The sequence below is a fragment of the Nesoenas mayeri genome (assembly GCF_963082525.1).
Source record: "Nesoenas mayeri genome assembly, chromosome: 8".
Classification (NCBI taxonomy): Eukaryota; Metazoa; Chordata; class Aves; order Columbiformes; family Columbidae; genus Nesoenas; species Nesoenas mayeri.
The window spans coordinates 27141556-27213644 of record NC_137554.1 but is presented as its reverse complement, the minus strand read 5'-3'; the positions used below and the strand labels follow the sequence as shown (position 1 = coordinate 27213644).

The following is a 72089-nucleotide window of genomic DNA, read 5'->3' as shown; positions in this document are numbered from 1 at the left end:
TGGCATTATGAATTTTTTGTGCCTTTGATCAGCTGTTTCCAGGCTGTGTCAGGGTGTGCTGGTGTGTGGGGACAGAGCGGTGACCTGGGCCTCTCCTGCCTGGCGATGGGGTGTGTGCTGAGGGCCACCCGTATTCACTTTATGCTGGGCTGTATTAACGCTGCATGCACCAAACTCACTGATTCAACATGCGTTTGTCTGTGATGTTTTTATTTTGTGCATTTTTGCAGTGTATGAAGTTCCTTTTGAGACAGCTTGTTCCCAGCTTGCAGTGGCGTGTTGGTCACTGGCAGCACAAGTTTCCTTTCTGTCAGGGTCCCACTGGCAAACCCGAACCTGTGACCACCTGGAGACGACCCACACCACACATTTCTGAGCAATTTAGCTTTAGTTGTTGCTAGCTTCAACTTTCAGCTCCTCAGGACCTGAAATTCCCCATACTCAGTACATTTACTGTGCCTTGAAATCATTTGCTAAGCCTTGGAGCTGTAATTTTTTTGAAGAACTCGTTTTCAGTAAGCATGTGTGTTAGTGTTGGTGGATCAAGATTTTGGATAGCGAGCTTTTGGGTGTAGACACTATGTTTTTGTGTTTCAGTGATCAGTACGCTAATCCACTTGTAACCTATGAGTGCTGCTGTGGTAGAACTAACATGCTAATAGTAGTGGGATCAGGATTTTTCTGAGCACATGCCGTGGGCAGGTTTTGTCTCATGTTAGTTCAGCGTATCATTGCACTTGTTCGGGGTTGTCTGGATTCATTAGGCCCCTTGGATCAGTTGAACCAGTATACAGAATTTTTGAATAACATCCAGGTAACTGTGGTGCCAGAGATGTTACTTTTGCATACAATATTGTGAATCAAACATAAATAAAGAGCATGTAAGAGAGAGCTTGGCATTCAAATCCTTGTGGACCATAAGCCTGTGAATAAATTGGAAAGAATCACTGGCAATTCCCATAGTACAATATGCAAACTGCATATTCGAGTTGTTCTGTCTCTGAACTTGCTTGTTCATGTGTTTTATTATTTGAGGGGTTTTTTTTAAAGCAGTCCTGCAAAGCTTTTGTAATACATTGCATATAAAAAGGATAAATAAAAAATTGCAATAAGGCTTCCTCAGATCCACAGAGGAAAAAGAGACATAGAGGCTGCTGGAAGATTGTGACCGCGGGAGGAAATAATGTGGCCCGGTTTGGCTCCTGTGGCTCTGAGAATGACTATTCAGGGACAGGCTGTGGGTCCAAACTGTACCTCTGGCCTTTGGCCAGCAGTGGATGCATAGGAAGAATATATATAAAGGACAAGAATTCTGTGCTGCTTCCCCACTGTGTCTTCCCACCCCTGTAATTACCTGGTGTCAAGGGTGATCCCTTTTACTTGTTAGTCTTCACTGGATTTTTCTTACTTGGGTTTGACTAATCTCTTCTGAACGCACGTGAACTTTGGACACCAGCAATGCTGCGTAGCAGTGACCTCTCCTGTTCAGCTAAAGGTGTTCAGCTAAATGTTATATATTTTTTTTCCTCACATTTTCCATTCATGAGTTTCATGTGATGGTTCCCATATGTTTTTTAGAGGAGACAGTGATCTTCATCTCCAGTTCAACTTGAATTGTTTCCACATGATCTTGGAGATTTTTATCGTATTCACTGAGATAACAGGAATGCACTAAGGGACTGTTGCTATAGTTGAAATATTTTATCAAATGGAGCTCAAGAAACTATTCTAAAACCTGTCTGAGTCATATTTAGAGGTGCTTTTGGAGGTGTATTTCTGTGTGATTGTTGGAGCTAATCTTCTTCATTTCCATTATCAGGAAAAAAATGTTAAATGGCTTTGATTTTAGTACTTTGATACCTTTGCGCAATGTTCTTCTATTGAACTTATTGGAATTTTGTCACAATATCCTCAGATGGTGTAATTCAGAGACTGATATCAGATGAGCATATCTGCCTTTGTACATAGCAAAGGAACTGGTGGCCAATGAATGCAGATGTTTTAGTGACAGATACTAAAACAAAATTCTGTTTGCTTTTTCTAGGTAGGAGGCTTGCACACTCCCTCTCATCCATCAGTACTCAGTACAGCAGTGACAATGACTCTCATGCTGAAACGATGAAAGACGATGTTAAGGACACAGAGGAGTATGACATCAAAAGGGCATCTGATAACGTAGCACATGTACAACATGGAAATGAGAGCGGGGAGAATAAACTGCTCAGAGTGGAAGAACATCAGGAAACTTTTGAACTGGAAAAGGAAGGAATAGATGAAGAAGAAAAGGAAAACCCAGAAGACCTAACAGCAAGAGAAGATACTGGAGTTTTTCATGACAATATAATGGCAATACAGCGTCAGAGTCCTGAAGTGAACGGGGAACTCAGACCGGCTGGGTCAGTGGAAAGTCACACAGAGGAAGATGGGGTGAAGAATGGCAATACCCGGAGGGATGATGGGGAGCAAAGTCTCGTAGTGCCTTCAGAAAGCAGCGTGCTGGAAGCGGAGGACAGCAGAGAGGAGTCCGCTGGGGGTGGCGGAGTGGGTGGTGAGTCCAGAGCCTCTGCACAGCCATGGGTGACAGGGGACATTAGCGCTGCGGTGTTTGCCTGTGTACCGAGTCCTGGTGCAGCTGGGGAATGTGGCTGTGGGGCTCTTCGCAGGCTGCTGGAGTGCTCTGTGCTCCTGGGAGCTAAACTACCAACTAGATGTAGCCTTGGTTGTTGTTTCTCTTCTAGTGTCTCCAGTGTATGGTGTTGGATTTCACATATAGTGAAATTATTATAAAGTCCAAATGTGATTTGTTACCTATAGGAGAATCTGTATGCCAGGTTGGGGGTCTCTGTTTATAATGTTGAGATACTAGATTCAGAAAGAACACAAAAAATTACTGTGCAAATCATGGTGCAGCAGATGAAGATCAAAACTGTGTCAGCTGATCCGTAGCTGTGTTGCTTCACTCTGTCATGGAATTGTTGTCAAGGAGCAAACCAGTTGGGTGTGTGAAACCTCATTTTTACTGTTGATAAAAGGGGCATTTTGCAGTTTCAAACTTACCTTTGTGGACACTGGTAAAATGTTGGCCACATGAGCTGCTCCCACTACTCCAGTGCTCTGAAAGGTTGACGCTAGAAGCCTCCAGAGACACCTGAATAGCTGAAAGTCCTTTACTGTGACTGCAGAATTTATGAAAATACAGTCCTCAGTCTGTTCTGGGGCTTCCCTGATTTTTTCTCATGTACTTCTCTCATCATCACCCAACCTGCGTCTTGGTGAGACTCACCTGGCCCTGCTTGGGTTTTGCCCCAGTGAGACCCACCATGCTCCTAACCAGGGCTGTCATTAAGAGTGCAGAACAGACCAGAGAAAACTGTCTGTGCTGGAGAAAAGCAGAAGGTGCAAAATGTTCCGCTGGGTTGTTCAGGCTGAGTCTGGGCAGATCGCAGCCAGCAGTGTGACAGGGTCTGTCACACGGGTGGGGACACCTGGGCTGGGCTCCTGCTGCGCGTTCCCTGGTCCTGTGGTGTTGTGTGACAAGGAGATGTTGCTGATCCCAAGAGAGAATCATTGTGAGCAGTATTTGTCATCCTGTCCGATGTCACACAGGCAGTAAAGTGCAGAGAGCGGGACCTGCCAGCTGGGCAGGCCAGACCCTGAGTCAGGTCCAGGTAAAACAGACCCACCATACCTGGCACAGACTCGGTGTTTCAGTGCGTCCAAGTGCTGCCTGTACCTCCGTGTGAGGCAGCCACGGGGTGTCCCGAAGCAGAAAGTGTCATGTCCGCAGAGCTGAGACATCAGAATGATTCCAGCAGTTGTGCGCTATTGCGCACAGACCTTTGCCGGCGTCTTGGGTCCCAGCAGGAACCTGATAAATCCTCTCCTGGGACCTTCCCTGCTGGTGAAGATTGGCATGGCTCCAGTCAGGTCTGCCCTAAGATTTCAAGTTTTAAACCAGGCTGAGGTAGCTGAATGACTTCTACTCCCCTTCTTGCTTTTTAATCGTTTCTCTTTTTTGCTTCCTCTTTTGTAACTTCGTGATAGTTTTTAAGGATCGCAAACCAGTCCAGGAGGAAATAGCAAAGGCAATTGGAAATGATCATCATGTGAATTCTGACCCTGAACCCTGTGCTTCTGGTGCAGATGAGGAAGAACGGAATGTGACAAGTACAGAGCATGATGCCAGTGAAGGTGAGGTTGGCTGTCTATCAGGGACATGGATTAAATCTTATTCATCTGAAGTCTTTTTGCAGAAGCGTTTGCCCTTTCACTTTCCCTTCTGGGCTATCAAAGCCTCCTTGTGCTCTTCTCTTCCCTAACTTGTATAAAATTGGGTGATGAGTAGCTGGCTTCTGTAGTTGTGTATAATTAATGCTTTTTTGGCAGTTATAATGGTCCCAGGTAAAGAATCCAGGCCATGAAAAAACTGACTGAGAGTCAAGAAAATAGCTGTGGGCAGTAGGAATGCAGCAAGTGTCCCTTTGCTCCCAGGCAGCATGGGGGCTCCTTGGAAATGCGTTGCTAGGACAGGCAGGACGGAGGATGGAGTGAGACAGGGGTGGAGCTGAGCTGCAGACTGATCTCAGGGTGCACCATATTTGTCTCCCAAACTCAGCTCTGTCTTAACACTTGGCATAAATGGCAGTGAGGAAATTTCAGCTTGATCTTGGTTTCCTCCAAGAATGTTTCATTTTGTACCAAAAACTGCTATTAGAAATTTTTTAAATGATTACATTTACTGATTTTGATAGTGGGCCTGAGCTATCCCAGATTCAGGAGGTAGTATTTTCAGTATGAGTGCTGTAATAATGTGATAGTGATTGATAACTGATTAATATATATATATGTATAAAAGACATAAAAATTTAAAATATAAGAGACAGAAAGCTAGTAGTAAACATCAGCAACAAAGCTGGGGCGAGATGCATGTTGGATGAAGGCATGATGCCTTGTATTGCAAAACACAGAGCTTTTAAAATTAAAGTGTGGTCTAAGGTGATGTGTGATCTGATGGGACAAAACAACCTGCTGCGCCCTCTCCTCTGTTCCCCACCCTCGGCTGTCCCTCTGGACACTCCTCAGCCCGTCCTTTCCTGTGTCCCTTGCTGCCTCCTGATGCAGCAGAGCCATCCTGCGCACGGGCGGGCTGTGACAGGCAGAGCGGCCGCAGGAGCAGCGGGAGGTGCTGTGACACCAGCACAGGGGACAGGCTGGAGAGAGTGTCATCCAGGCCTGTGGTCACCTGGAGCCTTCTCTGGCTACACAGGCGGTTGCCCCAGTGGGCAGCAAAGAGCAGCGACTGTGGGGTGCGGGAAGGTGAAGTGAGTCACGAACGGTGGGAGATGTTTGGGGCAAGACAGCCTTTGGTGAGTTTGAGAAAGGGCAGCTTGGAAAGGCATTGCTCCCTTCAGTGGCACAAAATGACTCATTTTCTAGAGGGCGGGAACCTGCCACATTTGTACGGAACACAGGTGCAGAAGCACAGACTACCAGGAGTGTCTGCCCAGGGCAGGTCCTGAGCACCAAATTCAATGAAGCCATTACCATTGCATTCCCAGGGGACAGGAATCAACCTGGTATTATTCCCCTGGAGTAATTTCAGAGTCCATGAGAAGCAATTACTCATTTTACGTGAACAACTGAGTATTCTTCTTCCTGTGTGTGCATATTTGACATGAGCAATTTACCTCCTATTTCTGAATTTTTGGATGTTACTGTCAAGCTTTTAGTTGTTTCACACACACACCTGAGCTCCCTGCTAGGCAGGTGAGGGAAGGAAGGAGAGCAGGCAGAACTGTCAGACTGGAAAGCTGGTCATGCATCAACATTTTTGCTTAAATGAATTATGCCAGATACCAGAATGGCACAGGTGCATGATGAGAAGCAGCTCAGCACGTTTTCTTCTCGTCACCATGCTGATGTTCCTTCATTGCTTGGGAAAGATAGTGTCTTTAATAACAACCCTGTAAAACAGCCTTAATGCTAACACTCTTCTCAATAAAACTAATGTTTTGATTATTTCTTAATAGCACCAGATGGAGCTTTCTTGGCAGAAGGAACAAGAACACTTGATGAGCAGAAGGAAGCAGAACAAGTGGTACAAGGAGGGCAGGTGGCAGGGGACAGACAAGCACTTGAGAAGGACAATGTTGTTGCTGAGGGAGGAGATGCTGGCACTGAAGAGGCAGGAGAACTGGCCCAGGCGGGAGATGTGCTGCCCATGGGAGACACAATTGCTGCGCTGCAGGCAGAGGGTCAGCGTGTGGTGGAGGAACCTGCACCCCAGGAGAGCCCCGTGGCAGAAGATCCCCAGGGACAGGGCACAGGGAAAGGAATGGACTCTGGCACAGAGGCAGCAGATGGGGAGCAGGACGCTCTGATGGAGGGGACAGAGGGCAAGGTGGCACTGCGGGAGCAGGTGCCTGGGGGACAGGAGCTGGCAGCAGCAGGCAGGGAGACGGACAGAGCGGTGTCTGAGGGCAAGGAGGAGGATGATGGGGAGGTCTCTGGAGGAGAGGAGACTGCAGAGGAGGATGAGGCAGAAGCAGGAGCCGAGGCGGAGGAGGCTGTGGGACTGACAGGGTCTGCTGTGAAGGAGGAGCTGGGTGAGATGGTGTCCGAAGAAGAGGAGGCCATGGAGGAAGGAGGTTTTGCAGAGAAGGACATTGTGGTGAGTCCTGTGTCTGAGGGAGAGGAGGTGGTGGAGGATGCTGACATGGTGGAGGATGCCGACATGGTAGAGGAAAGCATTGCCGGGGTAGATGGCCCTGAAGAGGAAGAGGCTGTAGAAGAAGCTGTTTCAGAAGGGGAAGAGGCTGTAGAAGAAGCTGTTTTGGAAGGGGACAAGGCTGTAGAAGAAGCTGTTTTGGAAGGGGACGAGGCTGTAGAAGAAGCTGTTTCAGAAGGAGAGGAGGATGTGGGTAAGCCTGAGGCTCTCCTGGAAACATTAGAGGATACAAACATTTGCAGAGGAGAAGCAACGCCTGGAGAAGACTTCATAAAGCCACATGAGTTTTCCCAGGTGGAAGCAGCAGGGGAAGAGCGGTCGGAGATGGGAGAAGCTGCCGCAGGAGCACCTGAGACCAGCTGGGAGTCGGGGGCAGACGAGAGCTCTGTCCTGAGAGCGGGGGATGCGGTGGGGGCAGCTGTGCAACCTGACAAGCATCCCCTCTTGCAAATAGCACCTGGGTTAGAGGCACCAGTGGATGCTGGGGAGGATCCCAGAAGTGAAGGGTCCTCTCAGCTGGAGGATACCACCACAGCAGAGGAGGAGGAGGGCTCAGCACAAGCACTGTTGAGTGGAAAGCCAACTCCAAGCAGCACAGCAGGGAGTGCAGTGGAAGATAAACCTGATGGAGGGACCATGGGAGACTCTGCGGAGACAGCCAGAGCAGAGGTGGGAGCTGCCGGGGAGGTACCAGGGCAAGCAGCAGGGCCAGGGGAGCTGGCAGGAGAGGAGGTGGCAGTGGCTAGGGACAGCAGGGTGGGTGACGAAGTGGTGGCACAGGAGGGAGTGACAGCGGCAGCATGTGGGGGACAGAGTGGGACAGGGGTGTCAGCAGCAGAGGGGGAGGGGGTGGCAGCTGAGGGCCGGGGGGCAGCTGGGGACTTGGGTAGGGACAGGGGAGGGGTAAGCGATGAAGCCATGGCTGTTGAGCAAGGGGTGAACCAGGAGGGAAGGGAGCTGGCACCAGCGGGGGCCAAGGGTCTGGCTGAGATAGACACAGCACATGTCATGTCCCCACAGCATGGAGAGATGTTCCCTGGGGAGCAGCCGATGGCAGAAACCTCCCCGAGCAGCCCAGCACAAGGAGCCGGGGGCGCGGAAGCAGGGGTCACAGGGTCCGCAGGAGGCGAAGGGCCGTGCCTGGGCACCCGCCTGCAGCCGGCAGCTCCCAGGACAGGGGTGAACAAGGACAGTGCACAGGAGGGGACAGAGTCAGTGGGGATGAAAGCAGAGAGGGAGCAGCCAGGCCTCCATGGAAACATGCAGGAGAGAGCGGCAGTGGGTGTGTGGGATGGCTTCCAGGACACAAATGGGGACAGTGAGCAGAGCCAGGATGGGCCCGTCGCAGGGAGCCCGGACACCCCGGCAGCTGCAGACCAGAGGAGCCATGGTCCTGGTGAGGTGAGTCCTGCTGGGGTTGGCTGCTGCTCCCAGTGCTGGCACTGGTGAGCTGGCAGGGGAGGAGGTGGCAGTGGCTGGGGACAGCAGGGTGGGTGATGAGGTGGTGGCACAGGAGGGAGTGACAGTGGCAGCATGTCGGGGTGACACTGGGCAGCGCCTGTGGGTCAATGGTAGCACTCGGCTGCCCTGGGTACTCCAGCATCTGTCTGTGGGAAATCCAGTACAGCAGTAGCTCAAAGTTTACCACATTTTCTGTAAAGCTAATGTTTTTCTCGTGGTTTTGTAGGATGTTGTAAACCCAGAGGCAGCTGTTGAGCCTTCAGTACAACCCCAGGATGAGGAAGACACTTTCCTCTAAACTTTTTCTGCAGCTCCTTCAGTGTTGTATCCTGCAGCATTTACATGAATCTCTGTCGATTTGTGCCGGTTGGGATGTCACTCTTGTTTTTTTACTCCACAAGTACCATCTGTCACTTTTTACTAGAGCAGCTTCTCAATGTGCAGCAGACAACCGAAATAAACCTGTATCTGCCAGCCCTGAAAACAGCACTCCTTCATAATTATGAAGACAATAATCACAAGGATTGTTCCACAGCGTTTGTGTTTGTTTTTCCCAAAACACAGAGAAATATTGGACGGGCTGAGCCTCCCCTCTTGGATTCTGGGGGCTGGTGAGCAGGAAGGCTGGGGGCAGGCGTGCTGTACATGATTCTGTCGGACAAGCAGTGTCTGCACAGTGCAGTGTTTGCCTGTCCATGTCTGTACACTGGCCGCGTTCTCCTGCGTGCTTTGCCTTTGGAGCTGCAGGCTCCTGGCGGTGGGTTGGGCTGTGTCTGTGTCACAATGTGGGGCTGGGAGTCTGAACAGAGCCCCTGGGGTGCTCGGTGGGGATGGAGCAGCAGGATCAGAGGGTGGTGCTCTCATGGGGGTTTTAGTTTGTGGGGGCTGCCTGCACACCCGTTAGGGAGCAGTCCCCGGTGTGTGTGAGCTGCTGTGCGCAGGGAGCCGGGCTTGTTGCTGGTGACACTGCAGGACTCTCTTGAGACTTTGAAATGTTGTTGAAAATTGTTGAATCAGAACAATTATAACTCGTATTTATAAATGAATACAGCCCAGCCTTTTGCTTTGCTGGTGTCAGCCAGCAGTGACTCCCTGGCCTGTGGTGCTGATATCAGGGTGTTGTGGTGAAGCTATTCCAGCCCAGCCCGGCTGGGTCTCCACTGCTGGGGTTCCCCTCACCCTGGGAGCCCCTGACCCGCTGTGCCTGGGCTGGGTGCATGGCAGCCCGGCCGGCATTGCTCAGGCTGCAGGTGCTGAGCCCTGCATGGAGGGTAACTGAGGTTTCAAATCGGGAAACAGACCAAAATGAGCAGGATTTTGAGTGAGTTGTTACTGTGAGTCACTTAATATCAATATACATGGGCTAGGAAATTTAAATATGATCAAGTCTGTTCTCTCCTGTACTGAAGATGGATGCGCTCGTGTTTTCAGCCTGGACACCAGGTAGTGCTTTGAAAGTGAAAAGTAGGCAAAAAATAATAGCTTTACGGTCCTCCGCAGTTTAAATGAAAGCGTTGCATCAAGTGATTCTGAGCACTGTGGTTGAGTTGGTCATTCTGTGGAAGATAGATACACAGTATTTGCTTACAAAGCACGTAGTGGACTTCTGACCATTCTACCTGGGCTTTACTTCTTAACCAGGAAACGTCCATAAAATCAGAAGTATTTTATTCACTGGACCAGGACATTTTCAATGTTGTTCAATATTAAAAAAGTGCAGTGAATAGATGATCTGTGTTTACATACTCTGCGGTTGAATACACCTGGTGTGAAAAGTGTTCAGAATTTCAGTGCATGCTAATGACCTCCAGAGGTTTGGTTTTTCTGCGCATTTGCTTGGGTCTATAAAAAAACCCCTGTAGCAGTCTGTGAAGTTCCTTGAGTTTTTGCTAATTATTTCATTTAAAAGAAATACCTGCCTGTCAACTAGGGCCTGGTGTTCAGTATTAATCTCTGCTTTCCTACTGAATGGCTGATGTTGGGTTGAATATTTGTGCTGCTAAAACTGTACCATGCAGATACCTGTGGGAAGTCAATGCCTGTGGTCTGTGAGCAGGACTGGCCAAAGCCTCCACCGGACGGGCACACATTGGGAGGAGGAGGAGGCAGGGGTTTGAATGGGCAGCGATTCCTGGGAGGGGCTGGGATTAAATCTAAGGCTGCACTTGGGCAGGTCATGAATCACACTGTCTCATTTGACATGTAGCTGCTTTACTGAGCACAGGATAAAAAGGAGAGAGGTAAGAGGTTTGATTCATTTGTTGCAGGCAAGAGCTGGACTGATCTGCAGAGCATCTCAAAATGCTCTGAAATAACTCTTGCTCCGCAAATGGGGAGCGGCAGGAACGGGTTCCCCAGTGCTGGCTCTGTGTCGTGCTGGGAGCTGTAGCTGGTTCTGCCCCAGGTGTCCCCTGGGGTACAGCCCTGCCCGGTGCTGCTTCCTGAGGCTGTTTGGGGCCAGGAGGGACCCGCAGAGTGGGGCTGGGGCTGCCTGGGGTGCTCGGAGCTGCTGCAACAGCTGCCTGTTGGTGCAGCCTCAGCCGCTCTCCTGACACACCTGTGTGCACAGCAGCTTCCTTGGGAGCAGTCCAGCGTTCAGAGCATGCTTAAGGTGGTAAGTGGCAGTACGGGCTTGCAGCAGAGTTAACTTGATCCACCTCAGCCTTTTAGAATAGAAGAGCTGGTGACCGAGAGGCAGCCGGAGTTCCAGGGCACTCCTGGGCTGCACACACCGGGGGCATTGGGGAGGTCCCAGACGAACAATGCAGCAGTGGTTGTAAGGAACTGGAAAGCTGACAATTCATAATTTAAAACACTTTATTTATAAATGGCAGTCGTGCATGTGATTTTTTTTTAATAGGGAAATGAATCCTTTGGTTAGGAACATGCCGACTTATACAAGTTCTTTTATTGCTCAAAAAAAGCCACACTTCAAATGCTCTGGTTTTATATGCTGATAGAAAAAAAGAAATCAAATTTCACAAGAATAGTCCATAATTTCTGAGCTTGTATCATATTTATGAGATCATCTGTTTTCTCTCATGCTTCTTTCTCCAACAGCCGTGTTTGCAGGATACAGATGAGCTTTGATCCATGGTGAGGAATCAGCCCTTGTCCCCTGGCTGTGCACCCCACAATGCTCTGGGGGTTCCCCCTGCATCCCCTTCCCCTCACTTGTTCTCACCCCAGTGGGGCCACTGGCAGCTATTCGGGATGACACAGACACAGGGTGACACGAGCCAGGTTTGTGCAGGGATGGTGTTATTGTTCCTGTGTCTGGGACCTTTCAGGCTACTGATTTCTAAAGTGGTCAGAGAGCTGGAACCAAATGTAGAATTGAGCTGAATTTGACAATTTTGGCCCCAGAGAATTGCCCTGATGCTGTTGGTGTGGCTGCTAATGATGAACCATTTGTGTGCTTTTAAAACATGAGTAAATCTCTAATCTGAGCAGGTGGGATTTTGTTAAGAAGCAAAACCACTGAAATGGATGACTGCATAGTTTTGGAAATGCTACCCATGGTAATTTCTTCTGTCCATTTCCAGTTAGTAATTAACTTCAAAGTGCAAAAATGCAGGTGACACCTTAGGGAAAAACAAGATGTGCAGGGAAAAAAAAAAAAAAAAAAGACTAATTATCAAACTAAACATATGTGAGAAAAGCAAACTAAGCATTGCCACAGGAAAACCTCATTTTTGGCTCATTAGAAAGGCATTTTAAAACTCCGTTAGCTGTCAGGTATTCTCAGTAGCTTGTCACTGGGTGCTGATGGTTGTGTCTCAAATGTCTCGTTATGGTGCACGCAGCTCAAATCGTCCCCAGTGACATTGCAGAGGCTGAACAGCTGCATTTCAGCAGCAGAGCTGAGAAATGTTTTGTTGGACACCAGGTTATTTTAATCTAGATCACCTGTAACTGATGTGTTAAACAATTCAAACCATTGCTACAGCTACCAGGCACGGGCTGGTCTGAAGAGCTGGGTAAGAATCTTTGGAGCTTCTCATTCTTTATAAATATTTCAGTGTGCTGGGATCCTTGGGCTTCTCTGGGAACAAAATAATTTCATTCCCACAAATAACTTCAGAGCATGTTCTATGCAGTAATTTACATTTTTCAGACTTTTCATATGTATTAATAACCGATCACTCCTATGAAACATGCTTTCTCCTAAGCCTGATGTTTCTCCTGTAGAGACCAATTACCTAAGACATTGTTTGCTTCAAGGAGCCACTAATTTTAATTACTAGTGAAATTATTTGCAAGCAGCTGGCCTTGTAAAGAGCTCTCTGAATTACAAAAGTTTTGCCTTCAGGAGCTTTCTGATTTTTGTTGTTGGTTCTGCATGTCCACCTCTGAGCGTTTCCCAGGAGCTACTGGGAGCTCGTACCAGCAGCTCAGGTACTGCTGAGCACACTGAGGTGTTAACGCCAATGAACTCTGCTCCTTATAGCTTCTGGTTTTCAGGAACCAAAAATGACAACTGTTTGGGTTAAAAACATCTTCCTTGATCAGCTTCTGGCTGTCGGTGAACCGAAGAGAAAGTGGTGGTACCATCTGCAGCACTTGATGTGCAGCTTTATTTCCCTTTCTTCCTCAATGATTTTTTCAGAAAGTGAAACAAAACAAATGAAAAAACACCTGTAAACCTCGCTAAGTGAAATCTTCCCCGTTTTTATTGCTTCAGGACTGTGAAATTAATGACATGCATGGATGATGTGAGGCAGCAGAACCTACAGTTCAGGTGTGTTGCACTGCACGGTGCCTCATCACAGACCTCGGTCAGCGGTTGTAGGAAACCAACATCCTGAATAACATCCACAGATGAACACACAGCAGTTGTGAACACCAATTTCTACTGGGCCAATATGACAGTTGTGTCCTTGAGTCCACTTAAGGAATAATATTAAAGCAGGATCACTTGCAGCTACATTTTCCTAATTTGAAAAACGACCCCAGAAAATAACAGCATAATTAACTCTGTAATTGCCTCTAGAAGAATAGAAGAAGAGTTCAAGTTATCCTGCCCTACTTTTTTTTTCTTTAACTGTTATTTTTTTAAATTTCCAGTGATCAGAGCTGCTGTTGCAAAGCCCAGTTGTGGCACCCCCCTGGCTCCCCATGCACCAGCTGGAACTCTGCTGCAGTTTTGCTTTGCATCAAAAATGCAACTTTGCACTGTCTTATGATTATCATATTTGTGACATGACTTTGCGTATTTTCCTTCCAGTTTAAAGTTTGTTTTGGAGTACCTGTATTGCTTTTTGTAAGCAAATGTCTGAACGAAAACAGTCGTTACGAAAAACATTCACTCAAATCAAACCAAGAGGGATAAGAAAACACATATGTCTGGAGAAGCAGTTAGGATGGTGCTGGGGAGGACAGGTTTCTCCTCTCCCTGATGGGACAGGACTGGTGGCTCCCAAGTCTTGGTGCAGCCCAGGGAACAACTGCCTTTGGAGCTCCAAAACTACAAGAGATGCATTTTTTCTTTCATCTCTTCAAATTATTAATGCTCAAGATGAAAGTGCAGCATTCCTTGTGGACTTGGTTAAAGACAGGTACACACCACCAAAAAACCCAACACTCAAGCAGGTCAGCAGAGAAAGACGCTTGAGCAGGACTAGTGACAGGGACAGCTGCCATCAACAACTAAAGCTGCTCAGCTTGGGGATCTTCGGCACAACACACAGCGGTGCCTGGAGGAGGCTGATGTGGTGAGAGCGGCTGGTGCCAGCTGACAGCATCTCTCTAGTGGATGGTTCTTGTCATCAGCTGCTTTCTTCAAAGCTGCCGCTGCAGGAGTGGAACCTCATGGTGCTCATGGGGTCCGATACATACCCTGCAAGGGGCAGAGAGAAGTTCACATGTGGCTCAACACAGCTGTGCTCCCCCCCACCCTTCCCTGCAGTCACAATGCCAACAGAATATTGTGCATGTCGTTTTGAGATAAAGAGTAACAGGTCTTGCTGATGCCTTTTTGCTGTCTGCAAATCTCCATTCAGCATCATCTGCTGAGGAAAAAAATTAAATAGGAAGTAAACAGACCCTGTCATTCATGCAATGAGTTCACAATAATCACAAAGAAGCATGAAGAATGTTTGGTGACTGACATAAAAACCACAGATCTCAGTGTTTCAACAACACAGTGGGAGTTTGCCATGAAAAAAACCCCACCTCTTGCCCTTTCAACTAGAGCTTTGCAGAGCTCAAAATAAACATTCTGATAAGCATTTTAAAAATATTTGAACCAGGCAGTGAGTTTGTGAGCTGTTTAGAAAGGGTGGGGGAGGAACAACCTCCTGAGGAGCTGCTGCCAGAAAAGACTGAGCAATAGCAGGAGAGGCTGATGGAGATGATCTCAAACGCAGGGGCTGGGAAAGGCTGGGGGGTGTTTGTGCAGTGATGCATGGACAAACACCTGAATGTGGCAGGACAGATGGGCAGAAGGCACCAGGAACAAGGAGGGAGCAGATTTCTGTTCTGGAGGGGAGCAGAAGGATGGGGTGGCTGTGAAAAGGCTGTGCCGTGTCCCTGATGCTCCTGGGGCACCACAGAAGCGGGACTGTCTTGCCCACTGCTCGCAGAAGGAGCCCTGAGGACATAATGCTCCATCTTCTCCCAGTTCACAGCTCTGTGCATGGGCAGAAAGGACCATCCCAGCGCCGAGGTGCTGGGGTGCACAGGCGGAAAGCAGCAGGAGCTCAGATGAGACCTCGCTGGCTCCGCAGACCCCAACCTGCAGCATCCACCAGGCACCAGCTCTCTCCTCACACTGTTTGTACCTCAGGAGGCTGGAGCTCTGTGTTGGGCAACCACACCGAGGAGTTTTCTGCATTAACTCACCATTTTTGTCAATCGGAGAGCACTGGAAGTTTCTTCTCATGTCATCCAAAGACAGACCCTGTGAAGGGTGCTGCCCAGTGCTGCAAATGAGAGAGGAGGTGTCAGTTTAGATAAGACTGATAACGTCACATCTCCAGACCATGAGAACTAATTCCACAGAGTTGGAAGGGAAAGGTGGTACCACCAATACATCAGCCTGATGCCTGGCCACCGGCATTTGCAGTAATCAAAAAAATATGAAAGTTATGAAGCAAGAACCCAAATCACATGCACACTCACATTTCATCCCTTCTCCAAGTAATTTCCCTCAAATATACGGTGTCTGATCTCTATTTCATGTGAAAGATTTCAATGTCTGTCTGCCTTCTGCCTCTCCAAATAAGCCCTCGAACAGGGTGAGGATGGATCCATTTTGCTCCCTATTTTAGCTGATAGGATTATATTTCTGAATCGCCCCTGGTTGAGCACAGCTGGCTCTGCTGTTCCCATCTCTGACTGTAAGTGGTGCTACAGGGTAAAGTTTAGACTGAGCGCACGGCTGGGCTGCCAGAGATGAGAGCACCATTCTGTTTTCACTGTACTCACTCCCCATGGGAGATTCCTAAATATGCCCTCAAAACTGGGTCTCTCAAGTGGTAGAGTAGATTGCCTCAGATATTAATGTTAAAATAATATAGAGAACCCACATGTGACTTTGCCTTAAAAATATCTGCAGTTCTTGCACTTCCATGTTCATAAATTGGATGAAATGCAATTTTTAGGACATGCTCTGGTGGGAACAGCCCCAGCAATGCTGACTCCAACAAAGGCTGAGATGCTTTTCCTCTTCCTTAAGGAACATGGACTTGGTATTTGTATCTCCTGCCTCTGTACCTCTGGGACAGTTGGGTTTCTGTCCATCTGTCCCTGCACTCGCTGTCCTGCCCAGGCAGCAGCCTGGGATCTGTGATGAGCTGCGCTGTCTGGTGCTGCAGCTCCTGCACAGCCCCTTTGTTCAGTCACTCACTGCACAATTTGAGAGCAAAATGAGAAAACCAAAAACTAAAATCCAGACTTGGCAAACACAACATCAGAAAATGGCACCTCTTCCATTACCGCAGCTGCTCTCTAGGCTCCCTGTTCTCTGCCGGTGGTTTATCTTCACCACAGGCTCTCACGGGGAAGGAACGGGCTGGTCTCCCCGGCCATAAAGCTCCTTCTCATTAAAGAAACTCAACCAGTACTGAGGATCTAATAGAGTTGAGGGCATGTTAGAAAATAGTTTTCAGATGCTTGGCCAGACACAAGACATGTGCTCCATAAAGGGGCATTATGAATGTAAATATATCAGGAAACAAACTTTCGCATACGTAACAAAAATAATGGCATTTCAGTATGACCTTTCTTCCCAAATTTGCTTATTTCTAGGATTTTCAGCTGGTTTTCCCCCAGTGTGCCCTATTCGTCCTAAGCAGCAGGACATGTCTGCCTTGTATTTTGGCACAGATAACAAGCCATGCTTGTGATCCGAGTCAGCAAATACACTTATCACATTTCTGCAGGGCTTGGATCTCTGTGGAGAGGGGAGCTCACCGGGTAACTCTGACCAGGACCAGCAAATCCTGACCTCCGATTCCGATGTGACACTAACACCACCTGCTCTATTCTCCAGATGCATGGGGGACCCGCACATGGCAGGACTTGATTTTCTACTATTTTTATGTTACAGTGCAAAATGCAAAGGCGGTGGCCGGTGCGTACCTCTGTGACCAAGCAGCATATGCTCGTGCATTCAAGGCGTATTCCAGCTCGAAGCGGCTGCGCAGCGCGGCGACGTGGCTGCGGCCGGGGCCCCCACGAGCGACCAGGCAGTCGGAGGAGGAGGAGGGAGACAGCGAGCCACTGCTGTTGCTGGAGGCTGGAGACATCAGCTGGTTAAAACAAACAAAAAAAAGAGCACTGTTATTACATACTTACAAGTCTTTCCTCAGCTCTTTCTCCTAAGTTGTGTGTCCCACATTGCCTCTGCAGTCTGGCTGGAGAAGACGTGCCGCCTGGCTTTGGTCAGCTGAGAACTGGATGCCAAATAAAGCGGCCAGTTTATCATCGCCTGGAGTTTCTGAGCTGGGGCTGGGTGGCTTTCCGGCAGACAGGCTTTAGTTCAGTCCTGAGTTACTGGGCTTGCAAGCATCTGCCATGCAGCTGGGAGACACCACGGGCTCCCCAGACTGTCCCAGCTGTGCGAGAACAGTGACAGTGCCTGGTCACAGGGGCCCGAGTATCCCGGGACAGGAACCCAGGCTGGCAGACAATGTAAATGCAGGGCGGCACATCATATACATGTTTATATATATGGACCAACTCTACAACAGACGTACCGCAGCAGCAGGGACCCAGACATGCTGGCACAAAAGGTCCCACCATGCCTGGTTTCAGAAATATGTATAATTTGCTGAGAGAGGAGAAGAAAAAAGAGAGGAAACATATGTGGAGAGAAAAACCTTTCCACCTTCATCCCTCATCAGCTGCCATGCTTTAGTTACCAGAGATCTTTTTCCTTAGAACTCCTCTCAAACAAGCCTTTGCCCTGGACATGGTGCAGCTCAGGTCTAACTCCCCAGCTAAATAATCCTTTCTTTTCTTCTTTTTGTATGTAAGCTCTTGCCCCAGATTTCTCCCTGCATGCCCTGCTGCTAATGTATCATAGAAGTCAGGTCTCCCATGAGACAACACAGTTTCTTGCAATATAGTGCTTCACTTTTTATTTTTTACACTTAAAAGCTTCCACCTACGCGCAGAGCAGCCAGCTGCAGTCAGAGCATGAAGAAATGTAATAGTTTATGGGTGTCTTGTCTGACCCTTAAGCTCAAGAGCACTGATCCATTTTATTTTTTTGTTTTTAAACCCCAAACCTCTTACACACATACACACACACAAACACACAGAGAAAATACAATTTCAGGAACTGCAGCCCTGAATCACTGACTGTGTTTGACCACTCATCTCGCAGCAGGCTGAGGGGTGATACATCATCTGTGTAACAACCAGAGTGCAGAGCAGGAATTGCCTCTCCATTTGTCCTCATGTTTCCTTTTTCCACCTTTCTCCTAAGGGTCTTAGCCAGTCTGTCTTATCTTCTTTTCACAACCAGCAGCCTTGAACAGAGCGCAGAGGTCTGCCCAGGGCTGCTGTGAAGTGCATCCCCAGCCCCAGTCACAGTCCTCTCACCGACCCCTCCGAGCAGCTCCTGACACCCACAGTGACACCCAGTCCCTGTCCCTGGCACCCCAGAACCACCACATGCCTCCCAGACACGCTGTGTTGGCCAAAGTGGCCAAAGCAGCTCAGAGATCCAAAGCCACCGCTCTGCTCTCCCGACCATGCAGCGCACACACAGACACTCCACAGTGGAAACAAGGTTCTTACCTCAATGTTGCACAGACATTCTTCTAATTTTGTGACCACTTCTGAAAACTCTGGCCTCCCCTGTGAACACAAAATGCAGAGATGTGTTAAAAGCAGAAGGAGGCAGATCTTTGTGAGTGAACTGACCCACAGGTACGAGATGAACCTCAGCTCCCCTGTGTCCCGCTCTGCATTTCAGGGCTTTGCTTTCAGGCTGCTTGGGGATCTGATGGCAAGTGCAAACTCAGTTCCAAGCTATGAAACTAAGAGGCGTGTGCATGACAACTTAAGCAATGAAATTTTCATAAAAATAGCACATTCTGACTACATTCCATGTACTGATTAAGGTTGCAACCTAAACTTCTATGCTCTGTTAACTTTGCAGTTAATTAATGGCTTGAACAATGTATTTTTCATGTTTTCTATTATATGTTTCCAAAACATAGACTGTAAAGAAAGCAGTGACTTTGGATAACTGCACTTAAAAAAGTCACAGCCCTGCATTTCTTAGCCATCTCATTTCCCTTACCAATTCTGCTCCTTTGTAAGTCCTTCACGTTCAAAATAAGGGTGTCTAAATCATTGCGTACAGCGGTGTTTGCCAGAGGAGGACCAGCAATAGCTTAATTAATCAACTGTTAATCAAGCTCCTCATTCCCATCGCCACATCTTCCTCAACAAAGTCTCTGCAAGAGGCAGGATCATTTCAGAGCTGAGGACAAGGTCCTGCAGCCCTCACATCTATGAGCCATAGCAGAGGGACAATTCACACAAATGAGACTTCAGCATTTAAGCCTTCATGAGAAAGTGTATTAACAAAATGGGTTCTAAATACATTTCTTTCTCAAAAGGGTATGAAAGAAAATGCGCAGTCCATTTTAAGTTGCACAGGCTTGTCCTTGTCTGCAGTGACACAAGAAAGGGAGGGAGCAAAGTGCGTTTATGGTGTCCTGGCAGCATCCTGGCTGCTCTGAGCAACTCATGAAGTGCTGAAGGCAGAGAGAGGGTCCCACCCTGTCACCTGTACTGGGACTCGATGGGACCCCATGGGAGAACCGGCTGTGACACCTCAATCGTGCCTCATGAAACTAAAACAATGTCAATTTTCTGTACAGAACTAAGCCCCAGGTGTCATGGCAAATACTTTGACTCTAATTAAAGCTTACCAATTAAAATAGCTAATGAAAAATGCTGCTTAAGAGACACTGTCTAATTTTCTAGTCATCCGTTTGCCTTTGGAAACAACCGCCTAGAGTTTCTGGGAAACAGATATTCAGGTACCTGATAAATAGTAACAGTGACATGACACATGGGAACTAGTTTTTGGTCATGATCAACCTTGAATGAAATCAAAGACAAACGAAAGAATAAATTTTCAAATTTAGAGGCATTTTATAGCCATCCAGCAAAATTGTACAGATATACTCAATTTTCTGTCTTTTTGTTTGTTTGTTCTAAACTGAGCAAACTTCTTGGAGAATTGTGACCTGTGAACATTTATTGAGCTCCAAAATTCACCATTTTCCCCTAACAAACAGCCTTTCTTTTAAGTAAACGTCTTTATGCATCTCCAGTGAGATGCTGTAAAATGGATATTGATATGGTGATGCCTTTTAGCATTCAGATCTTTTGCTCATTCCGCTTGTTTTGGTGTTTCACTAATAGCATTGGGTGGTGTGTCCAAGGGACATCACCGAGTCCAGGATTATCATACACACCAGAACACTGAGACACTGGGGAAGAATTGCTGGTGAACCCGGATTTCCAGCAGCACCATGGGTTTGTGCAACAGGTTCAGGATGGGCTGTGACTGTGCAGCCACCCTTGCCAGGCTGACGAGGGGGTGATAATGCTGTTTTATTCTTCACTGGCTTCCTGAAACCACTCCAAGGCCCTCAGAAGTAACTCAAACCCTTATTTATTGAGAATGGTAGCAAAACACCTTAAATAAAGCACATTTTAATAAGTTTCTGCCCACATCTTATGCCAAGTTCAAGCCATCCGCTGGCTGACTGAGCTATCAATTGCATTGTAATTCCATCATGCAGCCCTAAAACATTAGCAAGATTAAGTGACATTGGAGTGATACTGATGAGTAATGAAGTGCATTAGGATTCTGAAAACATGGTTTCTTTTTATTGGGGCTAAATGAGCTGTGGAAATGCTAACAAGATACTGTGACTATATCCATTACATAGTGCTTACTTAAGTCAACAATTTACTGTGACATCTTATTAATAATTTTAAACAGAATGCGAGTTACATGTTGATAATTTTTAGCAGCTACTTTATAGTTACAGGGAAAACAAATGCCCCCCCACGCCCCCAACATTAGTTCACAAAGGGCAGGAAACACCAATAACAATAAATAAACCAGTGATGAGATCAAGCAGCTGCGCCTTGCACTGCAAATGGATGTTCTCCACAATTCCCACACCGATGTGTTATGTCCCTAAGGAGCACAGCAAGGGGCAGAGCTCGGTTCAGCCATGGGCTGCCCAAAGTCACACAACCACCCCACTGCCCCCAACTTGTGCTTTAGGGCACTGCCCTGGCTGGGAAAGCTTTCAGGGGTCCAGGACAAGGACAGGTTTAGACACCTGATAGCCCATATTTCTAAGCCAGGCTAACTAGGAAAGGGCCTCCAGGGCACAAATCCAGGACTCCAGGTGCATCCCAGCGTGAACACAAGCCAAAAAATTATCTCACTATGGGATCTTGTAACCACTACTTAGCTCAGGAAAGGGAAACAATAGTCAAGTCACTAGCTGGGTCTGACAAAGAAATATGACAGATTCTACAGCAAAACAGGCCTCATGCAATGCTGAAGGCAACTAAAACATCCATGCACTCCCAGACAGAGGGACCCTGATGATGAAAGTGACGGCTTGTTCCCGTGCACCAGCGCAGGCTGGTGCAGTTCTGCTCTGAGAGCTTTGCAGATACGTAAATGCACGAGTGTCCCCAAAAGAGGATTTCTGCAGAGCTGTTACTAACCCAAGCACTTGGGGCCAGTGGGAAGATTTACAGAGAACAGCACTGCATGACCCCTCAAAGATTGATAACGGTGGATTTTCTTTTAGAAGAGAACAGAGAGGACTGTAAAGTGAGAATCAGAATGAAATTCAAAATCCAGAAAGAAAAGCAGAGCTTGATTTTCCATCGTTATACATTCAATGAGGACATATCCAAGTAAAACAGTGACCATAAGTAAAATTCAAGGACATGTTATTCCTCCTGTATGCTGGTATAGGTGGCTATTAAAAAAAACAAAGTAACCTAACCAGGTCCAAATAAGAGATGGTCATGGTTTCCTAACCTAGACTAATATGAGTCAGGGACAGGAAAGTGGTATATTTGTTTGACTGAAAAGCAGAAGAGCAGCACAAAACTCAGGATTTTCCTATTCTGTCCTTCAGAGAGCTGATGGATATTTTTAACCAGCAACAAAGTTATCTTTAAAGAAAAACCCTCCATGCTATGGTCACATTTTATAATGTTCAATGAAATTGACTGATTGAATTTTAAAGCCTTTTGTGCAACGCAGGGACAGCAGCATCCCCAGGAACGCAGCACTTCAACTCCATTGCTGCCCAGTGCACCAGCACCGTGTGGCTGCACCATTGTTCTGTGGGGACACGGTGTGACAGCTTTGGGTGTTCTCTGCAGTCCTGGCGAGGGGACTGCACAGGGAATCCTGTGAACATTCGAGCTCATGAGAAAGCTCTGGCTAAATCTTCACTCTATAATAACTCTAGTAATACTCAAAGTTACATAATTGCTTATAGTTTCATTTAATGGCTAAATGTTAATTTGCTTTCCTCCTTGATTCATCAACCCCTCTGTATTTCTTGTCACCCCATTATCTGTGACAGCGCTCTCTGCAGTGGCACTTCCCTCCGAACCCGGGCTCTGGGGAAGCCCCATGCAGACAGACACAGGGTGGGCAAGGCAGAAACCCCCGTTCCACGGCGGGGACACTCACCTCGGGACAGGCGTTCCAGCCGCGCATCAGCAGCGCCGAGATGGGCTTGGGGATGGAGTAGCCGATGGGCGGGCGGATGTGGTGGTACGCCATGTCGGCCGCGGCTGCCGCTGCGGGAGAGTGCGGCCTCAGCAACAAACACCCCGGCAGGAGGACACCCACCCCCTCCAGCGGGGACACCCACCCCAAACCACCAAACCCCTGGACAGAGACCGGCAGAGGCATCTCCAGCCCATGCTGTCCATGAAGACAGCTCAGGCAGTCACAGCCCCGAGTGGAAACACATTGCTGTTAGCGCTGAGCATGGGTGAAGACAACCTAATTTAGCTTAAAACCTAAGAGAAAAGGCCTTCAGCGGCAAAAATGAGTTAAACTTCAACTCTCTTTAAAAAGAATTCATTATCTTCACGAGTTAGACAGGGTGACAGGTGTACTTCAATTCAGATAAACTGGCAACAGACTCAGGTCTCTTAACCCACAGCTAGTTCTGTCACAGTATAAGACAAAAATTAATTTTAAGTATTTCTTCAGTAAAAACCTAATGACTGCCTTTTTATAAGTGCAAGGCACTGCTGAGACACAGGAAGATATTTTCTTAACTGAGTTTGCACATTTAGTGAATCCAAACACATGGTTAATTGCTCTCATTCCTTTTGAGCAATACTTTTTCAACTCAAAACCAATGTATTTTGAACTCCTATCAAAACCTAAGTAAAATACTTCGTTTGCCTGACAGTTTGAAGTGATGTGATCAGAGTACATGGGATATGCGGGGAACTGTAAGATTGCAACCATGAGATCGTAACAAGAATGGTCTAACATTTTTTAACCATATCCCATTCCCATCATAGTATTCATCATAAAAATAATTTCAGCCATTGTCTGTCCTCATTGCAGCTTTTGCCTGCACCTAATAACAGACTTTAGTAAAAATTGGTTAGTATTATACAGTGTAGCTACTTCTTCAGTTCAGAGGAATTTAAATGTTCGTTCATTGAGCACCTTACCTGGTTTCAGGTGAGCAAATGGGATTTCACCTGTTAGCAGCTCCCAGAGGCACAGAGCGTAGCTGAAGACATCGGCTTTGATGGTGTATCTGGTGCACTGGGTGAACACCTCGGGGGCCATCCAGCGCAGGTTCTGCACCCAGGACACGCCAGCAACACATCAGCAGGGGTTACCTCCTCACATACGCATCCTTTGTATTTCTGTGTTTGTTTTCCTTTCTTATTTCCCTGTCACCATTGCTCCATAAAATAACTGGTTAATTTGCCAGGAAAAAAATTCCATCTGGCTTGCAAAATCTAGGCAGCACATTATAAGTAACAGCATTAGCATGGCAGCTGTCTCAGCACCGTAAAACCAGACTGATCAGGCTCTGAACAGGAGAGTGGTGCTAGAATAACAGCAGGACACCAGCCTCAAAGCTTGGAGACCACATTATAAGGTCTGAGCATTCCATGTAATGCCAATTAACTGCTGCTCCAGCTGGCAGATGGAAAAGCTGCCGATAACTGCATTGGGTTGGTGCTTCTCTGGGCATCTCACCATGTTCTGCACAAACCGCATTCTACACAAGCCCCATCCTGAGGCTGCTGCACAAGGAGTGAGGGCTTCAGGGTGGTTGTGCAGGTTCCTCGCACCCAGTAACCAAATCTACACCCTTTGCAGGGCAGCCCTTCCCAGGAGAGCCTGCAGCAGCAGTGCTCACTCCTCACACAGTCAAAACCTATTAGCACTTGGTAAAAAGATGATTGCTAAGCCCTGGATTTAGCATTACCACCCTGTTCCACAATTAGTCATTAAGATGGTGCAAAGTGTCAGTGACACACACAATGCACCTGGACTAAACCTGTGGAGACATCAACACTGTCTTGTGAAGCTGCCTATCTGTGAGCAACAGACTTGTAATGGACAAAAGAGCTCTGAAAGAAAGTCAGTGTTGAATAACCAATTCCCTGTTAGACATAGGAACTACCTCTCACCAACATGTGTGTGTGAGTGGGGAAGGGTGGTGTAAAAAAATGACACTTTACTAAGGATTTTGGGGTAAATAGAGCTTAAAAGACAACCTTGTAAAGCATTATTTTCCATTGCAGATATTGTATATTCACTCATCTCTGTTATTAAAAAGGCTTATATTAAAAAAACCCAACCAAACACAAAGAAACATTAAGAGAAATAAAATACTATACTGGTTCATTTTTCCAACAAAAATATTTCTAGTGTAATTTTCTCCTAACCTGAGTTTGTCTGTATGTTTTATACTAATTATGTGGAACAAAACAAGAAACAAACCCCAGGTTGTTTTGTCATATTGTCTTCATCCAGGGATTGCAAAAATCTAGATTCTGAAATACACAGAACAACAACAACAACAACAAATTACTGTTAAGCCAATGCTCATCTTATTATACAAAAGTCTTAGTAAAAAGCATTTGTTGTGATGTTTTGTTTTTTGAGAGTCCAGGAGAACGGTGATAACTGTTTTTCAACCAGGATGTGTACAGATAATGAGGCTCCAGAAACCTGCATGCCCTGTTCAGCACCGGCACCAACCTACAAAGCTCCACCGACATTAGTGCAGTTTACAGCAGCTGAGGATGCAGCTCAATCTGTGAGCTCATGGTTATTTGTACCGGTCAACATAACCGTATCTGGACTGACAACACACTGAGCCCTGCACTGAACAGCAGTCCCACAGACCCTGTCAGTCTTACTCGATGTCAGAAAAGCAACCCACCTAAACATGACAAGATCTGGCATGACTATAGTGAAGGTGGGATATGCCACATTTTGTGACACATAAACAAATCCCCAGGCAGGACTCGGATGCCTTTGACATATCAGGCAAACACACTAAAGTGTGCATGGTAAGAATAAGAGTGTGTCAGCAACGCTGTGGCCAGGCAGCTGATCCCACATTGTCCCAGCCTGGGGCTGGTGACAGCAGGTCTGGCCACCTCTGCGTCCTTGTGGACATGGTCACACTGACACCGCCCTCCTATCCTAGGCTGGTGTTCATGCATCTCACCCCCCAAGCCTTTTGGGTCCTCTCTTGATAACAACATGAAGAGCAACCTCCCTAGCATCTTCTTAGCCAGCAGGTATTTTGGTTTAGAGAATCTGAGGTTATTTTATAAAGGCTTCATTAAAAATCCTCACCTCCAAAATCAGCAACAACTGCATGACCATCCTCATACAGGAGAATATTGTGGCTGGAGAAACAAGAAATATAAGTAATTGTTCAATAGTGTCTTAAAGATGGTGAAAATTCTACAGTTTTTGTACGCAGCTAAACTCTTGAGGAGTTCAAATTACCTGCTTAGGTAGATAAAAGTCTATAAATAAAAACTTTCAGCTAAATCTCACATTTGTTGTTCTAAAGGACACACTAACTCTGAGAGGGCAGACCCAATAGCTTCATAAATGAGAATGTCAGTTTCTAATCAATACTGGAGCAAAATGTTTACTCTAAACAGTTACAGATTAAGTACAACAGCTTTATTCAATATATGCACTGAATCACACTGATGAAGTGAAAAAGATGATATTTGAATATAAATACAGTGATGGCCTTTAAATAAAATTACATTGGCTGATTATTTTCTCTTTTAAGGCTCACATAAACATAAATCCATAGCTGTAATTCCAGATTAATGCCAAGGTATGGAAGGGAAGGAACAGATCTGAAGAATCTATATAGAATGTATCACCAGAAGCCATAAGAAATCCATTAAGCTGGGGAAAAAATGATGACGCAATGGTAAGTCCTATTCATTTTAATAACCACACTTGATAATGTAAATGTTACTTTCATGAGACAAGCTCCCTGGGCAAACTGGTCCATACGATGTGATCAGCATCCCCAGGGACTGGGGGCTGTAACTCTGAGCGGCAGCAAGGAGGGGTCTGGGGCAATGGCCGGTGCTCCGAGGAGAGCGGAACTGGGGATTAACCCAGCAAGATTTCACAGACAGAACACTGCGCAGCCCAGTGATCTGGGGGATGCTGCAGCCAGAACTGCCTCTGCACCCTGCAAAGTGCCCTGGATCCCAGATCCTGCACCTCTGCACCCTGCAAAGTGTCCTGGATCCCAGATCTGCAGCTGAGGTGAAGTTCACAGTCACCTCTTTTAACTGAGCTGCAGGCAGCAAGAAATCACAGGAAAATGTGCCATTCTGATTAGACCTGTATGTGTCAGGTTCTTATGTCAATAAAACATCTTCATCTTTGCCCCAGACAGTTTCTGGAGTCAGGAAGAAAGGAATAACTACAGGAAAATTCTTGTTTGGTCAGCAGATGTACGGGGCAATCTCTGTCAGGACATCCAGAGATCAGAGAAATCTTCTATCACAGATAACTACTGGTTCTGACACTTATCAAAGTGTTTTGATTTCTGTGAAATCTTTGAAGCCATAGCAACTGCCGGCCTCGGTGGATGTAAAGACTCGGATAAGCAGAACTGTACCTTACATTGTCAGCAGAGATATTTCGAGGCTTAACGTTACATCTACTGGATTTGTCCTAAAACTGCTAGAACTAAAGAGGTGAATTATGAGATTTGTGTGGTGGTTAAAATCCATTTATTGAAGGAATTGTGAAGAAAATTCAGATTTACTTACATATTATTTGCTCAAAGGCAGTAAGGCATACGGATAATTCCTAGCAGGAAATCTAACCCTCTGTATGCACCCTTTTTGTTAATTAGAGGATTAAAAAAAATAAGCTTCCAAGTATGAACAAAACAAATACAAAAATATTTCCATATCAGACTGTAAATATTTCCTATGCATTTGATAAGTGTCAACTTGCGAGCAGGTAGGTAGCAGAGCTGCAAACCAAGCAAAACATATGAGCTGTGCTCCAGGCTGCCATTCACCACAAGTACCCAACACATGTTTGCAATGAGGAGGGGAGAATTTCTTCCTCAGAGCAATAGATAGAACTTAAAATACTCTGGATGTTTTGTATCATCTTCTCAAACTGCATTATCTCAACAGAACCACCTAAGAACACAACAGCACAAGAACGACAAAAGTTCAGGGACTTCCTGCTGATTTTCTGGTACCTGTTCAGCTTTATCCATTTGTCGAAGTGTCAGAATTATTAACAAAAGGACAACGGGATGGAGGTATCTGCAGAAAATTGATAACATATAAACAGGGACTAGGTTAATGTCCCAAGAAAATGTAAGCCTTTACGGTCTTGGAAATAAACTCATTTAGCAGAGTGGGTTGGGAAATAAACCCAAGTATTTCCAGAAATTTTCGAGATGGAAACATTTGATTTTGTTCTGAATTAAGATGGTAAGCAAACATTTCATAATGTTCTGTACAAAAAAGATGACATTTTTTTCCTGTAACTGAATAACCTGACTGAAATGTTTCATTCTGAACTTATCCTCTAAGCTGGCTGTCATTACAAATGACAATAAATCCCAGGAGCCTACATTCTTCAACCATCAAACAACTCCATGTAAAAAGGACATTTTTTATAATTCCCAGGGAGGATTCCACAAACATCATGCAAAACCAAAACAAAAGCATAACTTCTCTGATAGGAAATACTTGCAAAGCCAAGTTTCCATCTGGCCCTACCAAGACTGGTCACTAGAGGGGGGTGCAATGCAGTCTGTAAACACAGCACTGTCTCTGAATTTCCTTTCATTGTGGGTCTCTGGGATACTAATCATTTAAGCCTTTTGACAACACTTGGTTCAGCTTGAATGCACTTGGTCATTCTGGAAAGATAATTCAAATGATATTTACTTTGCCAAAAGTATAGAGAAAACCAGCAAACAGTTACAAAGCATGGGAACTGTTGGAGTAGGTACTTTCTTTTTGCCAACTCTTACCTTACACAGTACCACAAATTATATGTTTCTTATGCTTGTCAATATGTTATGGAACTAAACCACTTGCTAGTAACAGGGTTATCAGGTATATATCCTTTAAAAAATCTTATTTTATTTTTATGTGCCTAATCCTTAATGGACCAAAAAAGAAATAAGAAAGACAGGAAAAAAGGAGATCCCTTTTCCCCTTCATAGTCTGTTAATGCCCAGTGAATGGCAGTGAGCATTAAATCACATCAGCTTATTTGACGCTCCTGGTGACATCTCTGAAAGATGGACATGTTCCCTGGTCATTTAGGAGACACTACTGTTTTACAAGCACTGTGACACTGCAAAGATGGGTCAGTGAGCCTTCAAAACCTCAAACTTGAAACTCTGTCTTTCTCCCAACACCAGTCCCTATTTCATGGCTTTTGACTGGACTGTGGGATTGAAATGAAAGCTGTTGGCAGCAGAAATTCTTTACGGAGGGACAGAGAAGCAAAGGATTCAAGTTCTGGCAATCAAAATGACCAAAACTGAGTCTAGTCCAAAATGTCTTCTGTGTTTCGTAAGGGGTTCAGTCTAACCTGCTGGCGGGTTTTGCCATATGAAAGGAACTGTTCTGCTGGAGAAGCTTTGAAGCAGCACTGTGTGCCATTACTGGATTTCATACAGGTATTTCATTCTGAAGTCAGCCCAACTTCAGGGAAGGTTTTGGACCGGACGACCCTGGAGGTCCCTCCCAGCCAAAGTGTTCTACGATTTTCCCAGCCGTAGCTTTCCCATGGCCTCCTTTCCATCTCTCCACATGCACGCAGCTCTTTGGGCAACACACTGCCTAGGGACTTGCTACGGGAATTCATCAATTCCCCAAGCACTGAGCAAACACCTATATGCATATTTATACATATATGGGCTTTTGTTTCTGCGGATCCATAAATGCCTTTTGAATGCACTTATTCCCTGCTCCTCTTCTTCTTCTTCGTTCTATACTGAGTGTGCAAAACGATGTGGCATTTTACTGCAATGCTGACACGTTTGGCAGCATTTAGTGACCAGAACTGAAGTGTTCCCTCCCCATATCCAAAAGAGTTTAGCTACTCATGCTCAGCACTGGCTATAGAAAGACTCCAGAACCACGGTGTTCTGAGGCACCAGAAAGCAGGACAGTTGTATTCTTAGGACTGCAGTATTTCCACATCGCCAGCCACCTGAACTACAGGACTTTCACCTGGGAAAACTCCCAGTGTAACTTGTGTTCACAAGGTTCAAAGGAACTGTCTATAATTTGGAAAACTCAGTGCAAACACATAACATTTACTCAATATAACAAAACTGAGGTCACTAAGGAGTTAGAAACATAAGCCATACTCACAAGACTGAGTGACCTCAAACTGGAATTAGGGTGTAGTGGCTCAGAACTAAGGTGAGCACAAGCACAGCAATCACCAGGACAAAACCACAAAGCTTTTCTGGAAAGAGAGAACACCGCGGGTTTGGAAGGCACCTACTTTACATTAACAGAATCAAAGTCTTATGATAATCCAAGAGAAGGTGAAGAGGTCAGTCAATAGATGTTGGCAGATCTAGGGCACTTGCAACTTTTAAAGTGAAGGGAAGCTATGAAAAGTGATAGATTATGTGTTCCTTAAAGTCTCGAGTACATAGTGGTGTTCCAGCTGAAATGAATGCACCTGTCACCCAAAATGACAGCCCACAGCATACAGCCCAGACTCTGGCATGGCTGGATCTAAATTTGTTGACTGACATAATGTCCCACAGTCCTAAGCTGAGTGATGACTAAAATGATTCGTTTTACTTTTGTTATCTATAGAGTGGGATGAACAAGAAACTAAGCACAGTGTTTGAAAAATACCCCCCATAGGAGAAAAATGATGTGCTTTCATTCCTGGCTGTGTAGAAACAGACTATTTTGAATCTAAATTTGCTTCCAGTCTCCAGAATTAGGTCACGTTCGTGTCTTGTTCAACATGACACTCTCAATTGAAGGTTTCTTAGAAAAGAAGCTGAGCTGTTAGATATGAGGGTCTGGGAAACCATAGTTTGAGGTCGGTAAATTGCAAAAAATGAGGGTAATAGTTTTCAAGTACACATAGCTGTTAGTTAGACTAAAACGTGATCTGATTCACTTCACTCTATTTACAGCTTCTGAGATCTTTTATTCTTAACCTTGCAGTGGATCATTGCAACATCAGTGCAAAATTATAAATGGTTGTATCCTGCAATGGGCATTGATTCCAGGGGATATTACTCTATACAAACTTCTGATGTAAGCCATAGTACTTATTGATTGCATCAGTGTCCAAATTACATTTCTTGTTATATTGACTTTTTCTGCAAAAGCATATACACGTGCACAGACCAGTCTCCACATTGGAGTCTGGCTTTCAAAACAGTTAAAAATATTTTTGTGCTGCCCTTCCAAACCCCGAGCAGCGTTTCTGGATCCTATGTTTCCAGCCTGTGTGCAGCAGAGACAACAGGTTAATAACTCTGAGCCAGAGCTTTTGGATCCTGCGTTTCCAGGCTGCGTGCAGCACAGAGAGCAGGTTAATAACCCTGAGCCAGAGCCTGCCCTCTGCCCTGTGCTGCAGCCCCACCGAGCTCCCCGAAATCAGGTTTTCCACACCTCTCCTGACAGTGGTGCTTGTTCGGGTGTAGAAATACAGATTTAATAGTTTAACACAACACATCATGACTTAAAACCCTTGCTACAATTCCCTGCAGATTAGTACACCATAAACATAATCTCTCAAAATGCTGAGGTAAGGCCTGAGCTGAGGGGCAATTTCCCAGCTGCATCCAGGACAGGGGACAGAGGAGGTGACAGCAGTGGGGACACCCTGACAGGGTGGCTGAGGGGAAGCCTTTGGCCAGCACCCATCAGCCACTCCAGCACAGCAGCTGCAGGCAGATTATTCCATGTAAACCTGTGTCTGTGAGCCAGCCTAGAAGGCTGCGCTTTTCAGGGGTTTACGTGCACCTTTTGTGAAGGAAGACACAGCAACATCAAGAGGACACTGAGGCCAACACCAAGACACAGGTACTTCATGGTTTTTTTCAAGAGAAAATGCTCCAAAGAAAAGCTCTCACCATGAGGATGCAACATCTGGGACCCCACTCAGTGCCCTGAAGCTGGGTGCTCTCAAATCCCAATGTGACATGTGGCAGCATCATCTCCCTTGGGTATCTGGCCAGCAGAAGCTCCCTGGGACCATTCCTGGGGAAACCAGTGGCACCGGAACCAGCAGCAACCAGGAGCCTCGTGCTGCCACATGAGTGACACTATGCAGGGACCTGGAGTCACAAGTGGGTACAAGGGCTGCTCTTCTGTGTCACCCCCCACCCTAAAGCCCGGCATCCCCAACCCTTTGGGGGGGATGGGGCTGTCACATGCTGGGGACAGGACATGAGTGTGTTCCCACCAGGTTGCTTGGCTGGAGGGTCCCCGGGACCCACAGGATGTCAGGAACGAAGGATGGTCTCAGAAACAGTCTGAGAACCCATCTCCTCAGGTGATGGAGCATGTACACAAGAGCTAATATCTATTGTTGGGCTCTCTAAAAGAGCTCAGTAAAATCCATTTATTGTGACAGAACACTAACAGTGGATCAAAAGTCATTACTATGCCAGAAGCATGTCTGGAGATGTAAGCTTCTCTTTCAAACTTTGAAAAGCTTTATGGATCTCAGTTTCCTGGGAGAGACTTTGTAGTAAGTACATAAAATGGAAAATGGAAGGCAAACTTGTAAAGTCGAGATACCAGGAATTAACAAAACTGAAGCTCTGATTATTTTTCTTTCTTTGTTTCTATGTTTGATCAAGATGAAGCACAGCCAGCAGCCAAGGGATAAAGGAACTCAATGTCTGTGTTCTAAACAAAACATTACATTTACCCCACTTCGGAAAGATCAGCTCAAGTATGTCAAGATTTTGTGAAGTCAGTAACACTGAGAGAGTGTTGCAGCACAAATTAGAATTACTGAGAAGGTATGGGTGACGCTAATGGACAGGGAAGGATTTACACGCAGCCCCTCGCTCTGTTATTCTCACACATCCACCACTCAGAACCAGCTGCACTTCCCCAGGCAGCTCAGAAACAGGCTGAAGGGTCCTATGTCTTTTTCCAGGAGAAAAAGAAAATCCCGAGTTTTTACACACTAATTCATTTATTTTTCAAGCCCCTGTGATACTATCACAGAATGCAGCTACATATTGCTGCAGGGACATCTGCCACTGATTCTGGCGACCAGAGAAGCTCAAAGAGCTGGAACGACATCTCCCCACTTCCACCTGAACCACATTCAGCTGGATGTCCTGTGAAACAGCAAAGCACCACTCCATCACTGTCACAACTGATAGAGAACAGAGGGGTTCTGTGCCTGGTACAGACACCTGATGAGACAGGAAACCTTTAAAATAACTGGAAAAGGGAGCTATTGCCACATTTACGATCTTTTATAGCTCTATAAAAGGTGGACAGAATCAAGCTGAGGGACAAAGACAAAATACTTGCTATTCCAATGTTTGCTAGTGAAAGATGTGCTATATCCAAGATGCAGAACAAGAATACAGATCATGACCATGAAAGCAAAACATCTTTTGCCTATTGCAAAATGTCATTTAGCAGGAAAAGTGTGTATAGAATCTATTGAAAATTGATTTACTGATTCAAGGATGCTATTGCAATTGATTTAATTTCCAGCAAAGAACACGCAAGAGGAAGCAGAAAAACACCAGTTGCATACAACTAATAAAGAGCAAGGCTTTTAGAAATTAGCACCACAAACACAGATTTTCAAACAAGCTGGAACTGTGGGGAAAGATTCACAAAAGGCTTTATCTAGGTCAAAAACTTCCAGTAACTCCAGATTCTCACACCAGTCACTATATACCTGCACAGCACGTGGCTCTTGTAGGGCTGAGCAAATTACAACACAACAGCAGATGAATGAGGACACAACAATGCTTACAAGGTATTTATCAACATGTTGACTGATCCAAGTAAATTCAGGAGACTGAAAAGTATATGAAAAAGAGAAATTAAAGAGTTGGCAATGGCTTATGTGATGGAGGGAAAATGAAAGTAATATTGATGGTCTCAACAAAAAAAGCATAACTTGCCCTTATTAGAGCTGTAGTTATGAGCAAGAACAGTCAAGTGATAAACAAAAATTTCATCAGATAACAGTTTTTAGGACAGAAAAAAATGAAGCTCTCCCAATCAGGACTCCCCACAATTCACTGTCTTCAAGATTTCCAGCTTCACCTAAACCCCAACCCCAGCATGATCATTTTAATCATTAAAGTGCAGTGAGTTCATACAATACAGCCAAGACTCCTTCAGTTTATATTTAATCTGATTTTAGCTCCCATATATACTTTCCAACAAAATATTTAACTGATTTGAGTGTGACATCTGGAATTGTTTTGAGACCCTCACCAGATGCCAACTGAAAATTAATCAAGCACAAGGCTAAACTAGAGAGACCCTTGAAGGCTGTACCCTGGGTTAAATGTAGGCACATGAATCATACAAAACTAGAATTTTCTGTGGGCTTGGTTCAAATTTGACCTCTGTCAGCAGGGACAAAAATGGTCACCACATCTCAATGTGAATAAACTGTATCGAACTCCAGCTTCAGCTTGAGTTTACTCAAGGATTGTATAGACCTGAAATAAACCCAGCTTGACAACAGATAGTGTCAAGACCTCGGTTTACAGTTTTTGTAGAGGGGCTGAAAAATCACTAAACAGACCCGTTCTATGCATGGTGTGCATCAGCCTTTCCGACAAAATGTGCAAGAAGCCCATCTCGGTGCTGAGTGCAGATGCACGTGAGAGCAGGAGGTAAATCTCTGGAACGGCTTTGTCAGTCTGGTACCACCCGTGAACACTACAGTTACTAATTTTTCTTTTCTAAAGGAATAAGTATAACTCGCAGAAATAGCTCTAAAATGCTGTTATTGCCTCAATGGCACTTGGAAATTTGAAAACCACAGATGAGAAAGGAACTCTTAAGCCTCTTATTTGAAAAATACAGCCAGATAAATCTAAGCTGAGAAGGTTAATAATGAGTTCAGCAGAATCAGGAATTAATTGTCTTCTGTTCAGGCCGCATACAGTTCGAAATTGTGAGACCAAGCACCCTTCTCTTCATGAAACCATGGAAGGAAAAATATGAGAGAAGAATGAGAAGCGTGTAATCATCCTGGCTTTACAAGAGCAGGTAGTTCTGCAGACCTGCCAGGGCAGGGGACAGCAATACACATTCAGGGCTGTCCCTTCCCAGAGAAAAGGGCCATGAAAAGATCCTTATACCCTTAGCACACTGCAGGTTTAATGAAAGGCAACTGCTGTAACACGCTGTGGGTTTAATGAAAGGCAAGTGCTATTTTCAGATTTCACTAGGGGCTCTGTAACAAAGAGGAGTTGCAGACACCGTCCCCGTCCCCACCAGCCTGCCGTCCCCTTTCATCGCCCTGGCTGAGCCAGCTCCAAAACCTTCACACTTACAGCCGGCAAATGAAGGTCGGGCGCTCAAAGGCTGGGTCTAAACATGTTCAGCTGCTATTGCTTAAATTAAATTGATACTAAAATGGTCTCTTTTTTTTATCAAAGTGCTATAACCATTGTGGCTACAATCCCTCACCACGGTGTAAGTAGTAATAAGCTGATACAGGTCACCATTGCTGATAGCTGTCAGAACTTTTTTTCCAGAACTGGGAAGCCAAATAGAACTCACAATTATTCTCAAAATGGAAGGATAACCCCTTTTCCAGGGTAGAGACATGAAAGATTCATTTTCTTCTCTGTTCTGCCAGGCCATATTGCAGATTTAATTAATGCATTATGTGCATTGCATTAGATTTCAGAACTTAAAAACGGGGGTTGCAAGCTATGTGAAAATTTAAGGTAAAAAATTTAAAGCTCCTGTGAAGCCACTGGCAAAACTTAACACAAAAGGGTCAGAATTTCACTCTTGATCTTTCTCTTCAGTGGTAGTAAAGATTTTCATCTAGTAATTGTGCCTGTGGGCTGGCTGGGACTCATGCTGCAAACACGACTTCTGCTCTCACACTGAAAAGTTTCAGAAGTTAAGCTGCTCTCAGTACCACACAGCAACCGCACTGATGTGCTTACAGCAAATTATCTTTGACCCTCACAAATATGATCTGGTAGAAGTTCTGTGAGGCAATGACATGCTTTTTGGCTCTCTAGTGAGATAATGTTTTGAGTTTTCTTTTGTGGAAAACATTATTTAAAATCCTTTAGAGCAGAGCCATTTTTCTAACAGCCAGTAGTGACAAGGTGTAAAGCTGAATGGTAAGGTTTGGATCTTTGCTGTCCTGAAGCAGTTCCACAGAGTGCAGCACGCAGGCATGGGGCTCTTGGCTTGTGTCATGGCTGGGGCAAGAATTACAGCTCCAAAGAAAGTATCTTCATCTGAGCCCCACAGCCTGGTGGCCCAAAGGAACCCATGGAGGGACACAGATGCATGAAGGAGGCTGGTGAGAAAATGGAGGGTGTGAGGAGTCAGTGGGGTGAGGAGAAGAACCTCGGCTGGAAGGAGGAGAGCAAGTGGTGCACATGGATGGTGTGCAACAGAGAACCGGGTCAAATACAAGCATGGAAAGAAAAAATGAGGTAGAAGACATTTGTGGAAGATGCACTCAACCCCCCCAGCCAAACCAGAGCGGTTTGGTTTGGGCTGCACAGCCAAGAACTTTCCTCTAGGAAAGCCCAAAGGGAGCAGAACAGCACCTGACCCCCATCAGTGGTGTGTGCAGGGGGCTGGTGTGGGCCTTTCCCACCGTGTGTGATTTGACTGCGAGCAAACCGCTTCATTCCATAAACGTGATGGCCTGGGGGAGCTGCTGTGAGCTCTGCTCAATAACTGCCTGTGTGTCTTTAGCAAAAGGAGGCATTTTCACCTAAAATCTCACAGCTCAGTCCAGCTAGTTATTTCACCACCTTTCACTGAAAGGTGCACACCCTGAGCCTATTTCCATAGCTGGATTTTCTCTGCGTAGACCAAGGACTTGGTGATTCCACTCGGGTATCACTAAAGAAACCGAATGAGTGAGCTGATCTGTACTCAAATTCAGCTCTTAGAAGTCAACCAATTAGAGATGCTTTATCTGTAATGAATGGGCCAAAGAAACCAAGAAACTGACTAGGGGAAAATATTTAAAGTAAAAAAGGACAAAACAAACAAAGAAAAAGAAAAGCAGTAATGAAAGCAAGCGACAAGGTGTTACTTTGGATCCACCGTTTCAGGACAGCAGGAGAAAGTATTTGCCTGTGTGGGAAATCCAGTCAACAAGGACAGAAACCAATGAATTAAGTGCCCAGCATTTCATAATTTCAATTATTAAGGCATTAGAGAGTCTTCACAATGACAAGATGTCAACTAAGAAGTGGGGAACAGACATTTCTTGTCAACAAAACTTTACTTGTTCTTAGGAAGATGAAACATTCCTTTTTTTTAAAAAAAATTCTTGAGATTTGATAAGTAAAATTTTATTTTTAATACCTGGAAGTTGAATGACAATTAAAAAATTAAAAAGCTAGGAAGAATAGGAAAATAATTTAAAATGTCAAAATGAAGCATTTGAAAGGCCCCTGAAATGTGAGTTCAGGCTTTCTTAGGCTAAAAGAATTTTTATGAGCGACATAGGTTTTGAAAGTATTTGGCAAATCCAAAGTGCATTTAAAATACTCTCTAACAAATTTTATGTAGTTCTGCTACAGTAAAATTGCAGAATATGGCTTATATTAATATACTTGGATTAACCCTTCAATGTAAACAATTAATCTATTGTTTTAGCAATATTCTTCTAAACATCATACATTTATCATATCCACACAGAAACACCATATCTGCACATTTCAATAAAGTAATGGGGTCTGTGTCATGAGGGCACCCCAGAACAACTCCGAGAAAATAATCAGCTTAAAGCAACTTCAATGCGGAACTGAAACAGAAACCAAACCCAAACAGTAGACCCAGCGCAAATGGGTTGGGGGGTAATTCAAAATCAGCCAGCACCCCAAAAGCATTTCACAAATGCCGGTGGGATGTACCCACTGGGGACACTGTCACCACAGGCCACCCCAGACAGATGACCCCCGCCTGCAACCCAGGGCCAGCTGCTTGCACTTGGGGTCCCAGCAGAAATAACCCAAGCTGGTGCTTGTGCTCGTAGAGGTTTTACCACGAGCAGGTGGATGCGCTCGTACATTGGAGTAGAAGAATAATGCCAAGTGTGCTAAAATCTGCAGTCAGAGTATAAAGCAGAATTTGTGCCAATATTGCTAACCTAGGGCACATAAATCCCAGAAGACTGGCTTGAAGTGATATGGTTTGTAAGATGATATTTTTCAGAATAAAATAAATAAATGTGCAGTTTCTTTTGCATTAGTGATCTGATTTTCTTCTTCGCTCTGCAAGGAAATTTCTTCTTTTATAACCACAAATAGAGTTACTCTTTCATTTAAAAAATGTGACTTCAAGAGCAGGTACTCATTTTTGAAAATATCCTTTTCAACCTAAAGTTCTTGGGAACTGAGAGAGAATTCAATACATTATCATTATATACATGCCTGGCTCTCAGATTTGTCAGCATGGGCCACTGCCAGAGACAGGACTCTGAGTCTGGTGGGCTTCAGTTTGCACCCCTGTGACTGGTCATATACATATACATATACATATACGTATACGTATACATATACATATCCTGTGTCCTCGTTATGCTACAAATCCCAAGAAACCTTGCATTTGTGAAGAACAAACACCACATTTGAAGTCCCTGCCTACACTGGTGTCCTTTGCAGAGCTGTCAGCTTGGAGCATGAACACAGAACCCTTCACACGTGCAAGCCATGCTGGTCTCTTGGAGATACCAACAACAACGTCCAGAAAACTGCTGCTGCCTCATATTTTTTCAGAATTTCATACCAGAACCTTGAACTGGGCATAGTCTCCCAAATGGTTCACTTCTTTGCTCAGCAAAGGGAAAAACTCAGCTCCCTTTTCCAAAAGAATGAGTGTCTCTCACAAGAAACCTTTCACTGCAGCTGTCAGTGTCACCGGAAAATGGAAACTTAGAGCAAGATGCAGGAAAACCTTATTCGTTATATCACCACAACTCTATAGGCCCGGTCACCTGAGATGCAAACAAAATGAACATTTCTGGGATTTTTAAAAGACCAAGTAGTTAAGCTAGTGGGAAATGAAGAGGTGTGTGTCTGACACCGAAGAAACTCCATTTTGTAACTCACTTTGTCCTACTTTATAAGAATTCTTTCTGCAGCAGCTTTCTTGTCTCAGGAGCTGTTCCAAGGCTCAGAAATGCACCACTTCTCCAGCACTGACTTATTCTCCCGTTTGCTTTTCTTTAAAAACACCTACAGGTAATTTGGGCTCAATCCCTCCAAAGTAGGAGTTAGTGCAGAATGGCTGGTCTGAGAGGTTTCTGATGTAAACAGGACACACAAAGATTCTGCTCAGCAGAGAGGATGTTTCCTGCTTCTAATAAAGATGGAACATTGGTGGGCTAGATGCAAGAAAACACTGGTTTTTAGCAGCTGCATCCTTTCATGACAATTACAGTTCAGCAAATGCGACTCATAGCAGTTTGCATAAAAACTCTGAGTCTTTTCAGCTTTGGGCACAGTCTGAGCTGCTCCCTCCCGGGACATGGACAGGATCATCAAGGTTCCCCCTTTTCTAAGGGGGAAAACAACAGGGGGGGTTGCCTCTAGAAATGCTCCACACTACTGCATTGAACTTGGGGGGGCTAGTGACTAGTTTGAATCAGGCACTTAATTCTTAGAAGGACAAAAACTGGTGAAATGAATTAATTAATGTTTGGGATTTAAGAACTTATACTGGGGAAATACACTACATCACATCAATTGTAAACAGGCTATCCTACAGGGCTAGTGTGTGCAGGTAGGGTTTGAATGGCTTTGAAATTTCAGATATGATATCTGTCAGTGAAATTTTTATAAGCACGAATTCCATCTGTCAAGTCATCCAACTAAAATGTGTGAAAGCCTCCAGTGAATGGGGAAGCATTGTGTCCCGGTTCCCTGGTCCAGTGGATGCACAGGCCTCCCTCCAGCTCCATGGCTGTTAATGAGATCCTGTGCAGCTGTACAAACAGCTGGATTGCAGAGCAGCACCAGTGTTTGGGGCTTCATCTGTCTTGAACTCTTAGGGTAAAGAAAGAAACTCACCTGTTCAAATCACGATGTATGATGGGTTGCGTCAGGTTGTGGAGATACTCCATGCCTTTGGCAACATCTACAGCAATGATTAATTTAGACTGCAGATCTAGAGTTCTATATTTTGGAAAAAAAAAAACCAAACCTCAAAGTTAATAAACAGACAAGAATTATTTGTAAATTACTTTTATCTGTAAATTGTGGCACGCCGGTGGATTCACCTCTTCTGCTCGTGCAGCAGGGAGAAGAGTGACCCGCCGGAGATGTACTGCGTGACGATGGCGAACTGACTGGGGTCGTCCAGGCAGGCACCCACAAACTGGATGACACACGGGTGGTTCAGCCGGCACAGGATGGACACTTCGCGGCAGAACATGTCCACGTCCGATTTGGAGCAGTAGGTATTGGCCCGATAGCTTAGAATTTACATGAGAGAAAACATTAAAGCAAAAATATAATAAAATATTTTTTTTTTAAAAAAACCTTCAGACTAGTCATTAACCAAACAAGATGGAGAAGTCAGATAAACTTACCGTTTGATTGCGACGATTTTATTTCTGCATCGTCCCTTATATACTTTTCCAAAAGACCCTAAAATGGTTTAAAATAAATAAGCACCAATATATTTATTACGAATATCAGATATTTAAAACAGATGCATTCTTATTTCTGGTACCTGAGCCAATAATTTCATGGAACTCAATTTCAGAGAGCTGAAGATGGAAATGTGATGGCAAACCAGCACGGAGGAGGAGAACGTCTGCCTTTTCTGTGAAACAAAACACAGATCCTATCTGTAAAACATGGAGTCACAGGGAAGGAGAGAATAGAAACATTTAACTTCACCAAACCATTGCACAGGAAAGCTAATTTTCCTCCTGTAACTTGCTTGGCTGGTAATCCTGTTGTCTTCTCTTTCAGGAACCGCAGTAAACCCCAAGAACAAATATTAACACTTGCAATGCTACCATTGCCTTGGGCTTTCCTGGCTTTAAGTCGTGTCACTGATGAGCGCTGCCCCATGGGCAGGTTCTGCTGGTACCACATCATGGTTGCCTAAAATTCTTCAAAGGGAGAATGAGCTCCCGATTGCCTGTGTATCTGATGCTCGTTGCTGGTGCAGGGGACGCTATTCCGGATCTGACTGGCTCCTTAGTGGCATGCGGAATCTACGTTTTGCAACTTAATTTAATTAGCAAACGTTCCTACCTTGTTGATCTTTTTGGTTTATTACTATAAAGTTTGTCATAATATTTCTAAATGAAACACTCCAGTGCTGTGGTGTAAAGGATGTAAGGATTTGATCATATCCAGAGTGAGTATTTGAAGTGTTAAACTGAAAGCACCATGAAAAATGAAATATTTTAAAGTACAAATATGCATCTGAATGTTTTATCTATATGTGTTTCGGATTAACACAAATTATATTTTGACAGAATGCAGGCATTTTACAGAGGAATTCAATAAGATATTTGTTTGCATTCATGCATACATGAATATTCCATTAGCACTGATTCACAATCACATCCTTTTCTTCAAATAAAAAAAAAATTAAAGCTCATGAAAATCAGATAAATATAGGAACTATTGTGATGCTGAGCAACAAAACTAAGCACATTGTTTCCTAAAATTATCCTAGGGAAATATAGCTGCTGCTTATGCACATCATTAAGTTTCTGAACAATGAAAGTGCCAGGAATCATGAATCGTGTAGCACATTCAGGTTGACTAATATCTTGGGTAAAAAGGCCATACAAGTTCAAGTTTTCCCTTGCCATTGGGAGTACCTTTAGTCATGCTTTTAATCTTTCCTAGAGGGGATGGAACTGACACGTAGGAACCATCTGAAATAAAAGAACAGAATACATTTTATGGAATTCAAAGAAAGTATAAGCATGGGTACTGATAAATTAATGAGGCAATGATTGCTTAAATAATGAAAAATAAAGGGGTTAAAATACATATAAGCACACAAACATGTATGATTGTGACATGATATTGCTGTGTTCTTGAAAGTAATTTGTGTAGTGCTTCACCAAGCGCTATGGAACGACTGGACTGTCCCCGGTGCTCCAGACGCCTGTTATTCTATGTCAGCCAGACTCCGTGAAGGATCCTGGAGCAGATTCACAAACCCAGCCTGGGCTGCGAGCGCATCGTGCTGCTCAGTGTGCTGGGAGGTGCCCAACACACCTCGGCTGCTCCACCTACCAGGGATTTCATCTCTCGCGTCTCTGTTCAAGCTTCAAACAGTCATCAGCAAAACCTCTGTCTGGGTGTGTTAACCACTTGCCAAAATAAATGAGGATTTTTGTAGCAAAAAGGGTAATTAATTTTTTTTTTTTTCCCAAGGGGGAATTAGATATCAAAAGATATTAAAAAATATGAAGGGAACTGGTTATAGAAATATGCTGAATGTCAGTAATCAAAGAAACATCAGAATTAACAGCACAAAGAGAATGGATAAACAAGGTCTGAAGGATATAAAAAGGTGTGGGTAATGATTACCAGGGATCAATCGTCACCTCACAGCTTTTAGATTTTCTTTCTAGTGAGTAATACAGTGTGACAACTCTATTTTAAGATAAAGGATGGATTTTGACGTAAATCGGGGGTACCTGGAAAATGGGGATTCTCATGACACTAATTTTCTTTGTGCCAGACAGAATCGATCCAAAGCTCCTGCCATCCGTGGAACATTCCCAGAGACTCCAGTGGCCTTTGGATCAGACTCTTCAGTGAGAGAATAAAGTGATTTCTCAGACCCTACCTCCTCCAGGCTGTGAGTATTCATTACAGGGTGAATCATCTTGGGGTCTCTTATAATGCTTCAGGAGAGTCACAATGGCATCATGACCTAGGAAAGAAAGAGCAAATATAAGGATTTGTAGGTAAATTCAATAGTGGGGTTGGTTTGTTTGATTGTTTTGTTTTTATTATTTAATTTAATTTTATTAATTGATTTATACAAAATCAGGAGATTTTTTTAAAAGGCACAATGTGTCCATAAAACATGTAAACAAAGATACAATGGTGCTAATCTGAAACATACTAGGATTCTTAAATACAGAAATATAGGGAAATACCTACCAATAAAATGAAGCATGTTATTTTCACGAGGCCACCCAATCCTAAAACGTGATATATGGCAATAGGGAACCCTGCTACAGAAATTCTAGAATGGAAGCTGACAATAGTCTTCAATAGGCCTTACAGGGACAACCAGTGCCTGAAAATATTTAATTTCTGGTGTCCTAAGCCGGACAAAATTCCCCTCCGGTGCTGCTGTGGCAGCTGCTGTGCTCCTCGTTCTCCGCAGGAACCGGAGCGGGATGTACACGATGTCTTGCTCTCAGGTGTTTGATGCACACAGTTCTGCTTGGCAGTGTTCACAACTTTTTCCTAAACCTTTCAAAAATGAATTTTCCCACAGCAATTTCATACAGAGTATTTTGCCATGATCAGGTATTGGAAAAGCCTTTGGAACCCGTAGTTTTGCTATATGACAGTCATTCTCATCACAAATGGTACCGCACTGCCTTTGGACGCAGGGGGAACATCCCAGAACCACCCCCAGCTGTACCTGTTGTCCCCATCCCCAGCACACAGCGGAAAGGAGCCTTGTGCGGTGTGCGAGTGCTGGGTCAGTGCTGCTGGTGTCCCCGGGGACAGTCCCACATGCTGCTCACAGGGATGGCAGTGGGCAGGAGGAGCAGCAGACGTGTCTGCACTGGGAACCTGATGCTGCGGTCATGTTCCAAATGCTCCCCGTCATCCCTGCTCGTCCCATTGCAGAGCTTGTTGGCATTTCTTTAAGGATGTTTTTCATCAGTACCCTGATGAGTACAAACTTCTTGGCTTGTAGGAAGCCAGGGAGAGGGCAGCAAGCCCACGAGTTAAGGAAGGGCTGTTTGCCAGATCTTCTGGAGTCCTGCAAACCACCTACAGCTCCAGCTCTGGAGGAAACAGGAGGCAGAGGCTTTTTGCCGACTTTCATCCCGGTACCTCTACAGGACAGCTCTGCTGCCTCCAGGGCTGGTGGGGACATGGGCTTGCACCAGTGTCACCAGAAAGAAACAGCTCTCTAAAACACCAGAATTTAAACTAAGGACGGGTTTCTACAGGTAGCAGCTTTCTGGACATCCAGACTCAGAGGATTCTTGAACTCAATGCTTGAGGTGTTATCACCCCAGGCAACAGCAGTGCTGACCCAAAGGTGGTCGCTCCCTTCCCCAGGCAGTGCAGAGGCTCTTTGCATCACCGTGGGTGCAATGTCCATGCCAGGAAGGACAAGCTGAAGGCCATCCCACAGAAATACAGGGCTCTCAAACACCCATGCAATCCGTACATGGATATGAATGTCAGAAGCATTTTCAGGAAGAAATAGAGCTTTTCATTTGCGTGGAGTCAAAAGCAGGACAGAAATCTGACAGAACACTGTACATACAGGACATGGAAAATGTCTTGATTTGATCCAAATTTGCAAGAATTTAAGATTACAGACTCTGATTCATTGCTCCTTTAATGCCTCCTTCAGTAATAAAATTAAAACTTCTCATACACATACCAGAGGGAGAAATAACCTTTTCTAAACAGGCTGTATGTTTTCTATTGTAGCAACACATAAATACTCCTGTCCTTGAGTTTGTGTTGAATTAAACTGATGTTTAACAGCATATCTGAGAAGATAGAGAAAAGGGCTGTTTTTTATAACCCCTTGTGCCAGGAACTGGAAAGCAGATGGTGAGAGCTCTCAGTCTACAGGCACTGAAGGGTTATTCTGTGCTATCATCAGCTTCTTGTACTGCTCTCTCCTTTCTGGATTGTCCTTATGGATTTTGTAGCAGAAATGAGAAAATTGAAGTACCTTTCTCATAAGCCCACATCAAACAGGTCTGCTCATCCTTTTCTCCACTGGATCTGCTAGGATCACAAGCTACCAGATTCATATCAGCTCCATTATCCAGTAAAAACTGAACAAGTCGAATATGCCCGTGGTAACAAGCACAGTGTAGTCCTGGAACATCAGAGAAGGTTGTAAGCATGACCGCCAGAACATCACAATAGGGCTTGCAGCAACAACTATAAAACACAAATTGATTTCCTTGATAAAGGAATATATTATAAAAAAAATACCTGAGGCAGTAGGTGAAAATAAAATACTAAAGCTGCAAGAACCAATCTATTGCCTGCTATACAACATGTCATCATTTACTCTGCCACCTGCAAATCACATATAACAACTTTGTACTTGAGGAAAAGCAACTAGAAATAAAGAAAGCTCTTTTTTGGTATGGGGGGAAACATGGAGGTGTGTGGCCCTTCAGACACCATGTCTTATATGCCCATCCCTGGTAGAATAACACTCGGGACCAGTTTTACAAACTATTGAGAAGCCTAACAACATGAGAATCAATTTACATCAGGTTTTGTCACTCATATACAAGCTAATGAGCCTGACACATCCTCACTGAACTCTTACCACTTCTGTGCCTACCTGCAAATATATTTCAAAAAAGTTGAGATCTGTCTGAAAGGTAATGGGATGCTGATCATGGAATTATCATGGGAATTACCCTGGAAATCCTGACTGCAAATATGGCTTCCATGGTACATGCACTGGTACATGCACTCATACACAAGCGGATGGTGATGTTACCTGTGTGTCCATCTCTTCCCTGGTGATTGATGCTTACAACATTCTGGTCAAGAAGAAATTTTACCAGTTCTATGTTCTTTCCATAGGTGCAAGCACTGAAAAAAGATAAAGGCAAAAGTGAATGCTATAGTCCATAAAAGGACAAATACTTCAGGTAGCCAAAAATTTTGAAAGTACTACATGAAGATAAAGATGTAGTAATAGAATAAAGGGTCTTTAGAAACGTGCAAATGCATGATTAATCCACCAAAGCATGTTCATTCCTGTCATTTCAGAAACATTCTGATTATTCTTAGATAAATTATTTTTGCACAATGATGCAAAACCAATACAGTCTCTTTTGCAAAGTACTGCTTAAATAACACCTTACAAACTAACAGGATCATAACTGAAACGTGTTCTGCCACCTCATTCCTGATGTAGAACATCGAAGCTCAAGCCAGTTTCCAGGCAGAACAGGCTCTGAACTCAGCTTCAAACTGGACAGGAGGAGAGATCGCCATTCACACACATGTTGACAAACCCAATGCCTGCCCTATGCTTGCTCACTCTCTTGCCATTCAGCACCTGGTTCTACTTTTTACAGCACATCCTCTCCTGCAGCTCCAGACACACCATGGAGCGCTCTCATTCTTTGTTCCTCACCTAGGACATCTGTAATTTCGGGTGGCACATTCTGCTGATAACCACATTTTAAACACTCACCTGTGGAAAGCCGTTTCACTGAATATATTCTCTTTAGTGAGACTTTCTGTTCCTGAGAGCTGGATTATTTCCTTGACAACCTCGAACTTCCCGTTGTAGCAGGCACTGAGGATGAAGCCAGTGATGGTTGTTAACACACCAGCCTTCTGGTCATGCCCAAATCGTGTGCCCCAGCCCCCCAGGACTCACAGGTGCAGGGGGGTGTCTCCATAGATGTTCACCACATGGGGCTGCACCTCAAAGCTGCTCTGCAGCAAGAACTTCACAATTTCGTGGTGTCCAAATCGACAGCAGAAGTGCAGAGGAACATGGTCTTCGTTATCCTGAGCATTCACTGCCGTTCGACCCAGAAAGAGACAAAAGAAAGCATTTTATACTTAACATAGCTTGTTTGGGATATTTAATAATGCTTTATGTGCTGTGCATATACGTTATAAAATCTCCTGCTAAAGTATTTATGGTCCTATTTCTTTAAAATTGAAATTTCTGTGAGATGGCATATATCAAAACTGCATTACTCAGTATCATCTATAGTTCACTGTCAAGACAATTTTCTGGATTTTGGGTACAACTGCTTTCTTCCAGTAGCAGATGTATTGAACGTTTTGATGCGACTTTCCAGGAATGAATCATGAGTTATAAATGACCCTTAGAAAGAACAATTGCTGCCGGCATATTACAATGTGAAGCAGAAGTAAGATACGCAGTTACTACATGTAAGAAAGCAATCCACAGAGCTATTCCAAAGCATGGAACAACAGTTTTTAATTGCAAATACTAGAAAGAAACAAATTTCACTGTTTCTCTTAGGAAAGGAAAATCCAGTTGGTTTTAAGGTTTATTTTAGCTTCCTTAGGTAGCAGGATCAAAGTCAGTGACAGAAAGAAAATTTAAACAAAATGGAGACACAATATTTATCATGAGCTTCTATTTTTAAAATAATCTGTAACAGAACAAGATAAACCCAACAGTTCTTGAGACGGTACAAGGCTCTAGGCAGAGTTCTCCATTGGCACAGAGACATACAAATATTTCATTATCTGAAAAAGGTCTTTATTCTGTTTTAAAAGAGAGCACGCCTTGCTGTGGTTCTGAGGGTATTTCTTTCCATGTTTAAAGATCCAACCACAGCTGTTTGATATCGCAGCTGATAGAACTGATAAGTCCAGCCTACCTGTGCAACATTTAGGTCTCAGTCCAGTCTAGCACCAGATCTTTGAGATGGTTTACAAGAAACGAAGATCCTACTCAGGAATGATGTGTTTGTTGGAGGTGTCCAGACTCATGCTGTTCAGCACAGCTCTGACAAACAGCTCTTGGGAACAGTTCTTTCCTATAGCTGAGCCTGAAGTAGTGCTGAATGCTCACAGAAATGGATGGCCCTCTAAACTGAGCTGAACTTGTAGCTTCACTAATGTCTAGCGACAGGTAGTTCCAAAGATGAATTGTGTTTCAGGCCAAAAAAAAGGAACAAAAAGGAACTTCTGTAACTTGCATTAAGCTTGTAGCCCACAAATTTCATTAACTGCCCCCATTAACCTTCCTAGCAGTCTTATATTAAAAGGAGCAAAGAAAAGTAAACTGTTTTATTTCTCTATTCTAAGATAATTCTTCACTTTATAGATTCATGTGACATGTTAGCCTTTATTTTTTATTATGATGAGCTACCAGGCACAGATTCCTTCTGAAGTGCAATAAATAAGAGGGGAATAAATGTCAAAGTTTTACAACAGTGAATGTCAGTGTTTTAGAATACGTGCCCACAGAACGGCCTGAAGGACATCGGGGTCCTGGGGCCACGAGCGGCTGCACCACAACAAGGTGTAAAGGGTTGCAAGGAAGACGTGTATCATCCTTTTTTGTGAAGATGGAAATGGTGTCAATTGCTGGCAAACCCTTTCTTTTGCTCTGGAGGGATATATTATACAACATGGGATGATGGGTTTTGTTTTAATTGATAGCTTTTTGATTCCTAAATCAAATGTGACAGGCAAACTGGAATATTGTCTTAAAAAGGAGGAGAAGTTCAAAGGCAGAACAAACAAAAATCAGTTAAAAGCGCTTTAGAAGAGAGTTATGGCAAAAAGGTATTTATCATATTGATTCAGGTATTGCTAAAGAAGAGTACAGAAGAGTTCTTTAAATTGCAGTTTTAAAGTATTTTTATATTAAATTGAAGATAGACAATACATCTGTTGTGGCAGTCAGAGACTGAAAAATCCGGTTGCCTTACAAGTAAACAGTAAAAATGAGCAGATGCTAAGTTCTTGTTTGGAAGAAGATGGAGTACTGTAGAAATTACTCTTAGGATGGAGACATTAGTTAGATAGAAAGTAACAGGTGAAATCATTTCAGTAAGTAAAAGGATAAAAAAAACCAGTGCAAGTATGCTTTTAAAAAAATAAGGGAAAGTGCTCAAGTCCCAGTGAGTGATAACTAATTAACATTCAGAGAAGCCTGACTGAACATGGCTGGATTTTTAATATGAAACTCGGGTTTAAAATTTGAAATGGATTGTATTTGGCAGAGGTGATAGTGATTTTCAACGATACTTGAAAAAAGAGGAGCTGGAATGCTGGGCAGGTCAGTAGTCCTGAGAGCAGACAAATTTTATTAAAAGACCATAGAAGTTATGAAGTCAAAGAATATATTTGATACCACATGGTCCATGAAAGAAATCTCCAGAACCACCAGTGTGGAGAATAATACAAAAAAAGCATTTAGCTTATGTGAAGAAAAGAAAATGCTTGTTTCCTGGCCACCGACCAGTCTGCTAAGTTTCTAGATGTTCTGTTTCTTAGCTAACCCATTAGACTAGAAAACAGTTTTCTAAATATGAATTTTTTTTCTTTCACTTTGAAGGAAACAGTTTTTGAAGTCACGCAAACATCTACATTAGAAGTCCTACTTCTACATTTAAGCATTTGAGAAGCAATTATTTAAAAACAAATGGAACATAAGAAAGAGTGGAACATACTGATAATTCTAAATCACCGTTAATTTTTTTTTAAAAGCCCTCCTTTCATCCACCCATTCCTTTTTCTGCTGGAGTGTTGGGACGGGCCAGCTGATAACACAGCAACAGCTCGTTACTTTCAATAATCAAGTTTATCTCTCTTCATGTAAGTGGCAGATGAGACTGAGAAACACCAGTTAATTGGATGACTTGGGCTCCAGTCCAGATGCCAGCACTGCTGGGTCCCAACCATGTCCCCTCTGATGGCCCAGGGGTTCAGGACTCCACAACACAAGTCCTAGGTCAGGCTTATCCCCAGACTAGGCTCAGCCCAGGGCTCACCTGCATCTTTACCCTAAGAAAAAAACCCCTCCTCTCCATTTTGTTTATTACAATTAACCCAGGAAAAATTATATCAGATGACAAGAATGAATCGAAAACTATGAAGTGATGCTATATGCCCCAATTATTGCTACATTCTACCATTTGGATGTTCTAAAATATAAAAACGTATTTCCTGACAGAATAAATAATGCATGTTGGCAGCAATCCCATTGACTCAGTAATGCAAAGAAATCTCTAGGAATTTGGAAGGTGTGAAAAAATGAAGAAGGAAATGGAAATTGTTAAAAATAAAAACATAAATGAAAAATTCCAGGCTAAATCAGTTTGAAAACATCTCCAGATAGTTAAGGCACTTCAAGTAACAGGGGCTTGTAATGGCATGCTGGCCTTCAAGATATATTAAAGATCTCAGAATTAATGAGAAGCTTAAAGGAATCTGATCAACAGCTCAAGAAATGTGCTTGAGAGACCTTATGTGATTTCTGAAAATACACAGAATTTGCTCAGTCTTTCCCTACAGTCTTTATGATGAAACAAATGAAGAGATTAGTATCTGGAGAACCAATTGTACTTGTAACGTATTTTATATACATGCATCTATAAAATACGAACATTTGTGATGATATATACATGGGTAGTACATAGCTTTTATAAGTTTTTCTTGTATACTGTGGTGGGGATGATGAAGGACTTTGGCTGTTGTTAGACTGCAAATATTGCCATATTTCAGCAATACTCTGACCTTTTCAATCTGATTCAGCGATTGCTGTTTTTCTTCAGTTGCCATGGCCCCAGAGCTGATCAACAAGTCACTCAGGTTGGGTTAAAAGAAATAGTTCAACTTTATGACACCAATTACTGGTCTGCACAGAACACTGCCAAAATTTCTTCAGGTTATTTCAGCAATTACTTCCATTCCTAGGCATTTAAGAGTTGTTCCTCCACTGCTATATTTATACCAAGTTTCAAAGTGTGCTACTTTGGGAGCAAAAGGCTTCTTGTACCAAATGCTCTTTTAGTTAATTTGTTTCTTGTTTTTTCCAGCTCTTTTTTTCCAGGATCAGATTTCCAAGATCCCAAGGCAAACTGCTAACCCCACTGAAATTAATGGAAGTTTTACCATAGACTACAAGAGGGACAAGATTTTACCTTACATATTGTACATATTAGTTAACAAGAATGGAAACAGAATGTAAGTGAGATGACAAACCAAGTGAAGAAAACTCTCCAGCTGCTATTTCTTTCTTTCAGTTGCCCAAAGATGATACACAAACACACAGTATGTGTTAGGAAGCTAAATTCAACATTCAAGGTCTGACTCTGCCTATAAAATACAATGTTAAAGCTGATTTTTTCAACTATCTTTTCTTACCGTCAGCTTTACTTCCCTCTTCCATCAGGAGCTTTGTGATGTTGAGGAAACCTTTGGCAGAAGCCAAGTGGAGAGGCCTGTCCCCAACTTCACCGCTTGCGTTCACATCAGCTCCGAATTTGAGTAGGAGGTGAGTTACCTAAATATTTCATCAAAGCTAATTAAAATATCACATGAAGATAAATCTTTTGACAAAATCAGATAGAATATTGCATTGCGTAATAGTATACATGAGCATCTCTTAAAAGTTGCAAGAGGGAGAGGAGATTCAATACAAAACTCATTTTCAAATTACACTTCTATGAAAATATTAAAATGCTCGAAAGCAAGTGCTCATTAATTCTCTGAAATGTTATGTATAGTAAAGGGCTAGACACAAGACATGTATTTGTTTAACTGACCAGTCAGCATAACAAAGCAACTGCCTCCAAAGTCCACGATGTTAGAGCCTTGGCTTCCTTTCCAAACATTATTACCACAAGAGACCATACGAGTTTTTAGCGTAATTTCACAAGAATGTGATTATTTGTTCAGAAGTGGCTTACAGCAAATAAGCAAACTAATTTCTCAGCCCAACATGCAAGGAGTTTCTTAATGTTGCTGGATGATGAGGCACATATATTTACGTGTACAACAAGAGGGATCTCAGGATGCATCTGTGGTCTACACCTTTGCTGTCACACAGCCACAGAAGCATTTTGAATCATCTGTGCACACAGACTCTGCTCTTTCAAAAGCTTTTCCTACAAAAACACTTCAAGTAACATGTCACTGGAATGAAAAATACACTCTACCTGTAGGTCATCCTTTGAAACTTGACAATATCCCAGAACACACGCTTTTAGCCAAGGAACAGTACAGGGAATGACTTGCGTAAGCCCAAATAGACTCATTATTACATTTCACATAGAAGGAAGGGCTATTCAAGGCAAATGAGTGCTAGATTAACCACATGTCAACTATCCTTTAGTAAAAGGAAGAATCGGGAAGGTTGATGCCAGCTTTGGGCAGAACATCAGATCATGTTTCACAGGTCTGTGATCTGTTTGAATGGAGCAAGTACAGCTGGACCTGCCCTGTGCACAGCACCTCATGGAAAATCCTGCTCCCCAAATTACTGTTTCTTTCTGTTAACTTGAAAGTGGCCACAATTTGTGAGTTCCAGAGAAAGCCAATAGAGTTTCCATGTAATTATTACTGGGAAGTGATGTCCACTTCCTTGAAGAAGTTTACGGTAGCAGACTCAACATTCCTTGCGCAACCTGTGAAATGTGGGATGAATAAACACCAAATGAAATGTGCCTCTGGGTCCAGGTCTGTCTGTAGGTTATCATAGCTAGTGAAACAATCATTTGTTTCAAGAGGTTCAGAGGGGAAAACACCAATTTTTGCTGAGGTCTAGCACAGGGGATTAAAGTGTAGAAATGTCCTGTTGATATTCAGACTCTTAGATGTGTAACTTCAGTATGTGAGATCTTTCCAGGGCAGGACCCTCTGGGCTGCAAAGAAAAAATCTCCAACACTGAGTATAGCGTTGCCTCGGTGTTCTACTCCTCAACGTTCTGAAATTCCCCCATTTATTACCTGTTCATGGCCATAATATGCAGCAATATGCAATGGGGTGAAAAAAACCGCATCCTGAACGTTCACATAAGCTCCATGCTGCAAAAGAATCTCAACAGCCTGGAATGAAACAAACAGAAAATCCCAAGTAGAAGCGCTATATATAGGTGGTCAGCTAGTAATGCAAGATTTGGAAACCTTACATCACCAGCTTAAAAAACAGCAAAAAGCTCCAAACAAGCGAGCTATAAAGGTGTCGAACTGTGTACATGTAAAAGTGATTACTTACAGTACTTTAACTGAACACTGAATGTCACTGATGCTTTATAAATAAGCCTGAAAATGTGTTTGCCAGTAAAGAGATTGATTTATGAAGTAAAAGGCAGAGAAATGACTGTCTGGAGTTTTTCAGAATAACCTTTAATTTTCTTGTGGCAGTTGTGAACAAAGAGCAGTAAACATATCAGAGTTTTCAGAAGTAAAAAACCAAAACAAAACAAAATGAAAGATTCTTTTAAATGTAAATGTGTGAAGGTAAATTCCCTCAGTGTGTAAAGATTCCTTTTATTTTAAAACATAATAGCCCTTTGGTTTCAATAAATAACCCTAAGTGTTTTCTTTCAAATGTCTCTTTTTTGGTCTTTCAGGAGGCTGGTGTTTTCCTGGCTAGCTATGAATTATCAAACATTGGCTTTCCGAATAACTGTCAAAACAGGAATGTGAATGAAATCACTTTGGATCACATGCTGACACCCAAGGGCTGCTGGATTTTTGAAGCACAAGGGAAGCTTTTTGCATGCTAAGGGCCTTGTGCTGTGGTTTACTGGAGGAGTTCTACATATCGTTTTGATGAATGTTAATTTTTAAGTCTCACAATGATGAGGATGCTGGACGGTGGGTGTCTGGGAAGCCCCACTCTGGTGATGGACGAGGGGACATGGCGGCTGTGATGCTTGGCTATGACACCTGCACCCAATGCACCTTTCTGTCACTGCTGAGGTGACACCACATCATTACATACCTGATGGGGCTTGGAGAACAGCAGTCAAAACATTGTCCCCTGTCTGGAAACTCAGGTCAAGCTGAGCTCTACCTGGGTCTGTACTGGGACCAGTGCGGCTGGGAGCGATGGGTGCACTCGTGTCGTGGTGGCAGAGACCACCATGAAGGTACCAATTTTTAATTCAAAATGATAATTGGAACACTTTGAACAATATTCTTACTTTGTAATTTTTCCTAAAATTCTCTTATGAAAGGCTTATTCAGAAGCTTTTTGAACATTCAAGCCAATTATGTTCACTTCTGAGACAATTAATTAAGCTACTCTGAAGGTTAGAAGGAGTCAACAAAATAAAACATAAGGCAGACTACATAAGGACTTTGTCTTTTGGACAAAGGCAGGGATAAGAAATCCTCTAAGAAAATAAAATCAATGATTATTGACCCCTTAGCAGGTAAACTTTAAATGAGAAGAAAACTTTAGCAATTAAGGCCTTTGAATCAGTGCAAATAGTGTGTGTGTGTGTCTGTATAAGCTGGTTGACTGCAAATGTAGCACAAAAGATGGATTTCTTTCCATCAGTGAGCTCCATGGCTGCTTTAACCTGGGAGTTCATCAGACATGTATTTTTTCTTGTAATGTGCATGCACAGAGGTTCTTCTTTTCTGTTGAAAACGACACACCTTTGTTCTACTTATTCAGCCAAACTCTTATATTCGAAGTGTATTTATAAGCCTAAAATGCACAGTTAAATTCACAGCTTAAAGGCAGGTATTAATATCATCTGTATTTCCTGCTTTGTACTTAGTTATTTTTTCATGCATTTCTTGCTGTAAAGAATTCTGATGTTTCTGTCTCCATAAATTAGTCCAGCACTCTGTAAGTTAAAAGTTTTACTCAAGCAGAGGACAAAATCTTTGCTTGCTTAATGGACCCAAAGGAGATAAAAAGCGAAGTATCTGAATTCATGAGTACGTTTACAGTCATAAACCTTTCATTACCGAGGTATTTTTGCACACCCGGTACTTGAAGAGATTAAAAAAATAATTAAGTTACAGTGAGTGAGCTGTTGCCAGGGTGACAGAAATGAGCTGATGTGTGAAATGACTGCGCTGAGGTGGTGGGTGATAAGAAACTGTCTAGAGAGGGAAGAGTGTGATCACGGCACCCAGGGAACCTTGTCCCTCTCCTTTCCCTGCTCCCAGTGACAAGTCTCCAGCCCACAGGAGACTTATCAGTGCAGATGTTTGAGTTTCCCGCTGGAAATTACTTACCCTGAGAACAACTTTCTCTGCACTAATCCAGAGTATAAAATAGCTCCAAACTGAGAACCTCTGTCCCTTTCTGAAGTGGAAGTCACAGGGCTGTGAAGTGGAGCCTGTGACACTGAGGGAATAAAGCTCTTCCCTTCTGCTTCCTTCATGCTCAGAAAGGCAGTGTTTGGAAACCTCCCTCCATATCCTAGTTCAGAAATCCTGACATTTAGAAAACAATTACATTGGTTGCTAAGACTTTAAAGAGATTTAAATTACAGTAAGCGATGTACAAACCGATCTATGTTCTTTGTGCATGTTTGCTCAATGTAAAAACATCTACACAGATGTTGTTTTCCCCAAATGTACAAAAAAAATAAATAAAATTTAGCTGCGCTAAACCAATTCCAAGTTTTGTTTTGAATGGCATTGATCAAAAATAAAGGACCTGCTAATACTAGCACTCACTCCTAATTTGCTGTACAGAAAAGCAGAGACGCACCCTGTGATGCCCGGCGATGGTGGCGATGTGAAGGGCTGTCAGGGCTCCGTACCCGACCTGCTGGATGTCGGCCCCGCCGTGCAGCAGCGCTGTCAGCAGCTCCGTGTTGTCCTGTGAGAAGTGCACACAGAACTCGTTAGCTCTGGTTCGCAGATGCCTGGGTTGCGGGGGAGCCCAGCAGAGCTGTGTGCACCCAGTGTCCCCAGCTGTCACCCACTGTGCTCAGAGCAGGGACCAACTGTGACCCCGGAGCACAGGGTGCGAGGATGGAGCAGAGAGGAGACCTGTCTGGGCACCACAAGTCTCTCTTTCGCTATATAAACCTTGTGCCTTTAAAACCAGTCTCTATTCTGATTTTTGATGCCTTTAAAGATCTCTCCAAGCCATTATTAAGTGCTCACACAAGCTGTTTAAATGTCAAAACATTATAGTACCTAACACAGAATGAGGGCACCTGAGGAGTTCCCAGGATAAATATATAGCACGTATGTCAAATTCTGAACAGTGAGCTTGTTTTTCATATCATTTCACTTCTTTCCTGCCATGAACACAATTTTTACTATGACTTCTTCCAGGTATAGCAAGAGCAATAGGCACCATCGAATTATAGTAATAAAAATAAGCTTGAGAAACACATTAAGAGTCATAAGGCCCAGGTAATATGACTGTTAATAAATTCTTCTTTACAAATAGAAAGCTTGGCAGAAGGAGGAGACTTATGACCTTGCAGCAGCTATGGGACATATAAGGGTTGAACACTACAGTCTAGAATATAAACTTCTAAATTTGATCTGAGTTCCTGCTAAAAAACTAAGTGCTTTTAGGGCTAGTCTATACATGGATTAAGTTGCTAAGATGCTCCATCTCAAAATAAGAATCATAATTCTTTAGGAAAATTCTGTCTTTGTCCACTTTATTCCTTGCTACTGCTATTGTTGAGTCTTAAAAGATAAATACAATAGAGAAGAAAATGAATATTGAGTCTGAATGTGGAACTTGAGGAGGAAAAAAGAAGTAAAAAAGACAGAAATTGTAAACTAAAATCCTTTGAGATTGTTTCTATTAATAGCTATAATAATAAAAAGAACACTCCTCTATCTTGAGCTGCATTGCATGATTTAATCCATATTTCCCAAGCAATATTGTATCCTCATAGATGACACTGAAAAAGCACATGCTGATTTCCTGTGCATGGGCTCTTTGTAGATCATTTTCTCATGCACTGTAAATGTGAAATTTATGTTTTCACTAGAAGTAGCAACTAGAGAGTTCAAATAGACAGTTCAGACAAATAAGCTGCCCAGTTCTGATTTCTTTTCATCAATTCTATTCAAAATAATTTACCTTATAGGCTGCCAAGTGCAGAGCTGTAAATCCATTTCTTGTTAACCTGGAAGGACGTAGTCCTTTTAGCATCAGAGTTCGAATATGTGATTTGTTACCTTTGGGATGAAAATTGGGAAACAGAGTCATTTACAGAAAAGAATGCTCAAGATGAAGTAAGAAATTTCTGTGTGAGTCTGAAAGCAAAGAGAAACAGGTAGCTCGTCTGCTGACCCGAGGGGAGTCATGAAATGCATCTGGTGAAACCTGCCAGTGGCACTGGGCACCATCTCGTCACCCAGGGACAGCTGCCACCTGGCCACGTACTGCCTGGCTGTTTGTTCGCACTCAATCGGGATTTGTTAGGGATAGCTGAACTTGTAAAGCAAACTGCTCTTTCAGCACCCTGACCATGCTGCGAAGAGCTCCAGGAATCAGCAGGGGCTTCAGAGCCCCTGGTTCCTAAAACCAGGACTCCTCAGACCCTCAGGAGGAGCCATGCCCTTCTCCCCTCCCCACATCGGGGACAGCTCTGAGGATGCTGACGGATGTCAGCACAGAAAGTCACTCTGCTCTTACCTTCCTGGTGCACAGGGATGATCCCCAAAATGTATCTGCTTTCTGAACTCTTCTGGCAGTAATCAAGGCCACTGTCATGTCTAATGGCTTCTCTGCCTCCTCCAAGTGCTCACAGACTGTGCCTAATTAATGAACTCTCTGTGTTCTATTAAGCTCCCTCCCAGCAACCCCACCAGTGGCTCTGCTGTCACCGGGCACTGGTGTCAGCTCGGGATCCCATCTTGCACTCTCTGAGATGAGGAATGAAGATCCGCTGGGTTTTGAGCAGTGCAGGATCAGCTCCCCTGCCAGCACCCAACCAAGATCCAGCAAATTCTTCATGCATCTTGTTCGTAAATACTTCACGGAGCTGGAACCTGATGATAACATTGTTTTTGCTTCTCTCAGCCAATTTCTGCACAAATTTGTGTAACAAGTACACATAGTGTGCATGAACTAATGACTCACTATGTGGATAGCAGAGCAGCAATGCTGATCAGTGGGAAATGGATGTTTTTATGAACACCCCAGAAGACATCACACACTCTTTTCTTGCATAGCATACTCTGATTTGCTATCTGCAAAAATCCTAACAGCTGATATTTTTCACTGAAACATTTGAGTTATTTTTCTTTTAATCTCTCTGAAATCAAGCACAGTTATTTTCATTATACTAGAAACACAGACGTTGTATGCATGGCCAAGTATTGCTAAAAGTAGCTGCCTATCCCGCAGTCAGTCTGTACCATGTACAGAACACAGAAATGCAGAGCCATACTACACAATGAGTGCGAACTGATTAACTAACACACAAGTAATCTTGAATTAATTGAGCACCTGTAGTAAAACATGCTACATTATCAATCAAAACTTCCACTGGGCTGAAGAATCAGCTATAATGGGTTTGGGTGTAACTCGATTCACCCCCCTTGGACATGTGGTTTAGGGTAACACAGACACTTATCCAGCTGTCAGCAAGGACAACACAGATGCCAATTAACAGAGCAGGTAATCATCCTGACAGCTATCAGACAGAACAGGTCAGCAGCCATGTAAATAGAATGTTTAAAGAACATTGTGTTTCAAATACATACCCCCGCATATGCAACATAAATGAAGTAGAGAGAGCCCATTTTCTGTGCGATAATTTAAATTGACTTTGCAGAAGGCTTCATCAGAGCTGAAAAAAGAGATTTTAGAGATGATTACTGTTTTCATCCTTCATCACAGTTTCTTTCATTTGGAAAAAGAATTAAAAGAGAAATCTCAATGTAATTTTTTTTTAAGACATGGGGCCCAATTTACATCCAGTTTACACTCTGTAAATCTAGAAATACTTTACTGTTACCAAATGAGTAGTCTAGATTTACGGTTTTCTGAACGATCCTGCTATTCAGTCACAGTATATACATTCTGAATTCAGCTATTATACATTAAAGAAAAAAAGAGGAAAGACTTTTCAGAAATATAAATAATCCATACAAAACCAGTTTCTTTATTTATGCAATACTAACCGAGAAATATATTTAAAATCTGTCTGTTCATTCTAAAACAAAGAGCAGGACATGTACAGAACTAGAGGCAAAAAAAGTAAAAAGAATAACCAGAAAAAGCCTTTCAGAAAGTGAGTTTATGCTCCCCAAATGAGAGCACAGAAACAACATAGAATCAATACATGGGAACATTTCTGTGAACACACTATGGAAACACATACACAGAAGTTACCAATGCTCAGACAAAATCTGGTAATGATTACTGCAAAAAAACTGGCAATGCCTTATTGCACTAGAATATAGTAAAATAGAATAGAGTAAAGTAGAATTTTAAAATCCTTATAGATCCTTATTTTCATTTCCCATTATCTTGTAGTCAAGTCTTTCTGATTTTGATGCGAACAACTGAAATATTACAGTTTGCACTTGCATCCTATGAAGGAAAAGCATGTTGACACTTAAAGGTCTCAGACAACTAAACTTACATTTGTTGAAAATTTAATACACAAAATGATTAATATTTTTGTGGAGAATGCCAGTTTCAGTCTGTCCATAGAAGTTCAGGTTTTTTCCATTCAGTATCAGTTTACCAACGATCACAGTTTAGCAGAACATTTAGATTTGTATATCTGTACATCCATACTGAGTAGTACTGTTAATCATGTTTAACACAGTTACAATTAAAAATAAGGTGTAAGACTTCTCTCTCAATTTAAAATATAAACCTCTGCAAACCTCTCCTGTTAAGCAAGGTGACATTTGGGCCTTTTCCTTCAATAAATGTGTCAATAATTTATTCTTTAAACAGAATTCAAAATGCAGACAAAGCCACTGACCTGTCTTTGCTTCTGTTCGCTCAGCTCGGTCTACCCTGACATAAATCCCATGTTATGGTTCTGAAGCAGGAATGCTGGTGCAGAATGGGACTGATTCCATGGCTGGGGGCAGCTTTTGGAACTGAAACCACTGCTGATTCCTCAAGAGAGACTGAAAACAAAGCTCCTTCCCAGCGCAGGGCACCAGCATCACCAGTTCCCCTCCTCCCGCTGGGAGAACTTGGGTCCTACCTGAGCCAGAGGGACACGGGTGCTGAGAGGGACCAAGGAGCCCAATGCCGAGGCTGCCCCCCCAAACCTGATTGTTTCCTTTCTGGTGCCTCAGGCAGGAATCCAGCACTCCCACCATGGGCTCAGTGTCTTGGTTATCTAAAACAGAGAACACTCCGTCTCTGATTCATTAAGATAATTACTTTTACTACTTAAAATGAGGCAAGTCCTCAAGTACCTCACTGTACCAGGGCTGGAGTGCTTAGCATGTTGCAGTGACAGCCCAACGTGCTCTTTGGCTTACTGGGCTCAAACACTGAAAATTATGCTAGCTGAAACCAGCATGATGAATCATTTATATGACCAGTTGGCCTTTTTTGAGCTTGCTATTTATTTCTGCTTAGAATTCACTATTTTTTCTAAGTAGTTTTTATGTCCGAAATAATTTATCCCATCATTTTCTTAACTTACTTATTCACAGTCCATGAGCTGGGTGTTTTTTCTATTTGAGCTTTTCAGATAACAAACATATGAGTATGTTACTAGGGTGAACTTGTTTGCAAGCACGTGCTGTCCTGACAAAGTGATTACAATCGCAAATTTGTAATCCACTTTCAGAAGATAATCTGATTTGTGTTCATTTAGAATTTGTTATTTCAGTGAGGTGAACCTGTTTTAGCAGGGGTTGGACTGGATTAACTCCAGAGGCTCCTTCCAAGCCCAGCCTGTCTGTGGTTTTGTGATATTCCTGTCTGAAGCAACACGTTAGCAAAACCAAAAAGTTCACAATAAAATCAGCCACCTCATTAAAAATAATTAATTTACAGAAGTATATAGGTGTTTGTTATAAACTATTGGCACGAGGAACTAACACCCACTAATTCTGGTACTACGCTGAGGGACTCTGTGCCAGAACTGTAATCATATATTCCCAAAAACAGACATTAAAGAACATGCATTCCATACGTGAGAAACTCCTTCCACAAGAAAACACCTGAAACTGAAAATACTGCTTAATAGCTAATATTCATTTGAAATAAATTCTTAAAGAAGTTTCCAGAATATTTTACCTAAAAACATGCTTCAGTTCTGCCAGCTCCTTTTCTTTGATTTGCAGGTCATCTTCTAATCGTTCTATGATTATAGCATACGATTCGCTAACTTTCTTCTTCCATTCATCTAACAACAAAAAACTCTGATTCAGAAAACGCTTCAAAACATATAGAAAGCAGGAACTCAAATCATAATGTCCCAGTAACCAAAGCACTTGATTTTTAAACATTCAATTGTACACCGTTTCATCTAGTTTTCTATCAAAGTATGAAATCTTAAAATGTGACAGTTCTTAAACTGCTCTTGCTACAGCCAATATAGACACATATATACTGATTTCATGGACAACTAATACATATGAATCCTTATTAGAAATATTTTTAACTTGAACAAGAAAAAACTTAACCCTTAGGCAGCATTTGTTAGCTCTTATTTCCTAAATCTTAGCATAGACACACAGCACAAAAAGGCTGGAAGTTTAAAGGTTATTCTAATGAAGTGCAAGTTAAATCAACATAATAATATAGGTTAACATGAACTTATAGCACTGCACAATATTTCAGTTCACCAGCTTTTTGTCTTCTTTCACAGGCTGCCTATGCAACATGGCTTATCCATTCTTCTCATAAGCCGAGAACAATACAATACCTTATCCCTGACCTCAGGAGCAAATTAGCCATGAGTTATTTCCCGAAATATCATTTGCTTCTTGTAGACAGATGTATGGTATATTGCATTTAAAAAAGCAACATTAATTACCAGTGCAAGTTTGGGTTGGTCTAGATTTATAGTTTCCCATTTGTCCAGTAGATCTTCTTTGTTCCAGCAAAGTTCTTGCAGTAATATGATTCCCTGTTCAAGAGCAGTGACAGTCCTACTGAAAAATACTTTTGATAGTCTCTGGCTAAAAATAAACCCTGTGCCAAATGGAATGTCATGCAACAATGACATGGAGCACAACGGTCTGTGCTGTCAACTGTCAAAAAATAACAGAGGTACCTAAGCAGCTTGCTTAAAATCCCACTGTCTGCTTCTGCAGCAACATCGGCGTTCATCTGCTGAGTACCCAAAACTGGTGATGGAGCAGCTTGGTACCAATCTTGCACAGAAACAGGGACTTCAGAAGCTGGATCCCCATTGCACCATCAGGATCCCTGGGGGTACTAGGGTTTGGGGAGGCCAGCCTGGTATCTGCCCTGACACTGGGGGCACGGACAGACCCTAGTGGCTCTCACAGTCAGGCTGGTCCCGCAGGGGGACCCAGGGAAGGGGCAAACGCTGCTGCCCTGGGAAGGCAGAACTTCTCTGGGATGGGGAGAACACAACCTTGTCGCTTTGTTGGTGCCCCGGGCAGTGTGTCCAGCCCAGCTGGTGCTGTGCTCACCGATGTGTCCTGTTTGGGAGCATTTTGCTCGGACCCAATGTCTCAGCAACACAGTAAAAACCCCATGGCCAGTGATGGGTGAACTGAGCTCTGTATATACATGTGCAGACGAACCACGACAAAATTAATCCAGACTGTGTGTACAGATGCATTCCTGTAAAAGCCTGTGCTTAAGAACCATGAAAGATTGTTTGATAACAAAATAACACTGCTTTTTACTTGCACAAATGGAATCTCCCCAGTCATCTGGTTAGCTCATCTATTGCTTACCCTTCTCATATCCATTTCCCTGTGCTTTCTATCAAATGGAATTACTTTGCACATATTTTCAAGCCAATTATGGGATTCATGCTGATTTCTGTATATGTCACTTTTCCTCCTTTATTTTTTTATTTGTTTGATATACCTATACTTATATGTGTATAAATATACACATTTATATATTCAAAGTGTGTTAATTGACCTTGGCAGCTGTTCTATGTACAAGTCCTCACTTTCCTCAGTTAGGGGATTAGAGGCAAGAAATGTAAATATAATGCACATATATAAAATCTTCAGCACACTGCATCCCACTGTAAACAAACTTGTGCTCCTGTGATAGTTCCTGACACAGCTTGAGCTCACCTATTTATTTGAACTGATTTACACATAAAACCAAGGATGCATTTCAGAAGACTTTGAACTGCTTTGACAACATGCCCTGTGATATTCAGCCAAATATTTGCAGAAAGGCCCCAGCCCGGTACCTGATCCTCCTCATCTCGTTGCCAAGCAACAGAAGAGCTGGAGATGCAGCCCGAGGTGGGTATCACCTCCTCTCCTGCTGCTTCGCTAGCTCAGCGCTGCTGGTTTTTCTGGGGCGTTCGAAGTGCAGCCGTGACCGTGCAGCCGCAGACAGGGTCTGGCCAGCTTTGGCACAGATGCAGCTTGCATGACCCACAGCCTCATCTGCATCATCATCATGGACCTGGAGGGACCACTGGGAACTGCAGCAGAGGGTGATCTGGTCAGTCAGCGAAGTGAACACAACAGCTTTGCTCCCCACAAAATCAGCTTTCAGCTGGATTCTTGAAGCATCTGCATCATAGGTTATGTGAACAATTGAAACTATAGGGGGGAAAAAGACAAAAATTAATAAGAGCCTGTTTGCTAAACGGTAGAAAAGGATAACTGTACTGGCTACTATGTGAGGCCAGTTCTAATGAACTTCTACATAAGCAGCACTAAAACGTGAAAAGCAACATTTAGCAGTGAGTAAAGACTTCAGATGTAATGTTTACAGACTACTGAGCTGTATGAATTTCTTTGGTTCATTTTTTTAGAAGTTTTATTGCAGCTTTATGTTTGGAGAGTGCACCTGTCATGCTTCCTACATGAGAAGCATGAACAATTTACTTTGCCATTTCTGGTTTTAAATGTCCTTCATAAGGAATCTTTAAAGTACAAGTCTTTTGAAACAATCTTTATTTCAAATTAATCAGAACATATCCATATCTATAATTTACTTAAAGAGGCTGTAAGTTGCTCCTATACACATCAATGTCATTCTGGTGACACTTGGATATGTCACAGAAAATGAAAAGGACACTAAAAGAAAACACATTTTTATGAAGATAAAGTACAAGGAACTCTGTAGCCCACATAATGAAACAGGTGTTTACAATGGTTTCTGTGTGGCAGTAGATTAAAAGCAGTGTGGAGAAGAATAGTACTGCTATTTTTGTTCTCAAACTACTAGAGTGGCATTTGCCCAGGGATTAATTTTCCACATGTGCAGAGAGGAGAAAATGAAGCTGTTCCACTGGTGATTTAGGGACAGGAAGGAGCTGGAACCACTGAGCTCCAGCACAAACTCCCATCCAGGTCCAGAACATTTCTGGGCAGGCCCCAGTGATGCCGCAGCTCCCTGTCTATCCTCACGCCCCAGACCTCCTGGCACCCACATCTTTCAGCTGCTCATTTTTAACTCAGCTGCCTTCCCTTGCGTTCTTTTTTAAGTGCCAAATTTCTCAGATTTCAATTTCCTGCCTAAAAGGTTACTGAAATAATCTTCCTCGCTCAGATTTCATAGTGCAGTATACACAGTACAGCTAAATCTCTGTTCATTACAGCATGCTTTCAAAGCATTCCCGGAAATCATTAAGATGATGTTCATTATGAGCCCTATTATTGCACTACACAGCAAAGCTAATTAAATAAAGAAAGCTGACATGAATAAAATCATTAAACACTCATCCTGGCTTTATTTGAGCCTGTTCCAGCCCAAGTTGCCTTTGAGGGCAGCTGGAGCCAGGCAACAAGGCAGGGGCTGCACCAAACCTGCCTCTGGCTGGGACCCTCACCCAGCCCCAACCAAAACCAAACTCCTGCAGGGGCCTCCTGCTCTCAGAAGGTCCCACCTAACAGTCACTGTCACCTTGCATTCTTTATCACGGACTGCAGGAAAACCATGGGCCAGAATGCCCTGATGGTCTTGTTTTCAGAATCTGATATTAGAAAACAGCCACCTCACCATTATTGTTATCTTGCTGTTAAGTCTTACTGTGTGGCTTTGCACAGGTCTGTTTCCTTGGGACAAGTTTATCCCAGCTGGCTGCAAAAGGAAGTGGTTGTCATCTTCAGAGCAGATGATGAAAGATTAGCTAGTTTGTAAAATGAAGCAGGAATTTGTATACATATTGAGAGCAGGTCCCACAGCTCCTGACCCAGCTGCTAGGCGTGGGAGATCCAGACTACAGCCAGATCCCACTGCTGTCCTGGGATTTTTCACTGGAAGGAACAAACACCGCTTCCAAGGCCATGGTGAATGTCCCTGACCAAATCCACACCTCAACACTTCCCAAAAGCTGGTCCATCAGCATGCGTTTCCTCATCCTTTTTTCCTGTTTCTTATATGTCAGAAGCAAATCCAGTTTCTATTTATATCCAGATTGCTTTCAGTAATGAAATCAATACACAGTACTTAGGGAATTTAGGATAGATGCAATTGTAACAATTAAAGTGAAAAACCATGTTAAAAGAATGCAACTTCATCTTACGTTGCTAAACACCCAGAGAGCTGCTCTAGCAGTAAAGCCATCGCCAGGGAAGCCTTTTCAGAGCAAAGTTTCGTCTCCAATCAAAGACACAAACTCTGTCAAACATATTTCTCTCCAAATGTCTTGTATACTCTAAGAATAGTTAGATTATGCAAATAGAACAACATACAAGCCACAATTTTGTGCTCCACATTCTATGACTATTTTTACTTTGTGACTTTATACATGTCTTCGACCTTTATATTCTCAAATCTACTGCTGTTTATAATGACTTTTAAAAACCTTGCTTTGCTCAGAAATTCTCCTTATTCCTTTGAAGACAACCTCAGCAACTCCCAACCTCCATGTCTAGCTCCTTTGTATTTCTTCTTGCACAAAAGAGATCCTTGGGAAAAATGCTGTGTCTCCTGAAAGGCTTCTCTATCAATGAGGAAGAGACTCCGTGAAAGTTCAGCCAGCTTGGGTGATACTCATGAGACATTACACTTCTGCCTTGTAGGTGGGATAACAAAGATGCCATTAGGGAATTCAGTCAGTAGGGAGACAAACACTGTTCTAACAAAACACCAAATAAAACATTAAAATCCATGGATAAATGCAAGAGAAAAAGATGTGTGAAGCTTGCAGTCATATGACAGTGATATAACACACAACACACTCTTAAAAATAACATCAAAAAACTGAAAACGCAGTCAAAATTAGAAATAAGTGATGTTAGGCTTTTTGCCCTGTGCAGCACTCACAGCAGTGGATGGTTCATGGTGCCCCTGCACAGCATCCCTGGTGCCACTGCTGAGACAGCACAATGGGGAACACAGAGACGTACAGCTGAGCTGAACACAGCAAAAGGCACTTTCCTTTTGGATCAGGCCAGAACAGAAAGTATAAAGCATGCTTATCCATCTGGAGCCGGGTCTTTGGGACTCACACCCGAAACAACAGCACATCATTAGTGAAGAGTAGAGAAGAGGAACAGAGACCAGATGTTGTTTCTCCGCACCACTCACACCAGTTAACTGCTGGTGTTCACTGGTCTGCAGGAGCACCCAGCATCACTCCAGGGACTCTGACAGCTCAGAGAAATACAAAACAGGTTTTCACAGGGCACATGTCAATAAATCTGTGGATAACAAACTGCTGCCCAAACTACCAGCTTCCAAACAACTAATAATGAAAAAAAAAACCCCAAAAAACCAGTATATCTTGATGCCAGGTTTTGACCCCAATATTATTAGTCACAAGGGAAAGAATGATCTCTCATGCAGCTCTTTTTCTTCTGATGAAAATCAAGAAAGTATTTAAAAAAAAAAAAAGTATTAGTGTTTAAGACAGGATGTCTTGATTTTAAAAGTACTTTTAATACATTTCTCTACCTATTTAAAACATTATTTTAAAAGGCAGCATGAAAAGAGAGAAACATAAGTTATTGCTGTATTATTCCATGCTGCTAGAGCTAGTGTTCTACTTTGAAAAAATTTCAAAGCAGTTTTCAGTCACATTTCTAATTAATTTGTTCTGTATCATATTCTTACTGATAAAGAATACAAAACATAATAGTCCATACCCCAAGAAAAGTCACCAATTAGTGTTTTCAGAGACCTGAAATATTTCATTAATTATTAAAAAAAGAGTTTATCTGCATTTGCTGCATTATTAATGTTATGCTACAACAACATTGTTAATGCAATTTCTTTATTTCTACTTCAATGGAATCAGAGAACAGATCTGTGTACTTTTCTCTTGTGATTTCTACAAGCTGGGATGTAACCAACCATCCACAAACAAAAATGGGAAATTTGTTCAAGTACTGTTCCTTCTACAAATCAGACTTCTCCTTTGATCTTTGTAGACAAATTTCATCATAAATTTGCTTCCTAAACTCCAACATGTCTTCCACATCTTTGTAGGCGAGCATTTCTTCAACAGACAAGAGTGTGAAGCCATTCAACGCAAGAGCTGACATTTGCTGCACAGAATTTAACATTTTTAATGACATCCTGGCAGATTCGTTTAAGGTGGAACACACAGGAAAAATCCTGGCGGTCCAGAGCCCCAGCCGGGAGCTCCCACGGGAGAAGAGCTGTTCCGAAACCTGCAGCCCCCAGAGGTGCAGGCACTGCGCTAAGCTGGCCCCACAGAACCGCAGCAAGTGCACATCCGACAGCAGGTCCACAGTCCTCTTCAAGTCGTCTTCCACGCCGAATACCATGCTGACGTACTGCACTTGGCTGCTGATTTTCACACTCAATGAGGTCAGAAAGCAGCGTGAGGGGATGTCCGCCTTCCAATCGATGTGTGACCCACTGATAATGCAGCTGCTCCCCACTGAGACCCCGGGCCCAATCCTGGAGTACTCAACGATGGAGCCGGGTCCCAGGCAGCATCCCAGCTGGGCCACGCTCTGGATGACACTCACTGACTGACCCAACGTCCCGGGTTCCCCGCAAGAGATGCTAAAAGCCACAGGCAGCAAGTTGAGCTCAAATCTCAGCTTGCTATTGGATGTAAAATGAAACAAATACTCTTGAGTAGTTCCGATGTGATAGAACTTGGAGTTGTTCAAGACTATAACGTTAAGCGCAGTTCCTTTCAGGAGGGAGTACAGCTTCTGCCGCACCTCTGCCAGCTGCGATCCCTCCCCTGCCACGTTACCTGTGCTTTTTGTGTAATCTGGAGTGGCCTCAGGTCCCAGGGCCTGGAGGAAATCACCATATGCATCTATTTCACAGGAAACAGTGCCCATCTGCTTATAAAACATCAGTAACTGCTTTGCAATGATGTGGTCCATGTAGAAGATGCTGTCTGTGTACACACACTCAGAGTTCCCTCTTGTACACACTGCACCATGCTCCCGCATCGTCCCTACATCGGGCTTGTGCAGGAACTGGCGGCAAGATGCGTATTCCAGTCCTCCTTTCCCTGTGAAACCGCATGGATCCAGAACAAACACCCCGTGAGTTGTCCCAACAGTCAGATCTGAAGGGTGAGCTAGCGCGGTAAACCCAGGTCTATCAAATGTGACCGTTTCTGTAGCTCCAGTGCTATAAAGTTCTATGTCATCTGAACATGTAACGAGAATTCCTGGCTTCATGTGAGCGGGGAAATCGATGTACATGGCGAGCTTCAGCTCCAGCATCTGGTACACAGGATCCCCAAAAGGCAAAGCCGTGAAAATCTTTCCCAGGGCACTTGCATTTGGCAAACGTTGACTGTAACCGCCTTGAAAAAAACCACATTGTTAGTTACACAGAGACAACACATATAAGCAAGCAAAATCTAAATCTATATAACTATTTTACATATACACAAAGGTTTAAAAATAACCCCAAACTTGGTCATGTACTGAGTATTCCTCAAAAAAATGACACATGTAAAAAAAAAAACCAAACACCATGGATCATTCTTCTTCAAACATTTCTTAAAGCAGATCTGACCTTATGTCCAAAAATTAGCATGCCTTAAATAGCTTATATTAAAATTGTGGCTGATTTGTTACCTCTAGTTTGCATCAGAGCTGGAATAAGGACCACCTGTTTGTAGTTAAAGTACAGAAAGCAAATGACACCTGCTTTGCACTTTAAAAAAAAGGAGCCCCCCCCTCGCCAACAGGAATTTTGTCAGATTAGTCAAATAACCAGCAGTTTGGTCAGGTGACATGTTATTACCTCGTTTCTTCTCTGCAAAACTGTTTTCCCTTTTTTTCTGACTACCGGGGTAAGAAGGCAAGCTCAGTGTGACCCCAGGGCCCTGCCAAGGGGGCCAAGCCCCTTCAATGGGCATTTCTAAGCAGAACGTTATGCAGATACTCTTAATTACACTTCTTTCCCCATGTTTGATCCAACAACTTCAGTGCCTGAAGTATCAATCTAAATTCAAATTATCAGATCAGACACATTCAGGATTACTTTTCTGAACTGTATTTCCAAACTCTGACTCCTCCTTTGCCATCGTATTATTTTTAGAAAGAAAAAAAAAGTACAACTTTAGAGTGTGAAATGTAAAACAGAATTCACCAGAATGGATGAGCAGCACAACAAAAGATGTCCATTTATCACCATACAGATCTTCCAGGCATTGAAGAACATGCAGTGTTGATCCACCACTTCCTAAAGGAAAAATAGGTTAGCAGGTGCTGAAAAGAGCACCAATAGTATCTTCACCAGCACGTGAAGCATACTGGGATCTGGTGCTGGGGTAGGGTGATCAGGAACTGCGTTTTAAACGTGCCTTCTGCTTTAGAAATTAACTCGCCATTTATTTTTTAAAAAGGAAATGGTTTGAGATATTGTTATGTGCTCCTATAACTTAAAATTGCTAGATTTAAAAAAAAATTAATCTCTGCCTGTTATTGTATACTGCAGATAGGCTACTGAGATTAGTTACTGTCCACATCACAGCGAACAGAAATTGAGAATTACAGGGAGATATTATGAACAGTTACACCACTGTCTTCTAGGTTTGTGCTGTGCATTGGATAAGATATTAAAACATTTTTTCAACATAAACAATCAGGTTAAGGTAAGCAGTATGAATTTATGAAAAAGATGAGTCAGTGATGCTCCGTACTCTATGAGATACATTTAAAAGAGCCACACATATCATCACCACGCAACCATACAAACCCATCCGCGGCTCTGATCCCCCGCACCCTCCGGCTCTGCTCCCCCGCACACCCCGGCTCTGACCCCCCCGCGGCTCTGCCTCCCCGCACACCCCGGCTCTGCTCCCCGCACACCCCGGCTCTGACCCCCCCGCGGCTCTGCCTCCCCGCATACCCCGGCTCTGCTCCCCGCACACCCCGGCTCTGCTCCCCGCACCGCCTGCCCTGTTCGCGGCAGCCCCGCCCGCAGCCCGGCCATGGGGCCCCCCCATCCCCCCGCTGTTCTCGCCAGAGCCCGGACCCGCCGCCCCGCCGCGCACCGATCTTGGCTCCGGGGGGGTCGGCGAACACATGGTAGCGAGCGCCCCGCGGGAGCTCCCCCCGCCGCAGCTTCTCCGCCAGCTGCTGCCGGTAGGCCCGTGCCTGCTCCTCGTCCGCCGCCGTCACCGCCACCACGTCCCAGAACTCGCCGGGCCGGGCGGCCTTCCCTGCGGGCAGAGCGGACCCGCATCAGGGACACCCGGCCAGCCGAGCGCTCCGCAGCCCCGCGCCGGGTCCCCTCCGCCCTACCTCTGAGCGCCGCGAACCGCGCCAGCCGCCGGGCCGTGTCCTCCCGCCGCGCCGCGCTGCGCTCGCCCGCCGGCATGGCCGCGCCGGGAACCGCCGGGGAGGCGGCACCGGAGCGCCCGACCCGGAAGAACCGCGCGGGGAGCCTGGGCGGAGCGGGCGCCCGGTCTGCAGGTCGGCCCCGGGCGGAGCAGGGGTGTCCGGGTGGGCACCGCTGGAGCTGCGCTCAGCCCCTGTAGGGTCGGGCGGAGCAGGGGGTGCGGGCGGGACACTCACGTGGGGCCCGGACGGCGCGGAGCGGGTGGGTTTCCCGGAGCTGAGTCCGTTGTGTTGTGTGTTTGTAGAAACTGATCACTGTTTTGAGGCACAGGTTACACCTCCGTGGCAGCGACAGGAGGGAGCAGGATAAGCTGATTGCCAGTTTGGTAACCTAATTAAGAACGGAACCCTAATTGCCCGTGAGCTGGTCTGTTCCAGTCTCCCTCGCCCACCCCGCAGTTAATTGGCCGCGGGTCCCCGGCCCGGGGTGCGCTGGGCTGAGCGCACACGAACCCGCCGTGGGGTCGTTCCCTGTGGGTAATTAACGATCTGATGATCCTGGCGCCGGTCACGCAGCCGAGAGCGCTTCCCGCTGCAGTTCTGTGCTCTGGATACTGTGATTTGTGATCTGTGGACTTGATCTGGCTCCCTGACCTCGGAGTCTGCTGAGTCTACAGGTACCAAATACAAACAGATGGAAACGAAAGGAGGGCTTGTCTTGAAAAGATCTCATTATATATAAATCTTACAATAAAAAGTAGCTGTAAAATGCTGTCGGAGCTGCTGGAGAAAGGATTTTAGGAAGGTAGAAAAAAAGGTTACAAAAGAATCCATGGTTTTCGTGATTGTAAACCACTGACAGAGAAGATTAAAAAGGTGAATACTGCTGTGTGATCAGCTGGAGACCTGTCTGTGATGCATGTGATAACAGCCTTGATGAGAGCAACGTACACTGCAAAGATCTGTGTGATCCTTCTGTGTGTTCTCAAGTTAATAAGGAACATGGTATAATTTGTTTAATCTATAATTTTGCTCTGTTCTTTTGCATTGTGTTTTCATTGTTGACAACAACTACATTGCCCTCAATGAGAAGAAGATTCTGGTTCCCAGGCCCAGCTTTAAAGATGTCAGGTTTAGTTACAGCAGGCGAAGTGTCACTGCTGCTTACAGTTGTTTTGCTTTGTTTTTTTTAATACTGTTTTCCCCTTTCTTACCTTCTGACTAAGGTAGCACTAGTGATGAATCCAGTCAATTGTCTGTGTTCCATGAACCCTATTAAAAATTGCATCACTCCAGTTGCATTAAAGAGTGCTCTTTAAGCAAACGTTTTCTATTTGAAGTCAGAAGAACGAGTGATTCTTAACAAAGCCAGGCACCCTCCCACGCTCACCAGCAAGTTTTCCTGTGTCCCATTCCTCATGCGTAATTTAGTGGCCAAGGGAGAATTCCTGGCTTTCTGAATCGGAAAAAAAGGAGTTGAAACTGGGAAATCATTTTATTGTGTTATGGTAGATTCCCTCTTTTTAATTGTGCTCTTGATCCATCCTTGACTCGTCTGTCTGTATATAATAAATCAGTTTGAGGTGTCTCATATATTTCGCTCAATAGTGACACAGTTTTCACAGTGTGATTAAAATACATGCTAATTTACAAGTCATTTAGGAAACTACTAGAGATACAAAGTAATTAATGGTTTACTGACAATAATACTAATTTATTTTTAACTGCAGCAAGCCTTTGAAGCTATAATTGGGACCCTAATGCTTGCAATGAAGTATTGCTGAGGAATTCATTTATATTAAACCCTGTAGCACCTGCCTGAGGAATTAATTTATATTAAATCCTACTTGCACTGCTCTTGCTGTGGTGTGGGGCTGGTCCTGATGTTCCCATGTCCCCGTGTCCCCTGTGTCCTCAGTGTCCCCATGTCCCTGCTCTGTGTCCCGGGGTGGCTGGAGGGCTGAGCTCTGCTCAGCGGTCCTGTCTTGGGGGAGGTTTGTGATGAGGGCTGGAAATCAAGTTTGTTTTGGAGCCGATGGTACTGATTGTTTCTAAATATTACGGCCTTCAGTGTTTGTTTGTGTTCTGTTATGAAAACGTTTGGATACAAACATGACAATTGTGCTGATGCTTATAAAACA

The 72089-nt window shown here is 43.8% G+C and overlaps 2 protein-coding genes across 2 annotated transcripts; both read right to left on the bottom strand.

The window, feature by feature from the left end:
* Positions 1–13956: 13956 nt before the first annotated feature.
* Positions 13957–61119, bottom strand: LOC308043135 (serine/threonine-protein kinase TNNI3K; the record flags this gene model as incomplete). The annotated part of the gene is made up of 25 exons (XM_080349054.1): positions 13957–14027; positions 15032–15111; positions 16772–16941; positions 18437–18496; positions 22401–22510; positions 23408–23540; positions 24699–24751; positions 25566–25618; positions 39505–39609; positions 39714–39908; positions 40026–40083; positions 40169–40261; positions 41280–41336; positions 42263–42349; positions 44360–44509; positions 45152–45246; positions 45857–45961; positions 46046–46190; positions 50530–50668; positions 52114–52212; positions 54848–54958; positions 56192–56289; positions 57823–57908; positions 60338–60446; positions 61080–61119. 25 exons carry the CDS (start codon positions 61117–61119, stop codon positions 13957–13959), a joined length of 2502 nt encoding a protein of 833 aa, XP_080205180.1.
* Positions 61120–66558: 5439 nt separating this feature from the next.
* On the bottom strand, positions 66559–69988 carry FPGT (fucose-1-phosphate guanylyltransferase; the record flags this gene model as incomplete). Its single annotated transcript, XM_080349055.1, has 4 exons — positions 66559–67961; positions 68756–68848; positions 69663–69830; positions 69913–69988. 4 exons carry the CDS (start codon positions 69986–69988, stop codon positions 66559–66561), a joined length of 1740 nt encoding a protein of 579 aa, XP_080205181.1.
* Positions 69989–72089: the final 2101 nt, after the last annotated feature.